Source organism: Salmo salar, chromosome ssa12, assembly GCF_905237065.1.
Source record: "Salmo salar chromosome ssa12, Ssal_v3.1, whole genome shotgun sequence".
In the NCBI taxonomy this organism is placed as follows: domain Eukaryota; kingdom Metazoa; phylum Chordata; class Actinopteri; order Salmoniformes; family Salmonidae; genus Salmo; species Salmo salar.
The window spans coordinates 57,600,303-57,672,391 of record NC_059453.1 but is presented as its reverse complement, the minus strand read 5'-3'; the positions used below and the strand labels follow the sequence as shown (position 1 = coordinate 57,672,391).

The window sequence follows — 72,089 nt, the reverse complement described above, 5'->3', positions numbered from 1 at the left end:
GCCTAGAACAAAAGATATGGATGGAGGTTGTAAAATAAACATTAAAGAACACAATGTATTTTCCGATAGCATTGTACTAATTATAACATATTATGGTAACAGTGAGGGTTGAGTGAGGACAGAGATGAACAAGATAAGGTTAAGAACAAGGTTATGGTTTCTCCAGTACGTTTTGGTCAGGCTTCTGGTGAAGCATTTATAATGGTCTAATAAAAAGCATGAGCTGGCGCACACCCAATATGTTACCCCTGTTGATGATGCTTATCATGCATTTTACTATTGTCTATTTACTATTGTTGGAATGACATATATGGAATCATGTAGCAACCAAAAAAGTGTTAAACAAATCAAAATATATTTTATATTTGAGATTCTTCAAATTATTCACCCTTTGCCTTGATGACAGCTTTGCAAGCTCTTGGCATTCTCTTAACCAGCTTAATGAGGTAGTCACCTGGAATGCATTTCAATTAACAGGTTTGCCTTGTTCAAAAGTTAAGATGTGGAATTAATGCATTTGTGCCAATCAGTTGTGTTGTGACAAGGTAGGGGTGGTATACAGAAGATAGCCCTATTTAGTAAAAGACCAAGTCCATAAGATTGCAAAAACAGCTCAAATAAGCAAAGAGAAATGACAGTCCATCATTAATTCAAGACATGAAGGTAAGACAATGCGAAACATTTCAAGAACTTTGAAAGTTTCTTTGAGTGCAGTTGCAAAAAACATAAAGCGCTATGATGAAACTGGATCTCATGAGGACCGCCACAGGAAAAGAAGACCCAGAGTTACCTCTGCTGCAGAGGACAAGTTCATTAGAGTTAACTGCATCTCAGATTGCAGCCCAAATAAATACTTCACAGAGTTCAATTAACAGACACATTTCAACATCAACTGTTTAGATGAGACTGCGTGAATCAGGCCTGCATGGTCCAATTGCTTAAAAAAAACGACTGAAGGACACCAATAAGAAGAAGATACTTGATTGGGCCAAGAAACATGAGCAATAGACATTATACCAGTGGAAATCTGTCCTTTGGTCTGATGAGTCCAAATTTGAGATTTTTGGTTCCAACCTCCGTGTCTTTGTGAGATGCAGAATAGGTGAATGGATAATCTCTGCATGTGTGGTTCTCACTGTGAAGCATGGAGGAGGTGTAATGGTGTGGGGGGGGGGGCTTGGAAAAGCTTTCCTCATGAAGCTGGTTGAGAAAATGCCTAGAGTGTGCAAAGCTGTCATCAAAGCAAAAGGTGGCTACATTGAAGAATGTAAGATCAAAAATATATTTTGATTTGTTTAACACTTTTTTGGTTACTACATGATTCCTTATGTGTTATTTCATAGTTGTGATGTCTTCACTATTATTCTGCAATGTAGAAAATAGTAAAAAGAAAGAAAAACCCTTGAATGAGTAGGTGTGTTCAAACTTTTGAGTGCTTCTGTATATGTGAAATTAAATTAAACAGTAATGTATGTTAATGTTAATCCTATGCTAGTGCTAATGATAACAATAGCCTAATATGTTCAATATGCTGTAAACTAATTATTATTATCTTCTAACTGTTTCACTCAATTAATTCTAATCAACCTAATAATTATGACACACCCCTCACTATTGTCATCAGTTGCACTAATTGCACTGTTTTGTCTATACTGGTTCAAGCATTCATGACATTACCCTGAAGAAGGCACAATTCTGCCGAAACGTTGGTGGTTTACCCAATAAATTACAGTGAGTTTATACATAGAGTGTGCGACTCTCTTTGTTTTTATCGAAGCATTTATAATGAACATAAAGTTAGGATTATCTACTTTACATAGGTTACACATAGGCTTCAATTTGATTCTATTTCTCTGTATTGTCAACTAAACTTCTGGTTTTCTGTAAATCACTTATATTACTGTGACATCAACATCATGTTTACTATAACTATAATTGGAAAAAGAACATTCATTTGCTGTTGACAGTGAGGTGTAAATAAATAAAACTTACAGTGCAGATGACTGGAGTGACATACTTCAAACAGTACTTAATGATGGGTAATGGTCGATAACCGATCATGTCCTCTATATTATCGTACAGACGGTCTGCACCTGTGGAGTAAACATATCAACAGGGACTCAAAATAACAGCAGTCAATAAAAGTGTTTGGTCAGTTGGTCTGTCAAATACCCAGATAACATTCTCAAACCACCAAGTGACAGACAGGTTCAAACAATTGCAGATTAGGAAACCTGGACAACAGCTCTAATGAGGGGTTTCCCAAACTCGGTCCTGGGCCCCCTACAGCTGATTCAAATAAGCAACCCATCATCAAGCTTGTATTATTTGATTCAATTGTGTAGTGTTATGGCAAAAAACAAAACATGCACCCAGGGGTGGGTCCCAGGACCGAGTTTAGGAAACCCTGGTCTAAGCTACCTGTATTTATTTGTTTAGAAAATAAGAGCCATTCTTCTGAAAAAGTGGTGAAAAACAATCTAACGTGGTGACCGGTGTCACGATGGTGACCGGTGTCACGTGTACTCCCTCTCCGGTGCTCTAGGTCACCGAGCTGCTCATCATTACGCACACCCGTCACCATCGTTACGCGCACCAGCGCCTCATCAGTCTCACCTGGACTTCATTACCGTCCTGATTATCTTCCCTATATCTGTCACTTCTTTTGGTTCCTTCGCCAGGCATTATTGTTTCTGTTCCAGTGTTCCCGCTCCTCTTCCAGGTCGTCAGGTTCCCGCACCTCTTCCGGCTCGTCAGGTTCCCGCACCTCTTCCGGCTCGTCAGGTTCCCGCGCCTCTTCCGGCTCGTCAGGTTCCCGCGCCTCTTCCGGCTCGTCAGGTTCCCGCGCCTCTTCCGGCTCGTCAGGTTCCCGCGCCTCTTCCGGCTCGTCAGGTTCCCGCACCTCTTCCGACTCGTCCGGTTCCCGGGCCTCTTCCTGCTCGTCCGGTTCCCGCGCCTCTTCCGGCTCGTCAGGTTCCCGCGCCTCTTCCGGCTCGTCAGGTTCCCGCGCCTCTTCCGGCTCGTCAGGTTCCCGCGCCTCTTCCGGCTCGTCAGGTTCCCGCGCCTCTTCCGGCTTGTCCTGTTCTTGCGCCTCTTCTGGCTCGTCCTGTTCCCGCTCCTCTTCCGGCTTGTCAGGATCCCGCGCCTCTTCCGGCTCATCAGATTTCCGCCCCTCTTCCAGCTCGTCAGGTTCACACGCCTCTTCTGGCTCGTCAGGTTCCCGCTCCTCTTCCGGCTCGACAGGTTCCCACGCCTCAGCAGAGACGACCGGTCCACTCATGGTCACAGGGATTGTCCTTTTGGTCAGTGTCCTGTGGCTGAAGCCGTGTGTCAGGGATGGGGTACTGTCACGTATACTCACCGGCGCTTTAGGTCACCAGGCTGCTCATTATTGCACACACTTGTCACCTGGACTTCATCACCTTCCTGACTCCTGAACAGCTAATCGACGGGCTACCCAGACCCCTCTTTTACGCTGCTGTGACTCTGTTGATAATCTATGCATAGCCACTTTAACTCTACCTACATGTACATATTACCTCAATTACCTCGACTAACCGGTGCCCCTGCACATTGACTCTGTACCGGTACCCCCTATATATAGCCTTGCTTGTTATTTTACTGCTGCTGTTTAATTATTGGTTACTTCTATTTTCTATTTTTACTTATCTATTTTTTAATTAACACTTATTTGAATTTGTTTTCTTAACTTCTTAAAGCATTGTTGGTTAAGGGCTTGTAAGTAAGCATTTCACTGTGTTACACCGTGATCTTTCACCTTTCCTTGTGATTGTCTCCACCCCCTCCAGGTGTCGCTTGTTTTCCCTAGTGTATTTATCTCTGTGTTTCCTGTCTCTCTGTGCCAGTTTGTCTTGTATGTCCAAGTCAACCAGCGTGTTTTTCCGATGCCTTTTCTATTTTCTTTTTGCTAGTCCTCCCGGTTTTGACCCTTGCCTGTTTCTGGACTCTGTACCTGCCTACCTGACCATTCTGCCTGCCTTGACCTCGAGCCTGCCTGACACTGTACCTCCTGGACGTTGAACTGGTTTTGACCTTTTGCCTGTCCATGACCATTCTCTTGCCTACCCCTTTTTGGATCAATAAACATCTAAGACTCCAACCATCTGCCTCCTGTGTCTGCATCTGGGTCTTGCCTTGTGCCCTGATGGTAAGGTCTACATGTATTGTATTCAGCGCATGTAACAAATTTGATTTGATTACTTTCCTTATATCTGTCGCTCCCTTTGGTTCCTTCCCCAGGCGTTATTGTTTCTGTTCCAGTGTTCAAGTCTGTACGCAATCCATCTTTCTTGTTTTGTTCTATGTTCATTTAGTTATTAAATACACTCCCTGAACTTCCAGACTCCCAGCGTACATGTTACAACCAGAACCTGTGATGTGAATAATCAAGAACTTGGGACTATAAGGTTCTACCTGCAAAATGTATAGTTTTAAGATAATGAGTATTTTTAAGTACCAGATCTCAGAACTGTTTTGTGATGTCCTCCTGTTTTCAAGTATATCCACTTACTTATATACAATTATTTGTTATTGACAACCCAGCATTGTGGGATTGGATTGCATGTAGAACCTTATAGCACCAAGTTAAAAGGTGTTTGCATAGATATAACTTTTAGATTTTTCAGACCACCTAAAGAGCAACTCTATGTGAATATCTCATTTTTGACCACCATGTCAGAACCTTATAATCCCAAGGTAACGAGATGTCGTTTCACATCAATGTCCAAAGTGGCAATGTGTGCCAGAGGAACAACTTGGATAATGCCATAAACACCTTGAACAGAAACATCCTGAGGGAAGCTGACCTGCAATTAGGGTTTCTGTGATTGATTATCTGGGATTGACGGAATGGGGCCATGCAGGGCCTTTTACAACTCCTTGCTATCAGGGATCCTTGGGACGTTCGTACTCCATTGAAGTTGACATTTAAAATGGTTAAGGTAAGGGTAAGGGTAGTTGTTAACCTCTCTAGGGTAGGGGGCAGTATTTGCACGGCCGGATAAAAACGTACCCGATTTAATCTGGTTATTACTACTGCCCAGAAACTAGAATATGCATATAATTGTTTGATTTGGATAGAAAACACCCTAAAGTTTCTAAAACTGTTTGAATGGTGTCTGTGAGTATAACAGAACTCATATGGCAGGCAAAAACCTGAGAAGATTCCAAACAGGAAGTGCCCTCTCTGACCATTTCTTGGCCTTCTACACTCTCTTTATTGAAAACTGAGGATCTCTGCTGTAACGTGACACTTCCTACGGCTCCCATAGGCTCTCAGAGGGCGCCAGAACGTTGAATGATGACTTTGCAGGCCATGGCGGAAAAACAGTAGCGCATTTGGTAAATGGTCGATCAGAGAACAATGAGACGGGGGAGCGCGTGCACGTGAAGAGTCCATTTTAGATTTTTAGTCTTTGAACGAAAACAGGGTTTTCCGGTCGGAATATTATCGTTTTTTTTTTACGAGAAAAATCGCATAAAAATTGATTTTAAACAGCGGTTGACATGCTTCGAAGTACGGTAATGGAATATTTAGAATTTTTTTGTCACGATACGCGCCGGGCGCGTCACCCTTCGTTACCCTTCGGATAGTGTCTTGAACGCACGAACAAAACAGAGGATATTTGAACATAACTATGGATTATTTTGAACCAAACCAACATTTGTTATTGAAGTAGAAGTCCTGGGAGTGCATTCTGACGAAGAACAGCAAAGGTAATCCAATTTTTCTTATAGTAAATCTGAGTTTGGTGAGTGCCAAACTTGGTGGGTGTCAAAATAGCTAGCCCGTGATGGCGAGCTATCTACTCAGAATATTGCAAAATGTGCTTTTGCCAAAAAGCTATTTTAAATACATAGCGATTGCATAAAGGAGTTCTGTATCTATAATTCTTAAAATAATTATGTTTTTTGTGAACGTTTATCGTGAGTAATTTAGTAAATTCACCGGAAGTTTGCAGTGGGTATGCTAGTTCTGAACGTCACATGCTAATGTAAAAAGCTGGTTTTTGATATAAATATGAACTTGACTGAACAAAACATGCATGTATTGTATAACATAATGTCCTAGGAGTGTCATCTGATGAAGATCATCAAAGGTTAGTGCTGCATTTAGCTGTGGTTTGGGTTTATGTGACATTATATGCTAGCTTGAAAAATGGGTGTCTGATTATTTCTGGCTGGGTACTCTGCTGACATAATCTAATGTTTTGCTTTCGTTGTAAAGCCTTTTTGAAATCGGACAGTGTGGTTAGATTAACGAGAGTCTTGTCTTTAAAATGGTGTAAAATAGTCATATGTTTGAGAAATTGAAGTAATAGCATTTCTAAGGTATTTGAATATCGCGCCACGGGATTCCACTGGCTGTTGAGTAGGTGGGACGACATTGAGTAGGTGAGACCCCGACTGACATTGAACAAAAGTGGTTGCAAGCCCTAAGCGGCTGCTTATACCTAGAAACGGCATTGGGAGTAGGCCAGGCTAACTCACCATAAACCCAGCTGATACACACTGACTGTAGTATAGCGAAGAGAAGCAGAGTCATCCCACTGCAGGCATAGTAATCAAACAGCTGGAAGATATACAGGCCTCCCTGCAAATAGAGGAGGGGTAGAAAGAGAAAGAAAGTATAAGGTACAGTCTTACTGAGCACAACAATATGACTATAATCTACCTCCAGGGTGTACAAAACACTCAGACAATGATCGTAGGTGTGTCCAGCAGCCCAAACGCTTACGGAATAAGTGGAATCTACCAACAATTAGGCGGAACGAGGAGGTATGTTGAAACATAGGGATATGTTGAAACAGACCACTTGGGAGGTACATTATCGATCATATATCTGGTTACTGTCATGATTGATCTAATAACGATGGCCTTGAAATTCTATATTTTATATCCTATATAATGATGACTTCAAATGACCTCTCACCTCTGTGACCATGACCAGGCCGATGAAGAAGCTACCCACACTGATGATGATGAGGAGGATTTTACGCCGATGGCCAACCAGGAAGAAGGAGGGATACATGTCTGAGATAGCTGTCATCAAAGCCTCCAGACCTACAAACTGAAGGAAAGAGAATAGGGAAGTTCAGTGGAAACTCTGTTCTTTGAAATACTAGCTACTCATTCACAGTTTCACATCCAATAGTTTAGTGATGATTGTAGCATCTATTGTAGGTTATGTAATTATCCTTAACTAAGGAAATATTTCCTAGGCCTTCAGGACCACACTAACACACCTCACTGTCTAAACCCAGGAGGATTATCATGATGAAGAAGAAGATGGCCCAAAGCTGGGGTACTGGCATCATGGCCACGGCACGAGGGTAGGCGATGAACGCCAGGCCAGGACCTGTATGCAGCAACACAGGTAAACTCATTACTGAACTCTCAGGGGCAGAGGGAATAGTTAGATCCTTGAAATGCTAAGGCACCTGTCTTGTAACAAAGCAGAACTTACAAGGGTATGTTAATTTGTTTGTTTGTGCATTTTCTATTTATTTGTATTAATTAATTAATTAATTCGTTCATATCTCACTGCTGCAACACTTACCTGATTCGGCCACGGTTGAGATGTCTGTCCCTTGTTCATAAGCCATGAAGCCCAGTACAGAGAAGATAGCAAAACCGGCCACAAAGCTGGTTCCACTGTTCAAAAGGCACAGGTACACACAGTCCCTAAAAAGAGATTCACTTCCCTGTTAGTCACAACGCAACGGCATCCAAATGACCTACAATATGGAGATCATCAAACTTTCCAGATACTCTACCATTTCTGAAACCCAACCTCCAAAGAATGATGTGCACAGGGGACGTTTTTGCAGGCAAGAGAAAACGTTCTGCCTGCACATTTTATCTAGCAAGGCACATTTACTGTTTATGTACTTAATTCTTCCACTCACTTGTAACAGTTGTTGTCATACTTGTTGTAGCTGCCAAGAGCAGTCAGACAGCCGATGCAGATAGCATAGGAATAGAAGATTTGTGTTCCAGCATCCATCCACACCTGTGAGACACACCAGAGAGAGACACAATAGTCTTCAAAGTTTCACAATTCCGATATACTAGTCTCATCCCAGGGTATTAGAGGTCGAATTCAAATGGTACCTATTTTGACCTTGTAGCTATACTAAGTCAACAGAAAATATATTTGCTTTGAAATTCAGTTATTTTTTTTATCAGGTATTGATATTGTAACATATCTGATGCTCTTAAAACTACAAACTGTTCCACCAAGGGAGTTACGTTTCTTGGACCAGTGGTAATGGTTGCTGCCCTCGGTCATGTTGACCAGCGTTCAAACACCAGCAGAAACATTACCATTTATCCCCACGAATCACTACAGTATGTACTGATAGTTTTTGTTACACCTGAACACAAATTATACAGTGAAGTGTGTTTCTACCTGTGGGTCAGTGAGGCGGGCTGGGTCTGGGTAGAGATAGAACTTGATACCATCTATTGCCCCCGGCAGTGTGAGTCCACGGACCAGCAACACCACCAGCATCAGATAGGGGAAGGTGGCAGTGAAGTAGACCACCTGAGGGGAGGGGGACCAGAGCAGCGTTACATTCCCTCAGTCTATGACTCATCTTAACAATTCTACAGTGTTCATGGTGTCATCAGGTTGAATGGCAGAGATCCCACCTTACCTTCCCAGTAGACTTCACTCCTTTCCAGACACAGAAGTAACAGAGAATCCATGACAGTAGAAGACACAGAGCCAGCTCCCAGCGAACACTGCCTAGCTTGTTTGGACTGTCTGTGAGATTCAAAACTCTTCTCCTGAAAATAATATTTTGAGTTACAATCCCACCACTTGCTTTTCACCATTATCTCAGCGCCTCCTAAGGCAAATAGCCATGATTTCCATCTGTAAGGACTTAATAAGGAGTTGATAAAATGGAATGATTTTGTGTACTCACTCCCAGAACTCTCTCACTGGCGATGTTGCATTTCCTGTTACTGTCCAATTTAGATGTTCCACTACTTTTCTGTCAAACTCCATGCAGGTTGCTGGTTAGGAGGAAATTATACAATAACAAGCATGTCTCAGAACTCTCAGAATCTTTCCTGGATAAGGAGACATTAACAAAATAATACCTCACTTGTCAAGAACAGAATATCTCAGTTTGAAGTGGTGTCCATAAATTTAAGATACTATCTATCATGTGGGCATGACAAAGGTATGTCAACGTCAACATGTATACACACTGAAGTTAACCAGGTCCCAGATCTGTTTGTGCTCTTTGCAAAGCCAATTCCATTGCTGTTTCTTGTCAATCCAAACAGGTTTGTTATGACAATGAATGACAAGCAGTTGGTATGACAGCACAGGCAGACTGGCACTCAGGCTACACTGAAGTACATACCTGTGTTCCAGCTGTTTCTACAACTGGCCCAGGGGAGCTCAGAGCTGAATGAGGAGAAGAGGTAGAAGAAGGCCCAGGCTAGAATGATGATGTAATAGATGCTGGAATATAGAACCACCACCTGACTACCATAACCCAGTCCTGAGGAGGAGGAGGATGAGGAGGAGGAGGAGGAGGAGGAGGAGGAAGAAGAAGAGATTTTACAGACAAACACGAAGATGTAATTGTAAAAAAAGGCTTCTGATAAATATATGTGACATATATTAATTCCAATCACATTCTCAACCTAAAACCATAAACAACATTTAACTGTGATTCTTTTTGATGTGGATTAGACTCCTTTCAAAGTCACCAGCCCCGATTAATAAGTTATGGTGGCATTCCAACAAGACAGACATTTGTGAATGTTTGAACGCAGGACAAGTGTCTTGAATGCACGTGTCATGTCACATTAAGGACTATTACTTTATCATGTAATAGCTAATGAATCACATTGTGAGCCTGTGTAATACTGTTGATTAATCCAAGCGTCATCCAATAACTTGAATTACGGTTTTATTACTTTAATCCCTTTTTCATTTTTTAAAATTAAATCAGGCCAGAAACAGACCAATCATCTCCCAAGCAATCTAAAATAATTCCTTATATTGTTTCAAACTGTTAAAGCAATGCGATTAAAATCATGGTGGATTGACTTGTACAAATACAATAGTGCAATATCATTTACAGAAGGAAAAGCCTGCATGTACTGTGCATTTACTGTATCTATTATTGCTAATTATCTGGCCCTATATGTCACCCTCAACCAGCACATTCTTGACAAAGGCTCCAGACAGAAACCTTGAGTTTATGTGCTGAATACCAATTGAAATCATATTGACATTGCTTTGGATTACAGTGCTACTTTCTCAGGTTTTGATATTGCAGCTAGGGGTTTTCCTGAGCACAAATACAACAATCAGACAAAGTTTGGTCTGCAGTCCCTCTGAATGTTATCTTTTCTTTTGGCACAGTTTATAGTACTATCAAATCTTTACTTTTCTGAAGGCTATAACCTTTCTTCCTTCCAGCTATCCTGCTTTCATTTCTATTTCACCAAGATGGCATCCATCTTAGGAAGTAAATGCTATCAATGGTCAGACAAACACTGACAATTGAATTCCTAATATGGATGCAATACGTACAACAAGACCCTGTGGCCGCATTCATAAAGCATTCATATAGCATACCAGTAGGATGGCTGATCTAGGATCAGATTAGCCTTTTAGATCAAAATGACTAAGCTTATATGGACAGAGGGGACCTGATTCTAGATCAGCAGTCTTACTCAATGACGCTTTATAAATATGAGCCCTGATATTTACCTTCAAACAGGGGGCAGATCTTCCTCCAGCAGGTTATGCAGCCCTGAGTGGTGTACTGGCCCAGGGAGGTCTCCAGGAGAAAGAGTGGAATGCCACAGGTGAACAGAAAGAGCACATAAGGGATGAAGAACACCCCTTACGAACAACACAAGTTAAACCACAATTAACCATATGGCCCAAGACCATAACTTAATGTTTCACTTCACATGATTATGGTTTCGCAAGACCAACATTTTTCACAGCAGCCATCTCAACCACCTCAAACCCTCCCCCCACTTCAGGCTTGAGTGCATTTATACCATCCAGAGAAGAGAACGCAAGTATTAATATATATATTTTAGGGGTGGAGCAGCTTTAATATTGAGGATAGATTGCCGCTTACATCAATGTAATTGTCTGCATCATTTCTAATCCCCCATATATTTTTTTGTGTAAATATATATATTTATATATACATACATACATACATACATACATACATACATACATACATACATACATACATATTCATAAACATGCATACATATACACATACAAATACATACATATAAACACCCATACATATATTCATATACATATATTTTTTGAATATATTTTCCTTTATTATTCCCAGCAAACCCTACCAACCCTCCCCTAATTGGAGAAAACCAATAAATAATAACACTTAGGCTTCTACTTCCAGCTTATACATGCTATATACATTTTACAGACAAAATCTAATTTACAATAGTTTACTTTGTTTGTTTTTAATCCTGGCCTTCCTCTATTTCTGATGTTTATACTTGCCATATATTTATGTGTTATTGACTGCTTGTTTATTCCATGTGTAACTCAGTGTTGTTGTTTGTGTCGCACTGCTTTGCTTTCTCTTGGCCAGGTCACAGTTATAAATTAGAACTTGTTCTCAACTAGCCTATCTGGTTAAATAAAGGTGAAAAAAAATGTTTATATATATATATATATATATATATAAATAAAACCCTACCACCCCTCGCCCAATTTGAGTAAACTAATAAATAACAACACTTAGGTTTCTACTTCCAGCTTATACATACTATATACATTTTACAGACACAATCTAATTTACAATAGTTATATATATTTTTTTTTGTCCTGGCCTTCCTCTATTTCTGATGTTTATATTTGCCATACATTTGTAACTGTGCTATTTCACAAAAGTTCTGAACCTATATACATTTTACAGACCCCATATGTTTTACATTTGTTATCCCGTTGTTATTATTCCCACCCTTCAGCTCCATTCAACCCCTCCCATCTATCTCTTAACACCATCCATATTGGATTTCTATTTGCCATATATTTTCCAACTGTGCTGTGATGCTTCACAAAAGTACTGAACCTTTCTATTCTCATAGTTTCTACAGATTGTAAATTAAAGATAAACATTTTTGCTAAAATAATTATTATATTATTGATCGATTGACTATGACTTTTCAAATCACCTAGTATTGTTATCTGCAGCGTTAGCTCTAGGTAAATGTTGCAATTATTCAGCTACATATGGACGGTACCAAAATAAATGATCTAATGACTCTGCCTCCACGCAGCAAATTCTGCAGAGCTGGGAAGATTGTATCCCCCATATATATAACATTCTATTGGCTGCAAGAATTTTGCAAAATTATTTTAATAAAAAAATTCTATGTTTTGAATGCGGTGTCGTATTGTGTGTCAATTCATTAACCATGTGCCATGGAATCGGTACATCGAAAATCTCTTCCCAACTATTTTGCAATTTATATGGCACAGCTGTCAATTTTTTGGTCCTTAAATGAAACTGGTATAGATTTTTATTTATCACAATTTTCTTGAACCAATTTTGGTCTTTAATGCAGGGCCGACAGACAAGTTCCTTACTTGTTCCCCCTTCCACTTGACACTTCCATTTTTGAGGTAATGCTGCAATCACATTGTTGTAATTTTGGGTAGAGCAGACATTTGCATATGTCTGTGTTAGCTGCATATTAGCTGCATGTTAGCTGTGACATAACTCCACCAGCCCAATTTATGGTATAATTTACAAAGATTATACTTTTTTTAATGTTATTGAAAAACAATTTTTTATCAACTAGTATATTTGAGTTTAACCACAAGAACTCAAGAATTTGTTTGTGTGGCTGACGGACTTAGCTACCACCTGAAGTGTTGTGTGTACATTCGGCATGTAAGTGTTAGGGATATTATCGTGGGGTTTCTGGGACACGTTCAGTAGCCTAACATCATTGAACATTGCAGATAGAAAGGCCATGAATAGAGTTGACTTGATTCCTAATTCTACATGTCAGAGAGGCATGTTTGTTCTCCATAGCATATTTCTATCAGAGCATAACAAAACGTTATACAGTAGTGATGTGCATATCAGTATAGAGATTCTGGAAGCACCTAGAAGGTTTTGGTTTCTTTTGTGCACCCAGGCACGCACTGTTGTTTTTATGATAGTGCCGCCAGATAACATCTAGCCCTAGTGTGTAAATATCCCTATAATATTATAGCAACCACTGATATGTTTATATCAGGCCATGATTACCCATCTCTTAATGATTAATCCATTATCATCTTGTAATTGTGTGATTTCAATATTAGACTAAGATATGAAAAGAACAACTCTGTACTGTCTCCACCACAATGAAGTTAAATTAAGTGACTAGCTCTTTTGCATTGATAATGTAAAAGACAAAGGCTCACCTTGCCATACATTTAATGTGTGTTTAATTGTATGACCATGTAAAGATGTGATGTGAGACTCACCTCCTCCATTTTTGTAGCACAGATATGGGAACCTCCATACATTCCCCAAGCCTATGATCTGTCCGGCCACAGCCAGGAGGAACTCCAGCTTGCTGGACCACTGTCCCCTGGTCTGGGTGCTTGGCACAGGGACAGGCTGGACCAGACCCATCTCCTGCTGGGAAAGCTTATTGAACCTCAAATTGGGATCATTATGCTTCTCCATAACACTGAGGAAGACAAAGACAAAGTTGGTTTGATGCGGTGAACACAGATTTATCTAACATAGTCTGTGTGCTATGAAGACAGTATAAGGGCACACAGCTAACAGCTACATATGACCTGCTACATGAGACCAACTATATATGACCAGCTACATATGAACAGCTACATATGAACAGCTACATATGACCAGCTACATATGAACGCTACATATGACCAGCTACATATGACCAGCTACATATGACTAGCTACATATGAACAGCTACATATGACCAGCTACATATGACTAGCTACATATGAACAGCTACATATGAACAGCTATGGTACATATGACCAGCTACATATGACAAGCTACATATGAACAGTTACATATGACTAGCTACATATGAACAGCTACATATGACTAGCTACATATGAACAGCTACATATGACTAGCTACATATGACCAGCTACATATGACTAGCTACATATCAACAGCTACATATGAACAGCTACGGTACATATGACCAGCTACATATGACCTGTCAAGAAAAATAAAATTGAGGGAAAAGGGGAAGTTCCAGTACAGCAAAACATGAGCCCCTTTCTTCCATGCTTTGGATAGATCTGCATTGCTTGCTGTTTGGGGTTTTAGGCAGGGTTTCTGTATAGCACTTTGTGACATCTGCTGATGTAAATACATTTGATTGATTGATTGATTGATTGATTGATTGATTGATTGATTGATTGATTGGATAGACTAGTGGTTAAGAGTGTTGGGCCAGTAAGTGAAATGTCTCTGGTTTGAATCCCCCAGCAGACCAGGTTAAAAATTTGCTGATGTGCCCTTGAGCAAGGCACTTAACCCAAATTGCTCCTGTAAGTTGCGATGGATAAATATGAATGTACATATGAACAGTTTCATATGACCTGTCAAGAAAAAAGGGGGAAAAAGGGAAGGTCCAGTGCAGCAAAACATGAGCCCCTATTATTCAATAAATTGGATCTTCCTTTTGTCCAGCTCCTGTTATTACATTGGATGTGCATAAAACCCCCTCCTATGAAAGGAAATTAGCAGGGCACTGTTGCCGCTGCTACGGTCATCCCCCAGACACTCTAGACCCAAATTGCTACAGACCTATATCTATCCTACCCTGCCTTTCTAAGGTCTTCAAAAGCCAAGTCAACAAACAGAATACCGACCATTTCGAATCCCACCGTACCTTCTCCACTATGCAATCTGGTTTCAGAGCTGGTCATGGGTGCACCTCAGCCACGCTCAAGGTCCTAAACGATATCATAACCACCATCGAGACATTACTGTGCAGCCGTCTTCATCGACCTGGCCAAGGCTTTCGACTCTGTCAATCACCACATTCTTATTGGCAGAATCAACAGCCTTGGTTTCTCAAATGATTGCCTCGCATGGTTCACCAACTACTTCTCTGATAAAGTTCAGTGTGTCAAATCGGAGGGCCTGTTGTCCGGAACTCTTGCAGTCTCTATGGGGGTGCCACAGGGTTCAATTCTCGGGCCGACTCTCTTCTCTGTATACATCAATGATGTCGCTCTTGCTGCTGGTGATTCTCTGATCCACCTCTACGCAGATGACACCATTCTGCATACTTCTAGCCCTTCTTTGGACACTGTGTTAACTAACCTGCAGACAAGCTTCAATGCCATACAACTCTCCTTCTGTGGCCTCCAACTGCTCTTAAATGCAAGTAAAACTAAGTGCATGATCTTCAACTGATCACTGCCCGCCCGTCCAGCATCACTACTCTGGACGGTTCTGACTTAGAATATGTGGACAACTACAAATACATAGGTGTCTGGCTAGATTGTAAACTCTCCTTCCAGACTCACATTAAGCATCTCCAATCCAAAATTAATCCAGAATCGGCTTCCTATTTCACAACAAAGCATCCTTCACTCATGCTGCCAAACATACCCTCGTAAAACTGACCATCCTATTGATCCTCGACTTCGGCGATGTCATCTATAAAATAGCCTCCAACACTCTACTCAACAAATTGGATGCAGTTTATCACAGTGCCATCCGTTCTGTCACCAAAGCCCCATATATTACCCACCACTGCGACCTGTTTGCTCTCGTTGGCTGGCCATCGCTTCATACCCGTCGCCAAACCCACTGGCTCCATGTCATCTACAAGTCTCTGCTAGGTAAAGCCCCGCCTTATCTCAGCTCACTGGTCACCATAGCAGCACCCATCTGTAGCACACGCTCCAGCAGGTATATCTCACTGGTCACCCCCAAAGCCAATTCCTCCTTTGGCCACCTTTCCTTCCAGTTCTCTGCTGCCAATGACTGGAACGAACTGCAAAAATCACTTAAGCTGGAGACCCATATCTCCCTCACTGGCTTTAAGCACCAGCTGTCAGAGCAGCTCACAGATCACTGCACCTGTACATAGCCCATCTGTAAACAGCCCATCCAACTACCCCATCCCCATACTGTATTTATTTATTTATCTTGCTCCTTTGCACCCCAGTATCTCATCTGCTAAATGACTTAAATGTAATGTATCTCTACTTGCACATTAATCTTCTGCACATCTACCATTCCAGTGTCTAATTGCTATATTGTAATTACTTCGTCACCATGGCCTATTTATTGCCTTACCTCTCTTATCTTACCTCATTTGCACTCTTCTTTCTACTGTATTATTGACTGTATGTTTGTTTATTCCATGTGTAACTCTGTGTTGTTGTATGTGTCGAACTGCTGTGCTTTATCTTGGCCAGGTCACAGTGAGAACTTGTTCAGGTCACAAATGAGACCTTGTTCTCAACTAGCCTACCTGGTTGAATAAAGGTGAAAAAAGTACTGTTCTGATGGTAAAATACAGCAATGTTGACTTATAACAGTGGAATCAACTACTGTATTGTGTTCCGTGTATTATTTTAACCGTTTCTGTAAGTTAGCAGACACTCTTGTCCAAAGCAACTTACAATAGTAAGTGAATACTTTTTTGTACTGGTTAATTGACCCCTTAACCCTGGCATCGCAAGCACCATGCTCTACCAACTGAGCTACACGTGACAGTATGAAGACACATACATTTTTATTCTTTAATGATCCTGAGAAAAGTCACGGTTCCCATACACTGATCCATACTATGGTCTATTCTAGAAGTAGCCTGAGTATCGGGAGAAGCCAAATTATCTGGGAATAGTCAATACCAGCAGACTTTTTGGCATTGGCCACACAAAGAGGTGAGATTCCAATTGAATCTTGTATTGTGAGGAGCCAGGGCAGCATCTCACTGCTTGGCAATGTGTATGAATGTTAAAATTCCACACTGTTGTACCAGTCTTGTTGCATTAGAGTAGGAGGGGATCAGCACAGCTTGGTGGGACTAGTGTAATCCTGTAATCAATGTTGCCTTTGTGCCCTTGCCTAGTATCCCTGTGGGAGTAGGACACATACAATGGAAAATATGTGCTGCTGCTGCTACTACTATTATGGTGATTTCTGAAAATGAACACCCTGTACTTATACAGTTATAGAAGCACAAGCGCAAGATCAGGGCAAGGCGGCCGGAAACATGACCGAATACAAACAGTGTACAGTCGTGGCCAAAAGTTTTGAGAATGACACAAATATTAATTTCCACAAAGTTTGCTGCTTCAGTGTCTTTAGATATTTTTGTCAGATGTTACTATGGAATACTGAAGTATAATTACAAGCATTTCAGAAGTGTCAAAGGCTTTTATTGACAATTACATGAAGTTGATGCAAAGAGTCAATATTTGCAGGGTTGACCCTTCTTTTTCAAGACCTCTGCAATCCGCCCTAGCATGCTGTCAATTACCTTCTGGGCCACATCCTGACTGATGGCAGCCCATTCTTGCATAATCCATGCTTGGAGTTTGTCAGAATTTGTGAGTTTTTGTTTGTCCACCTGCCTCTTGAGGATTGATCACAAGTTCTCAATGGGATTAAGGTCTGGGGAGTTTCCTGGCCATGGACCCAAAATATCGATGTTTTGTTCCCCGAGCCACTTAGTTATCACTTTTTCCTTATGGCAGGGTGCTCCATCATGCTGGAAAAGGCATTGTTTGTCGCCAAACTGTTCCTGAATGGTTGGGAGAAGTTGCTCTCGGAGGATGTGATGGTACCATTCTTTATTCATGGCTGTGTTCTTAGGCAAAATTGTGAGTGAGCCCACTCCCTTGGCTGAGAAGCAACCCCACACATGAATGGTCTCAGGATGCTTTACTGTTGGTAGCGCTGACTGATGGTAGCGCTCACCTTGTCTTCTCCGGACAAGCTTTTTTCCGGATGCCCCAAACAATCGGAAAGGGGATTCATCAGAGAAAATGACTTTACCCCAGTCCTCAGCAGTCCAATCCCTGTACCTTTTGGAGGATGTTTTTCCTGGAGAGAAGTGGCTTCTTTGCTGCCCTCCTTGACACCAGGCCATCCTCCAAAAGTCTTCGCCTCACTGTGCGTGCAGATGCACTCACACCTGTCTGCTGCCATTACTGAGCAAGCTCTGTACTGGTGGTGCCCCGATCCCGCAGCTCAATCAATTTTAGGAGACAGTCCTGGCGCTTGCTGGACTTTCTTGGGTGCCCTGAAGCCTTCTTCACAACAATTGAACCGCTCTCCTTGAAGTTCTTGATGATCCAATAAATGGCTGATTTAGGTGCAATCTTACTGGCAGCAATATCTTTGCTTGTGAAGTCCTTTTTGTGCAAAGCAATGATGACGTCACATGTTTCCTTGCAGGTAACCATGGTTGACAGAGGAAGAGCAATGATTCCAAGCACCACTCTCCTTTTGAAGCTTCCGGTCTGTTATTCAAACTCAATCAGCATGACAGAGTGATCTCCAGCCTTGTCCTCATCAACACTCACACACGTGTTAACGAGATAATCGCTGACATGATGTCAGCTGGTCCTTTTGTGGCAAGGCTGAAATGCAGTGGAAATGTTTTGTTGGGGATTCAGTTCATTTGCATGGCAAAGAGGGACTTTTCAATTGATTGCAATTCCTCTGATCACTCTTCATAACATTCTGGAGTATATGCAAACTGCCATCATACAAACTGAGGCAGCAGACTTCGTGAAAATTTATATTTGTGTCATTCTCAAAACTTTTGGCCACAACTGTAGCTATTCCCTCCGCAAGGCAATCAAACAAGCTAAGCATCAGTATAGAGACAAAGTAGAGTCACAATTCAACGTCTCAGACACGAGAGGTATGTGGCAGGGTCTACAGTCAATCACGGACTACAAAAAGAAAACCAGCCCCGTTGCGGACCCCGATGTCTTGCTCCCAGACAAACTAAACAACTTCTTTGCTTGCTTTGAGGACAATACAGTGCCACCGACACGGCCCGCTACCAAAACCTGCGGGCTCTCCTTCACCGCAGCCAACGTGAGTAAAACATTTAAACGTTGTATCCCTCGCAAGGCTGCCAGTTAAGACGGCATCCCAAGCCGCGTCCTCAGAGCATGCGCAGACCAGCTGGCTGGTGTGTTTACGGACATGTTCAATCAATCCCTATCCCAGTCTGCTGTTCACACATGCTTCAAGAGGGCCACCATTGTTCCTGTTCCCAAGAAAGTTAAGGTAACTGAGCTAAATGACTATCGCCCCGTAGCACTCACTTCCGTCATCATGAAGTGCTTTGAGAGACTAGTCAAGGATCATATAACCTCCACCCTACTTGACACCCTAGACCCACTCCAATTTGTTTACCGCCCCAATAGGTCCACAGACGACGCAATCGCAATCACACTGCACACTGCCCTAACCCATCTGGACAAGAGGAATACCTATGTAAGAATGCTGTTCATCGACTACAGCTCCGCATTTAACACCATAGTACCCTCCAAACTTGTCATTAAGCTCGAGACCCTGGGTCTTGACCCCGCCCTGTGCAACTGGGTCCTGGACTTTCTGACGGGCCGCCCCCAGGTGGTGAGGGTAGAAAACAACATCTCCACTCTGCTGATCCTCAACACTGGGGCCCCACAAGGGTGCATTCTCAGCCCTCTCCTGTACTCCCTGTTAACCCATGACTGTGTGGCCATGCACGCATCCAACTCAATCATCAAGTTTGCAGACGACACTACAGTGGTAAGCTTGATTACCAACAACGACAAGACGGCCTACAGGGAGGAGGTGAGGGCCCTCAGAGTGTGGTGTCAGGAAAATAACCTCACACTCAATGTCCACAAAACAAAAGAGATGATCATGGGCTTCAGGAAACAGCAGAGGGAGCACCCCCCTATCCACATGGATGGGATAGTAGTGGAGAAGGTGGAAAGTTAAGTTCCTACACGTCACAGCATCCACCCACACATCCACCCACACAGACAGTGTGCAGCATCTGTGCAGCAATGCTCCCCATCCAACCTGACAGAGCTTGTGAGGATCTGCAGAGAAGAATGTAGCCAACAGGTGTGCCAAGCCTGTAGCGTCATACCCAATAATACTCAAGGCTGTAATGGCTGCCAAAGTTGCTTCCACAAATTACTGAGTAAAGGGTCTGAATTCTTTTGTAAGTGTGATATTTCAGTTGTTTTTATTTTTAATAAATTAACAAACATGTCTAAAAACCTGTTTTTGCTTTCTCATTATGGGGTATTGTGTGTAGATTGATGAGGGGAAAAAACTATTTAATCGCTTTTAGAATGAGGCTGTAAACTAACAAAATGTGAAAAAAGTCATGGGGTCTGAATACTTTCCTAAGGCACTGTATATGAAAACCGCACCACAAATATAAGTACAAAAAAAGTTAGTTTAATCAGTTAAACAAAGCATATTAATTATAATTGTACATGATATACTCAGTGTATATGAAAAAAACATGTTTGATTATATGTGTGTGTGTGATTGTAAGAGTTAGGCTACATGGAGGGGATTATTGGGTAGCTAACCCCCAGTCTTCGCTTGACCTGATGACTCCTTGCTGTCCTCGTCCCCAGTCCACCTGGTTGTGCTGTTGATCCAGTTTCTGCTGTTTTGTCTGTGGCTATGGAACCCTGACCTGTTTACCGGATGTGATACCGTGTCCCGGACCTGCTGTTTTCGTCTCTCTCTCTCTCTCTCTCTCTCTCTCTCTCTCTCTCTCTGAATGCTTGGCTATGAAAAACCAACTGACATTTAGTTGCATCCTCTACAACCACTGTGATTATTATTTGACCCTGCTGGTCATCTATGAATGCTTGAACAACGCTCTGGCCTCAATGGCTATCTACTCTTTTAATCTCCACCCGGCACAGCCAGAAAAGGACTAGCCTCCCCTCAGAGCCTGGTTCCTCTCTAGCTTTCTTCCTAGGTTCGTGCCTTTCTAGGGAGTTTTTCCTAGCCACCGTGCTTCTACATCTGCATTGCTTGCTGTTTGGGTTTTTTGGCAGGGTTTCTGTACATCTGCTGATGTAAAAAGGGCTTTATAAATACATTGTATTTTCTATGTTCATTGTTCATGTCTGAGTCGTCTCTGTTTAATATTTTAGCATACTGTAGTGTTTCTTTTTTTCTCTTAAGGTTTGCAGCTTGAATTATGAAAATAATATCTAACTTAACAACCAGTAATTCTGCTTTCAAATCGAAAGAATGTGATAAGAGGACTTCTACGTTTATTAGACATGGCTGTATAGTTACACAGAACAGGAAGACACTGCTGCTCTCACTGGCACTGCTGAGCCTCCAGTCTGTAACCTTTGGCCTACATTCAGCGCCTGCAACAAGTGCTACTGACTGCAGACAGAGAGAGAGAGAGAGAGCGAGAGAGACAGTGAGAGAAAGAGAAAGAGAGAGCTACCGTACCACTGCCTGAAGCCTCATGTCTGTCTCTGTCTCTCTATACAACTAGGGAGATGTCTAGGTGTTATCACAGCCCCCGCCTGCCAAGTCTGCTAGATTTCAAATACAAACAGTGATAAACAGTCTAAATAAAAGGTTTCCTGATAGAAACGGAAGAGACTAGAATGCGCGAGAGAGAGAGTACCTTAAGGATGAAGTTGTAGTTCTGAAGTCTGTTGTAGTAGTCTACTTCTCCATTAAAGAAGACTTGTTCTGGTCCCTTTCATTGGAAGCAAACCTAGACCCTGTGTTTCTCCCTGTCAAATGCCCTTCCCAGAACTAACCATGAGTGAACCCATGTGGATAGTTTGGAGTGTTTGTGTGTTCATGAGCCTGTGTGTGTGAGGCGGAGCTATTGAGTCGAGGTAACACTGGCTCCTTCATTGCGGGGAAGAGGAGGGGATTTGCTCTGTGAAAGTGGCAGCAGCAGGCGGGCTTCTTTTGAATGCTGTAGGGGCATGGATGTGTGGAATGTGAACAAATGAACTCTCTGCATTAGAACTTTACAATGGATAGAGGAGAGGAGTGACAGAACTTGAACACTTAAATGAATAGGAAAAGGGGGCATAATACATCTAATGTACATTACTTGCAAAACTTTTGAAATGTAATGGAGAGTGATAATGTTGCATCTAGAATGACAGATATATTTTTTTTATTACGTCATACCAATGTCTACTGATTTCATCAGTCTAAAAAGTGCTGTACATAATGTAGTATTTCAACATATCAACATGATCAACAATTGCTAGTTGGATGGATGGTGTCTAATGACTGTGAATGGAATCTAAAACTTCAGCCAATGAAATATGACGTTAACAAAAGCATTCTGTCAAGGCCTCTTAACTTGTCTGGGCTAGGGGGCAGTATTTTCACGGCCGGATGAAAAACGTACCCAATTTAAACAGGTTACTACTCTGGCCCAGAAACTAGAATATGCATATTATTAGTAGATTTGGATAGAAAACACTCTGAAGTTTCTAAAACTGTTTGAATGGTGTCTGTGAGTATAACAGAACTCATATGGCAGGCAAAAACCTGAGAGAAATCCAAGCAGGAAGTGGAAAGTCTGAGAATTGTAGTTCTTCTTTTGATTCTCTATGGAAGCTACAGTGTTTGTGGGGTGACATTGCACTTCCTAAGGCTTCCATTGGCTGTCTAAAGCCTTCAGAAAGTGGTTTGAGCATTTTCCTGTCACTGGGCAGATAATAGGAGCTCAGTTTCTGAGTGGTCTGCCTGGCAACAAAGGGATTGGATATGCGCGGTCACGCGAGCACGCCGTTCCTTCTTTTTCTTCTTGAATGAATATGCTATTGTCCGGTTGGAATATTATCGCAATTTTACGTAAAAAATACCATAAAGATTGATTTTAAACAGCGTTTGACATGCTTCTAAGTACGGTAATGGAACATTTAGACTTTTCGTCTCTCATTCCGTGCTGTTCTTCCACCATCCCCACACTCGGTTTGTGTGTTTGACATTTCTATTGATCTTCATCAATAGAAATAAAAATTAATCCCCAGTCTATGATTCTGACAAACACAAAGTCAAAATCCCAGTCCTGGAATCATAGTTATCATTTCCATCTAAGATATATGATCGACAGTCTAGACTAAAAAGTAACAACGCGGTTCTCATCGTAGAGCTTGAACGTCGTCAGCGACACTAGCTAGTAGCGTATTAATAACTTTATTTTTGGATAAGTGATCTGTACGCGCGAACAAAACGGAGGTATTTGTATATAAATATGGATTATTTCGAACAAAAACAACATTTCTTGTGGAAGTAGCAGTCCTGGGAGTGCATTCTGACGAAGATCAGCAAAGGTAAGAGAATATTTATAATACTAATTCTGAGTTTAGGTGACCCCGAACTTGGCGGGTGTCTGTATAGCTTGCTGTGATGGCAAGCTATGTACTCAGAATATTGAAAACTGTGCTTTCTCCGTAAAGCTATTTTAAAATCTGACACAGCGGTTGCATCCAAGGGTAGTCCATCTATAATACTTTAAATAATTGTTATATATTTTGTCAATGTTTATGATGAGTATTTTTGTAAATTTATGTGCACATTCATCAGACGTTTTGGTGGGAATACATTTTGTGAACATCACGCGCCAATGTAAAATGCTGTTTTTGGATATAAATATGAACTTTATCGAACAAAACATACATGTATTTTGTAACATAATGTCCTAGGAGTGTCATCTGATGAAGATCGTCAAAGGTTAGTGCTTCATTTAGCTGTGTTTTAGGTTTTATTGACACGTCCTTGCTTGGAAAATGGCTGTGTGATTATTTTTGTCTATGTACTCTCCTAACATAATCTAATGTTTTGCTTTCGCTGTAAAGCCTTTTTGAAATCGGACAATGTGGTTACATCAAGGAGAAGTGTATCTTTAAAATGGTGTAAAATAGTTGTATGTTTGAGAAAGTTGAATTACGACATTTTGTTGTTTTTGAATTTGCCGCCCCGATATTTCACTGGCTGTGTTTTCACTGGCTGACGCTAGCGTCCCACGTAGCCCATAGAAGTTAAGGGCCACAGTGGGAACACTATATTTTACAGCACAGAAATGACCAGCCATTTACTAAGAAATAACATGTTAATGACACAGTAATTATGTTAAAGTAGTGTAAACACATCCAGTGACTTTCAGGTGAGGGTCACGTCAAGAAAATCTGTTGCATTTTACAATACAGTGTTTGTACAGTATAACAATGAGTAATTACAATACTGTCGCACTGTACTTATAGGAATAATTCCACTGTAATATAAAGTGTTACCAAAACATCTAGCTCAAAGCAGTTAATGAAATCTGTAGTGCTCACCATTCTCCATGCTTTGTAGCTGAGCAGCATTCTTCAAGAATTTCCCCTGAACACCTCTTAACTTCATTCATCACAACGTTTTCTTGTATTTTTATGATTTGAATGTTGTGCTATGTTTGCCTATGTGGACCTACTGTAAGGCAGAGCGCTCTGAAAAGACAAAACTGAGAAAGATGCTCCTTTATTCTAAATGTTAATAAATTATTTCCATTTCACGATTTTGGCCAAAGAATACAGATCACTAAACAGACCCCTTTAGGCTCCTTCACCGTTATCCCCCTAAAACCCCTACCCCCTAACAAAAAAACAATCACCTTACAGTTGTACTTGTTTTCTTGTACTGACAGGTGTCTTTTCTACTAGCACTGACTTTGTAATGACTGGTTTTTACAAATACTGTGATATCTAGCAACCTATAGTTTAATGAACTGACTGTAAGTGGCTCTGGTTCAGAGCGTCTGCTAAATTCAATAATTTGGTGCGTGACACCACTGGTACCCTAATAATCCTCTTATTGTTATTACAAAAGTAAAATCAATGCATGGGGCAGCAGGTAGCCAAGTGGTTAGAGCGTTGGGCCAGTAACCGAAAAGTTGCTAGATCGAATCCCCGAGCTGTTGTTCTGCCCCTGAAAAAAGCAGTTAACCCACTGTTCCTAGGCAGTCATTGTAATTAAGAATTTGTTCTTAACTGACTTGCCTAGTTAAATAAAGTTTAAAAAATAAATAACTGTAGTTCAATCAATAGGACTTCACCACGTCCATGTAACAGTTGTAGTGTGTTAATGCCACCCACTGTTCATGTAATGTTACTACAGGTGGTTCTGAGTTCCTTGGTGAGTGGTGATTGTTTTTGTCCCACTGAAAGAAATTAAGTTACCTACACTACCGTTCAAAGGTTTGGGGTCACTTTGAAATGTCCTTGTTTAGTACCCGCAAAACACCAGTCTCAAGGTCAACAGTGAAGAGACAACTCCGGGATGCTGGCCTTCTAGGCAGAGTTGCAAAGAAAAAGCCATATCTCAGACTGGCCAATAAAAAGAAAGATTAAGATGGGCAAAAGAACACAGACACTGGACAGAGGAACTCTGCCTAGAAGGCCAGCATCCCGGAGTCACTTCTTCGCTGTTGATGTTAAGACTGGTGTTTTGCGGGTACTATTTAATGATGCTGACAGTTGAGGACTTGTGAGGTGTCTGTTTCTCAAACTAGACACTCTAATGTACTTAGTCATTTACAACATTAACAAAGTCTACACTGTATTTCTGATCAATTTGATGTTATTTTAATGGACAAAATAAATGAACTTTTCTTTCAAAAACAAGGACATTTCTAAGTGACCCCAAACTTTTGAATGGTAGTGTAAATCTAGTACAGTAGGTGGCAATAGCGCACTAGTCTCAAGCACTTGTCATGCAGTCAGTCCCATTTCAATGATGGCAAAATGTAAGACTGTAGTGGGTTACCGGCAGGGGCGGACTGTGACCAGAAATCTGCGCTGGCATTTCAAACACCAACCCATTTTTTCCCTTGAGGCCCCCATTATTAGCCAGATAGTGATTATTTTGAGCAAAAACCCCAAGATGGCCAGTCCGTCCCTGGCTACTGGACACTATAGGCCACAGATATTTGCTGTATAGTAAATGGTAGGATCTTACTGTACACAACAGTCAACAAATTAATTATATATTAAACAATTACATTTGAAAAAGTTCTAAATGTTGTGCCCTCTTTTGTTTGATATGAGAGCAATGCTTCATGGAATGCATTTCATGTCAAATGGATTTGTCTTGTTTGCCAACAGTTTGTCATTTTAGGTGCCATTTTAGCATTGTCTAACCAAAAATCTAAATCAACTTGCATCCTGTCTAGGAAAAACTCATGATATTTGAATTGTTCTATTGAGGGACATTGACTAACATTTGTTTTCTGATAAGAAAATGCTTATATTAGAGGTTGGTGGATGTGGCTACTCACTGGGGACACCATGCCATTTCAACGTTGATAATTGGGTAATATTCGGTTGAGACGTTGATCAATGCGATTTAAACCTATATTCACTCACGTAAAAAGACAGCCAAAAGTTAGTTGAATTTCCAATGTGTTATCACTATACTTTCAGCCATCTAAAAGCACAACCAAATTCCAATGGAAAAACAATGTCTGATTCTTGATTCAGTTGTCACCCAAATGTCTATCTATCATGTGTGCTCCCTCTCGGACCTCTTGATCACCAGGCTGCTCGTTATGGCGCACACCTGTCACCATCGTTACGCGCACCTGCGCGTCATCAGACTCACCTGGACTCCATCACCTCCCAGATTACCTTCCCTATACATGTCACTCCCTTTGGTTCCTTCCCCAGGCATTGTTGTTTCTGTTCCAGTGTTAAATCTGTGCTTCTTGTTTGTTTTATGTTGCGTTTATTTATTCATCTTTTTTTATTACCCCATATCAAAGTCCACTGATTTCAACTTTCTAAAATATGCTGTACATGGTGCAGTATTTCAACATATTAGCATGATCAATAATTGCTGCTATTTTATTTTACTATAAACTATTCTGAATGTCTAGTGGTAATGCAGAGAACCTACAGTACCAGTCAAAAGTTTGGACACACCTACTCATTCAAGGGTTTTTCTTTATTTTTATTATTTTCTACATTGTAGAATAATACATTAAAAGTATGAAATAACACATATGGAATCGTGTAGTAAGCAAAAAAGTGTTAAATATATCAAAATATATTTTAGATTTGAGATTCTTCAAAGTAGACCTTTGCCTTGATGAAAGCTTTGCAATCTTTTAAATTTTTTTATTTCACCTTTATTTAACCAGGTAGGCTAGTTGAGAACAAGTTTTCATTTACAACTGCGACCTGGCCAAGATAAAGCAAAGCAGTTCGACACATACAACAACACAAAGTTAGACATGGAATAAACAAACATACAGTCAACAATACAGTAGAAAAAAGTCTATATACAGTATGTGTAAATGAGGTAAGATAAGGGAGGTAAGGCAATAAATAGGCCATGGTGGCAAAGTAATTACAATATACCAATTAAATACTGGAGTCATAGATGTGCAGAAGATGAATGTGCAAGTAGAGATACTGGGGTGCAAAGGAGCAAGATAAATAAATAAATACAGTATGGGGATGAGGTAGTTGGATGGGCTATTTACAGATGGGCTAAGGTGCAGTGATCTGTGAGCTGCTCTGACAGCTGGTGCTTAAAGCTAGTGAGGGAGATATTAGTCTCTTGTCATTCTCTCAAACAGCTTCATGAGGTAGTCACCTGGAATGTATTTCAATTAACAGGTGTGCCTTGTTAAAAGTACATTTGTGGAATCTTTTTAATTCTTAATGCGTTTTAGCCAATCAGTTGTGTTGTGACAAGGTAGGGTTGGTACACAGAAGATAGCCCTATTTGGTAAAAGACCAAGTTCATATTATGTCAAGAACAGCTCAAATAAGCAAAGAGAAATGACAGTCCGTCATTACTTTAAGACATGAAGGTCAATCAATCCTGAAAAGGTCAAGAACTTTTAAAGTTTCTTCAAGTACAGTCGCAAAAACCAGCGCTATGATGAAACTGGCTCTCTTGAGGACCGGGACAGGAAAGGAAGCCCCAGAGTTACCTCTGCTGCAGCGGATAAGTTCACTAGAGTTACCATCCTCCGAAATAGCAGCCCAAATAAACGCTTCAAAAAGTTCAAGTAATAGACACATCTCAACATCAACTGTTCTGAGGAAACTGCGTGAATCAGGCCTTCATGGTCAAATTGCTGCAAAGAAACCACTACTAATGGACACCAATAATAAGAAGAGACTTGCTTGGGCCAAGAAACACGAAAAATGGACATTATACCGAGTCCAATTTTGAGATTTTTGGTTTCAACTGCCGTGTCTTTGTGAGATGCAGAGAAGGTGAATGGATGATCTCCTCATGTGTGGTTCCCACCGTGAAGCATGGAGGTGGTGTGATGGTGTGGGGGTGCTTTGCTGGTGACAATGTCAGTGATTTATTTAGTATTCAAGGCACACTTAACCAGCATGGCTACCACAGCATTCTGCAGCGATACGCCATCCCATCTGGTTTGCGCGCGGTGGGACTATCATTTGTTTTTCAAAAGGACAATGACCCAACACACCTCCAGGCTGTGTAAGGGCTATTTGACCAAGAAGGAGGGTGATGAAGTGCTTCATCAGATGACCTGGCATCCACAATCATCCGACCTCAACCCAATTGAGATGGTTTGGGATGAGTTGGACCGCGGAGTGAAGGAAAAGCAGCCAACAAGTGCTCAGCATATGTGGGAACTCCTTCAAGACTGTTGGAAAAGCATTCCAGCTGAAACTGGTTGAGAGAATGCCAAGACTGTGCAAAGCTGTCATCAAGGCGAAGGGTGGCTACTTTGAAGAATCTCAAATATAAAATATATTTTGGATTTGTTTAACATTTTTTGGTTACTATACGATTCCATATGTGTTATTTCATAGTTTTGATGTTTTCACTATTATTCTACAATGTAGAAAATAATGAAAATAAAGAAAAACACTTCAATGATTAGGTGTGTCCAAACTTTTGACTGGTTCTGTAATCATACATTTCAGTAGGGGAAGGGCAGTAAATGTCAGTGTTTTCACAACAAAACAGTGCATTTGTTGTCTCCACAAATAGTGTCAGTCTCAAAAACAAGGCTTTGAGAACATGACATAGATGCTTTGACTTCTCGCGCTGACTGTACATGCACTCATTCAAATATTTGTGGCGATTATGAATATAAAACAATACATTTGCTTAATTTCCCTCTCACACTGTGTAAGCAGTCATCCAAATAACTTCTGTGTATTTAAATCAAGAATCACCTTCGTCCATTCTTCAAGAGTGCCTTGATGGGAAATGTAAGCCACACTGATCATTTTTCTACATTATTCGTTAACTGAGTGGTGGCCATTATCCCCTATGCTTTTCCCTCCAACAAACACAGTCTGTTTGGTTGGTTGGATGGATGGTTTCTAATGACTGTGGATGGAATCTAAAACTTCAGCCAATGAAATACGATGTAACAAAAGCATTCTGTCAAGGCCTCTTTAAGGGCCACAGTGGTAACACTATATTTTACAGCACATAAATCACCAGCCATTTATTAAGAAATAACATAATAATGTAATTATGTTAAAGTAGTGTAAACACATCCAGTGACTTTCAGGTGAGGGTCACGTCAAGAAAATCTGTTGCATTTTACAATACAGTGTAAGTACAGTATAACAATGAGTAATTACAATACTGTTGCACTGTACTTACAGGAATAATTCCACCGTAATAAGGGCACTGTAATTTAAAGTGTTACCAAAACATCTAGCTCAAAGCAATTAATGAACACTGTAGTGCTCACCATTCTCCATGCTTTGTAGCTGAGCAGCATTCTTCAAGCATTTCCTCTGAACGCCTCTCAACTTCGTTCATCACAATGTTTTTCTTGTATTTTTATTAATTGAATTTTTGTGTAATAATTGCCTATTTTTTAAAATATATTTTTGTTTATTTCACCTTTATTTAACCAGGTAGGCCAATTGAGAACAAGTTCTCATTTACAACTGTGACCTGGCCAAGATAAAGCAAAGCAGTGCGACAAAAACAACAACACAGAGTTACACATGGGATAAACAAACGTACAGTCAATAACACAATAGAAAAATCTGTATACAGTGAGTGCAAATGAAGTAAGGAGGTAAGGCAATAAATAGACAATAGTGACAAAGTAATTACAATTTAGCAATAACACTGGAGTGATAGATGTGCAGATGAGGATGTGCAAGTAGAAATGCTGGTGTGCAAAAGAGCAGAAAACAAAAACAAATATGGGGATGAGGTAGGTAGTTGGTTGGATGGGATATTTACAGATGGGCTATGTACAGCTGCAGCAATCGGTAAGCTCCTCTGACAGCTAATGCTTAATGAGGGAGATATACGTCTCCAACTTCAGTGATTTTTGCAATTCGTTCCAGTCCTTGGCAGCAGAGAACTGGAAGGAAAGGCGGCCAAAGGCGGCCATTTGAGTTGGCTTTGGGGATGACCAGTGAAATATACCTGCTGGAGAGTGTGTTACGGGTGGGTGTTGCTATGGTTACCAGTTAGCTGAGATAAGGTGGAGCTTTACCTAGCAAAGACTTATATAGATGACCTGGAGCCAGTGGGTTTGGCGACGAATATGCAGCGAGGACCAGCCAACGAGAGCATACAGGCGCAGTGGCGGGTGTATATGGGGCTTTGGTGACAAAACGGATGGCACTGTGATAGACTGCATCCTGTTTGCTGAGTAGAGTGTTGGAGGCTATTTTTTAAATTACATCGCCGAAGTCAAGGATCGGTAGGACAGTCAGTTTTACGAGGGTATGTTTGGCAGCATGAGTGAAGGAGGCTTTGTTTTGCGAAATATGATGCCGATTCTAGATTTAGTATTGGATTGGAGATGTTTAATATGAGTCTGGAAGGAGAGTTTACAGTCTAGCCAGACACCTAGATATTTATAGTTGTCCACATATTCTAAGTCAGAACTGTCCAGAGTAGTGATGCTAGTCAGGCGGGCGGGTGCGGCCAGCGATCGGTTGAAGAGCATGCATTTCGTTTTATTAGCATTTATGAGCAGTTGGAGGCTACGGAAGGAGAGTTGTATGGCATTGAGGCTCGTTTGGAGGTTTGTTAACACAGTGTCCAAAGAAGGGCCAGATGTATACAAAATGGTGTCGTCTGCGTAGAGGTGGATCAAAGAATTACCCGCAGCAAGAGCGACATCATTGATATATACAGAGAAAGGAGTCGGCCTGAAAATTGAACCCTGTGGCACCCCAATAGAGACTGCCAGAGGTCCGGACAACAGGCCCTTTGATTTGACACACTGAACTCTATCGGAGAAGTAGTTAGTGAACCAGGCGAGGCAATCATTAGAGAAATCAAGGCTGTTGAGTCTGCCGATAAGAATACGATGATTGACAGAGTCGAAAGCCTTGGCCAGGTCGATGAAGATGGCTGCACAGCACTGTCTTTTATCGATGGCGGTTATGATATCGTTTAGATATCATACCCTATGTGGACCTACTCTTTGGCACAGCGCTCTGAAAAGACAAAACTAAGAATTATGTTAATAAATGTTAATAAATCATCTCCATTTCACGATTTTGGCCAAAGGTTAGAGATCCCAAAACTGTGTCACCACACAAAAAGTAATCTATAATTGTGATATAAAGGTGATGTTAGTTACTTATAAACAGACCCATTTAGGCTCCTTCACTGTTAAACCCCCTAAAAAAACAATCACCTTACTGTTATACTTGTTTTATTGTACTAACAGGTGTCTTTTTCTACTAGCACTGACTTTGTAATGACTGGTTTTTACAAATACTGTGATATCTAGCAACCTATAGTTGAATGAACTGACTGTAAGTGGCTCTGGAGAAGAGCATCTGCTAAATTATCAAAAAATAAAATTTAAGATATTGTTAAATTAAAATATATTGAATTTGGCCATCAATGGCCCTCCAATAATTTGGTGCGTGACACCTCTGGTACCACCGCTGGCTACTGGACACTACAGGCCACAGATATTTGCTGTATGGTAAATGGTAGGATCTTACTGTACACAACAGTCAACAAATGAATGATGTATTATACAATTTCATTTGAAAAAGTTCCAAATGTCGTCCCCTCTTTTGTTTGATATGAGAGGAATGCTTCATGGAATGCATTTCATGTCAAATGGCTTCGTCTTGTTTGCCTTCAGTTTGTCGTTTTAGGTGCCAGTGCTATAATCGATGTTGGTGCAAATGTTTGCAACAATTTCAACCGCTAATATTAGCATTATCTAACAAAGAATTGTAGATAATAGGCAGAATCTACCGCACACCCAGAGCTGATTAGTGAATAGTTAGTGATCGTAAGATGGCGCCGTAGAAGGCTGACGTTTTACATGCTCCTAACCAATTGTGTTTTTTTGTTCATTTCGTTTTTTGTTTTTTTACTTATTTTGTACATAATGTTGCTGCTACCGTCTCTTATGACCTAAAATAACTTTGAGACATCAGAACAGCGATTACTCTCCACGAACTGGAGAATAATTATTTTCCTTTAATGAGTCAAACGAGCCCAACGTGAATGACATACTGCTTTCCCGGGAACAGTTCCAGATCCCCGTCATTTGTGTGAAGAGGAGGCGGAGGAAAAGGGGCCGGAGGTCGGACTGCATTCTGAGAATTCGTAGGCGATCGAATAAACCCCCACTGCCTTGCGTTCTGCTAGCAAATGTGCAATCTTTGGAAAATAAAATTGATGACCTACGCGGAAGATTAACCTACCAACGGGACATTCAAAACTGTTATATCTTATGCTTCACGGAGTCGTGGCTGAACGACGACATTATCAACATATAGCTGGCTGGTTATACGCTGTATCGGCAGGATAGAACAGCGGCGTCTGGTAAGACAAGGGGAGGCGGACTGTGTATTTTTGTAAATGACAGATGGTGCACAATATCTAAGGAAGTCTTGAGGTTTTGCTCGCCTGAGGTAGAGTATCTCAAGATAAGCTGTAGACCACACTATCTATCTAGAGAGTTTTCATCTTTATTTTCGTAGCTGTCTACATACCACCACAGACTGATGCTGGCACTAAGACCTCTCTGAATGAGCTGTTTTCCGACATAAGCAAACAGGAAAACACTCACTCAAAGGTGACGCTCCTAGTGGCCGGGGACTTTAATGCAGGGAAACTTAAATCCGTCTTACCAAATTTCTATCAGCATGTTAAATGTGCAACCAGAGGGGAAAAAACTCTGGACCACCTTTACTCCACACACAGAGATGCATACAAATCTCTCCCTCACCCTCCATTTGGCAAATCTGACCATAATTCTATCCTCCTGATTCCTGCTTACAAGCAAAAATTAAAGCAGGACGCAACAGTGACTCAATCAATACAAATGTGGTCTGATGAACCAGATGCTAAGCTACAGGACTGTTTTGCTAGTACAGACTGGAATATGTTCGATAGCATTGAGGAGTACACCACATAAGTCATTGGCTTCATCAATAAGTGCATCGATGACGTAGTCCCCACAGTGACCCCACAGTACAACCCCCAACCAGAAGCCATGCAACAGGCAACATCCGCACTGAGCTAAGGGGTTGAGCTGCTGCTTTCAAGGAGCAGGACTCTAACCCGGAAGCTTATAAGAAATCCCGCTATGCCCTCCGACAAACAATCAAACAGGCAAAGCGTCAATACACGACTAAGAACGAATTGTACTTCACCGGCTCTGACGCTCGTCGGATGTGGCAGGGCTTGCAAACTATTACAGACTACAAAGGGAAGCATAGCCGAAATCTGCCCATTGACACAAGCCTAAAAGACAAGCTAAACTATTTCTATGCTCGTTTCAAGGCAAATAACACTGAAACATGCATGAGAGCACCAGCTGTTCTGGAAGACTGTGTGATCATGCTCTCCGCAGCCGATGTGAGTAAGACCTTTAAACAGGTCAGGATCACTATACCAGGAGGTGTCAGAGGAAGGCCCTAAAAATTGTCAAAGACTCCAGCCACACTACTCATAGACTGTTCTCTCTGCTACTTCACGGTAAGCGGTACCGGAGCACCAAGTCTAGGTCCAAGAGGCTTCTAAACAGCTTCTACCCCCAAACTATAAGACTCCTGAACATCTAATCAAATGGCTACCCAGACTATTTGCACCCCCCCCCCCCCACGTTTTACACCGCTGCTACTCTCTGTTGATATCATCTATGCATAGTCACTTTAATAACTCTACCTACATGTACATATTACCTCGACTAACCCGCACATTGACTCCCTACCGGCACCCGATTTTATATAGTCTTGCTATTGTTATTTTGCTGCTGCTCTTCAATTACTTGTTACTTTTATTTCTTATACTTATTGTATTTATTATTTTTTTTACTGCATTGTTGGTTAGGGGCTTGTATGTAAGCATTTTACTGTAAGGTGTGCACCTGTTGTATGTGACTAATAAAATTTGATTTGATTTCTTGCAGCATTTTTTAGAGTGTTACTTTAGTGCCTTATTGCAAACAGGATGCATGTTTTGGAATATTTTTACAGACTTCATTCTTTTCACTGTGTAATTTGGTTAGTGTTGTGGAGTAACTACCATGTTGCTGTCACATCTTCTCCTGCTCCTGAAGACTGAATCCACGCCAAGCCAGGTGGGCACTATTCTTCATTAGGTTCGACTTCACGCTGACCTATCGCCCAGGTTCTAAGAACATCAAGGCCGATGCCCTGTCCCGTATCTACGATTCGGGAGAGGTTCCTGTCCAGAGGGCACCCATAATCCCATCCTCCCGAGTCGTAGGTCCAGTGGTTTGGGACGTAGATGTGGACATCCGCCATGCTCTAGAGAGGGAGCCCGCACCCGGAATTGTCCTCCCGAGCGCATCTACAGTGGTTCCTCCTTTAAAAGTTGTGAGCTTACACCGTGGGACTTATAGGGACCCAAAATATATATATAAGCATGGAGAAACAAAAATATTCCATGATATTCTTAAGATATGTGTTGACTGAATATAAGCAAGTGAAGTCTGCTAAATAATCAAGTTAGGTTTCTCCAGAAATAAATTATTCTAAATAACAAACTGGCTTTATTTACAAATTAGTGAGAATGTCTCACCCCATGTTCAAGAATTGCCTTTTTCTCGCTCACTCTAGGTTAAATGAAAAACGAAATCTCCAAAATATTGTTCCTTTTTAGACAAACCGATTATTATTATTAATTCATTTATAATTATATAAAAGCCCCTTAGATATTCTCAGATATTCTCACAGTTCCTAATGGAAAATGTCCCTTAGATTTTCATTTAGAGTCCTCCAATCCTCTAAATGTAATTATTGGCGGAGAGTCACGTCATTGAAAACAATATTTTTCGATATACTGAAGGCCTACCATAGACGAAATGAGTCTCACTAGTGTTGAGTAATGTGCTGTTGAAAATGGTGTAGGTCTTATTTATTTAAAGAGCATATTGAAGTTAGAAGCAAAAGCCTACAGCTATTTTAGCACCGTTTCGCGCCGCTCTGAGGCAGGCATGGGGACTGGTCTTGATAAATCAACGAGATTTTTATTTTCACTTCATCTCCGTTTGGGTATGGTTAGACAAGAATTAGAAAATGAGGGTGCAGAAATGTTACACTCTTAGTGTAACCTTTATTGAACTAGGCAATGTTGTTGATCCATGTCACGTCCTGACCAGTATAAGGGTTATTTGTTATTGTAGTTTGGTCAGGACGTGGCAGAGGGTATTTTGTTTATGTGGTTCGGGGTGGTGATTTATGTAGTAGGGTGTTTGATTTATTATTTCCGGGTTTTGGTCTATGTTCTATGTTTTGTATTTCTATGTTCTTTCTGGTTTGTTGTATGTCTATGTTTAGGTTGATGGGGGGGTTGGACTCTCAATTGGAGGCAGGTGCTTTCTCGTTGCCTCTGATTGAGAGTCCTATATATGGGTAATTGTTTGGTTTGGTGTTGTGGGAGATTGTTTCTTGTTTTGCCTGTGTGAGCATGACAAGACAAGACTGTTTTGTTGTTCTTTAGTTCTTCATTTTGTTATTTTGGTGTTCTCTTGATTTAAAATAAATTAACAAGATGAGCATCCACATTCCTGCTGCGTTTTGGTCCTCTATCCCCGACGACAACCGTTACAATCCATCCTCAGTTTTCTCCTATCTATGGAAATAAAAGTGAAGTCAGACACCATTTCAGTTATGAGATAGTGTGTCGCTGATGTAGGCTTAGATGTATTATATATTCACTACAAGTCATATTACCTGTTGTAACTCGTGTATTCTTTTTTACTGCAGAACCATAAGTACTCCGGTGGAGGTAAAATAAAATATCTTCAACCAGAAATAAGGGTTGTTATACTAAGCTCCCAGTTCTCTTCCCTTCTGGCCTGAAATGTCAAATACAGAAAGGGTCCAAGTGTCATGTTTTATCATTTGACATATGAATGAAGAAGGCAATAGGACAAAGTACAACTTTTCACTCATCACAGTCACACTAAGAGATCTCATAGTAACCCATACTGTAAGCATGTTGTACAACCTGATAACTGGCACACTTTTAATAGGCATTCTGTCTTACCTTACACACAACGACAAACTTGTCAAGCTTCCTCATATTTGAATTCCATGGAGCACACGATATCAGTGTTGTTCTGTTCTTCTTTATTTACTGTAATGCAATACCATAACAGGGCAACAAGGGTCCCTTTCAAAAGCTTGTTTATGTTGAGATGATGTCAGAATTATGTCTTGTAAGTCTCTTCCTGGATTGGCTACTCTTTCAAATTTCAAATCAGTATTAAAAAAGGTAGGAAATAATGGGCCAGTTTCCCAGACACAGATTAAGCCTAACCCAGGACTAAAAGGCATTCTCAATGGAGATTCTGAGAGATATGAATTCATAAATTACCATTAAACTTCTTCCCCTGAAACCCTGAACGACCTAGGGCTCTATTCAATCTGCATCGCAGAAATTCATCTTTACAGTGTGATTGAGATTTAAAGGCAATGTCCTCGCTTTAGTGGACGCTGTATATGTCGGTCCAATCGGAAATTACCTTAACATTTCTATCACAGAATCTGTTACGCTTCAGCTTTACAGATTGAATAGAGCGCCCTAGTCTTTAAACTCAGCAGAGTTTAGAACCAGAGTCTAACATCTCTGTTAGAGCTAGTATTACAAGTTTCTGAAGCACTCCAGATAATAGCCATGTGACATGTGGAGTGACACAACCAATCAATTGACCACAATGTCAAACACTAGTGGAGTACGTCACGTGCATCTGAGGTATTGTGTAAAAGGATCACGAGAACAACAATAACATATCAAAATCTTGAAACACTATTATCACCATAACCTGCTACACTGAGGGTCGTAATGGTATCTATGAATGAAAAAACACAAACTGTCATCAGGGATAGTAGAGCTGGAGCTGCCACCTTTGGTCAGCAATCATCAGAGCCATTTGTACACTGTAATACAGACCATAATACTTAATTAAAGGATGAATATAGATATTGTACAAACAACTGTCTGAAGCTACGAGTATTCATTTTTCATATCAGGCTAAATTCACCTCAGACACAATTGAAGGTGGGGTGAGCTCTGTGTTGGTTTAGCCTGAACTGGCAGTTAATGATAACTGCTGTTACCTACTGGTCTTATCAGTAACTCATAGAAGGGCATTGTTCCCGTATTAGTCTTCAGCTCGGCTATAGAACAGAGTCTGTACCCTCTGGGGAAAACGTATTTACAGTCAGTGGAATGATGATGTCTCTGTTTAATTGCCTCAGAGTAGGAGCGCTTATCTAGGTTCAGTTTAGCCTTTTCTATGATCCTAGATCAGCACTTCTACTCTAGGACGCTTTATGAATACAGGCCCAGGTCTCAGATTAAAGTTAGGTCTGAATATCGGAAGAGATTTCTGTTGCGAATTACACTTTTTATTTAAAGTACTCCAAAGAATAAGGGTGGGAAAATGACATATAAATCTCGGCACAAGGTTTAATGATTTTATTGATATTGGCATCAAATCCTATCTCGGTATTGTGCAGTGTTTCTACTATATATGCATCTACCCAATCCCTTATAATTAACCATCGATACGTTTTCACAATTGTTATACTTCACAAAGTCTTAAGAAATTACATAGTAGTAGAAAAAACTACTGTATGTCGGAATATTAAACCCACCCCAAAAAAAGATAAAATGTATCTTTAAAAAAAAAAATTTGTTCACTTGTTTATACAGACTCAGTTAACCAACTGGTACCAATGTTTTGTTTCCACCATTGTTGTGTGACAGGTGTTTGATCTATCCATCCATTACTCTGCCAAGACCCAAGTCTGCCATGACCTGGTTACTCTGCCATGACCTGGTTAATTTTGCCGGACCTTACTCAATATCTCACTTCAGATGCTTTCTCTGCGTTCTGACATGAGACTGCAAGATTGACCTGTAATTCTAATAATTCTAGGTTGGGTTCTCTGGACCAAACAGAATGACCGCATCTCTCTCTTTCACATCAAGACTTTCCAGAATGAGTGGTTCTACGTCTCATCAGCGCTACATACAGGAAATAGTGTGTGTTTTGGAGGAAATAGTGTGTGTTTTGGAAACACTTGCCCACATCGCCCTCCCAAGAAAAAGGCATGGGGTGGATTATGTTCTGTACTATACTTTTCTAAGCCACTCAGACCAAGCGAAGGGTCACATAAGCCTCTGTTACACAACGGGAAGTATTTGTATTGTTTATGTCAGGACCTTGAGTGACTGGCTGGACCTGCTTATCTCTAGTCCTATAGGGATGGTGGCTGAGAGAGGGGGCCAGTGTCTCTACAGGGGGCCAGTGTCTCTGTCTAGGAGGTTGTGGCCCCAGGCTGGTATCTCCATGTCCCCCAGGGGTCTGTCTTGCTCTGACTGCTTGGCCAGGAGGGAATTCTTTTGGGCCTTGGTCATGGGGAGATCTTCTGACGGCGTGGTGAGGATGGACAGTCTCTGAGGAGTAATAGAGAGGACAGAGGAGCATTTCAAAGACAGATCACCAAAGGAATGAGACATAAAATAACTGGTGATGTTTGCAGAACATTGATTGTTTGTCTTCTTTTCTTAGTTGGTAGAAGAAACAACATCATCAGTGTGTATTGGGGAGTAAATGGGGTTTGGGTTATGGTTCTGATCATTGCATAATTAGAGACATAACTAGCGATAACAACACAAGTTGTACCTGCCACTTTTTAAAAGATCTGAAGTTTGGAATTGATAGTGAGAAATTAACCATGGCCTCTAATGACCATTGCTCCATCTTTGGAGGATGTACTCAAAGACTTAGCCTCTATCTTTGACCTACGTAACTAGCTATAGCTAGGCTACCTATGATATAGTGCTTGTTTTTTTGTTGCTTATGGACCACTTTTTGAGATGCTTTTCTGTTTTGAAACTCCAGTGCTTGACTTGGGCTGAGACAGTTGCCGGTACTCATGTTTGGTGCCGGTACTGTTTACATTTAGGTGCATGAGCTCCACAACACTATTGAGATAATATTCTATAAGAGGAACAGGAGCTCAAGCAGTTAAAAGCTGTTAGGGACAGATGTTCCGCTAGCGGAAATACAAACACCTAAAAAATGCTAGAACTTCAATTTCTCAAACATATGACTATTTTACACCATTTTAAAGATAAGACTCTCGTTAATCTAACCACACTGTCCGATTTCAAAAAGGCTTCACAGCGAAAGCAAAACATTAGATTATGTCAGGAGAGTACCCTCCCAAAAATAATCACACAGCCATTTTCAAAGCAAGCATATATGTCACAAAAACCAAAACCACAGCTAAATGCAGCACTAACCTTTGATGATCTTCATCAGATGACACTCCTAGGACATTATGTTATACAATACATGCATGTTTTGTTCAATCAAGTTCATATTTATATCAAAAACCAGCTTTTTACATTAGCATGTGATGCTCAGAACTAGCATACCCACCGCAAACTTCCGGTGAATTTACTAAATTAATCACGATAAACGTTGACAAAAAACATAACAATTATTTTAAGAATTATAGATACAGAACTCCTTTATGCAATCGCGGTGTCCGATATTAGCTTTTCGGTGAAAGCACATTTTGCAATATTCTGAGTACATAGCCCGGCCATCACGGCTAGCTATTTTGACACCCACCAAGTTTGGCACTCACCAAACTTAGATTTACTATAAGAAAAATTGGATTACCTTTGCTGTTCTTCGTCAGAATGCACTCCCAGGACTTCTACTTCAACAACAAATGTTGTTTTGGTTCAAAATAATGCATAGTTATATTGAAATAGCTCCGTTTTGTTCGTGTGTTCAGGTAACTATCCGAAGGGTGACGCACCAGCGCGTTTCGTGACAAAAAAATTCTAAATATTCCATTACCGTACTTCGAAGCATGCCAAATGCTGTTTAAAATACATTTTTATGCGATTTTTCTCGTAAAATAGCGATAATATTCCAACCGGGAGACGTTGTATTCGTTCAAACAGTGAAAGAAAAAAATGGAGTCGTCTCGTGCACGCGTGCGCCAGTGTCATTGTCCTCAGAAGGACCACTCACAAAAACCCCTGCTGTTTTTCGCACAGAGACTGCAGAGCTATCATTCCACTTTCTGGCGCCTTCCTAGAGCCAATGGAAGCCTTAGAAAATGTCACGTTACAGCAGAGATGCTGTATTTTTGATAGAGAGGCTACAGAAGGACAAGAAATGGTCAGACAGGGCACTTCCTGTATAGAATCTTCTCAGGTTTTGGCCTGCCATATGACTTCTGTTATACTCACAGACACCATTCAAACAGTTTTAGAAACTTTTGAGTGTTTTCTATCCAAATCTACTAATTATATGCATATTCTAGTTTCTGGGCAGGAGTAGTAACCAGATTAAATCGGGTATGTTTTTTATCCGGCCGTGAAAATACTGCCCCCTATCCCTAACATGTTAAACATTTTAGGTGCCGGTACTCAGCTCCGGTGAGCTCCTGCCCAAGTCAAGCAATGGGAAACTCTATAGAAACATAATAAATGATGTCCCTATTTACCTGTCGCAGTGTACCAGGAGTGATGCTCACGATGTACACCATCCATAATGGAACCATGAGGGTGGAGGAGAGAGTGAACCACCAACCAACGGCGGAACCCCACCAAGGATACTGAAAGGTGTTGTTGAACTTCAGTGGGGAAAACTTTATCAAGGAGAAGACAAATGTAGCCTAGAACAAAAAATATGGATGGAGGTTGTAAAATAAACATTAAAGAACACAATGTATTTTCCGATAGCATTGTACTAATTATAACATATTATGGTAACAGTGAGGGTTGAGTGAGGACAGAGATGAACAAGATAAGGTTAAGAACAAGGTTATGGTTTCTCCAGTACATTTAGGTCAGGCTTCTGGTGAAGCATTTATAATGGTCTAATAAAAGGCATGAGCTGGCGCAAGCCCAATATGTTCCCCCTGTTGATGATGCTCATCATGCATTATAGTTGAAACTAAAGATTAGATTTAACAAACATGTTATGAAATTGGAAACAATGAAATATACATTACTAGTAATAAGTTTGGACACACCTAATCATTCAAGGTTTTTCTTTATTTTTACTATTTTCTACCTTAGTAGCAGTGGTGTAGAATAATAGTGAAAACATCAAAACTATGAAATAACACATATGGAATCATGTAGTAACCAAAAAAGTGTTACACATATCAAAATATATTTTATATTTGAGATTCTTCAAATTATACACCCTTTGCCTTGATGACAGCTTTGCACACTCTTGGCATTCTCTCAACTATCTTCATGAGGTAGTCACCTGGAATGCATTTCAATTAACAGGTGTGCCTTGTTAAAAGTTAATATGTGAAATTAATGCGTTTGAGTCAATCAGTTGTGTTGTGACAAGGTAAGGGTGGTATACAGAAGATAGCCCTATTTGGTAAAATACCAAGTCCATAAGATTGCAAGAACAGCTCAAATAAGCAAAGAGAAATGACAGTCCATCATTACTTCAAGACATGAAGGTAAGACAATGAGGAACATTTCAAGAACTTTGAAAGTTTCTTTTGAGTGCAGTTGCAAAAAACATCAAGGGCAATGATGAAACTGGCTCTCATGAGGACCGCCACAGGAAAGGACAACCCAGAGTTACCTCTGCTGCAGAGGACAAGTTCATTAGAGTTAACTGCACCTCAGATTGCAGCCCAAATAAATGCAAGTTCAATTCAATTAGAGTTCAAATAACAGATACATCTCAACATCAACTGTTCAGTGGAGACGGAATGAATCAGGCCTTCATGGCCAAATTGCTACAACGAAACCACTACTAAAGGACATCAATAATAAGAAGAGACTTGATTGGGCCAAGAATTATTTGCAATAGACATTAGACCAGTGGAAATCTGTCTTTTGGTCTGATGAGTTAAAATTTGAGATTTTTGGTTCCAACTGCCGTGTCTTTGTGAGATGCAGAGTAGGTGAATGGATGATCTCAGCATGTGTGGTTCCCACCGTGAAGCATGGAGGAGGAGGTGTGACGGTGGGGGTGGGGGGGTTGGAAAATAATTCCTCATGAAGCTGATTGAGAGAATACCTAGAGTGTGCAAAGCTGTCATCAACGCAAAGGGTGGCTACTTTGAAGAATATATTTTGATTAGTTAACACTTTTTTGGTTACTACATGATTCCATATGTGTTATTTCATAGTTGTGATGTCTTCACTATTATTCTACAATGTAGAAAATAGTAAAAATAATGAAAACCCTTGAATGAGTAGATGTGTTCAAACTTTTGAGTGCTACTGTATATTTGAAATTAAACTAAACAGTAATGTATGTTGATGTTAATCCCATGCTTGTGCTAATGATAACAATAGGCTAATATATTAAATATGCTGTAAACTATTATCTTCTAACTGTTTCACTAAATTCATTCTAATCAACCTAGTAACTATGACACACCCCTCACTATTGTCATCAGTTGCACTAATTGCACTGTTTGGTCTACATAACCTGGTTCAAGCATTCATGACATCACCCTGAAGAAGGAACAATGATGCCGAAAGGTTGGTGGTTTACCCAATAAATTACAGTGAGTTTATACATAGAGCGTGCGACTCTCTTTGTTTTTATAGAAGCATTTATAATGAACATAAAGTTAGGATTATCTACTTTACATAGGTTACACATCGGCATCCATTTGATTTCTATTTCTCTGTATTGTCATCTTAACTTTTGGTTTTCTGTAAATCACTTGTATTACTCTGACAACGTCATGTTTACTATAAATATAATTGGAAAAATAACAAAATAAATTTGCTGTTGAGAGTGGGGTGTAAATAAATAAAACTTACAGTGCAGATGACTGGAGTGACATACTTCAAACAGTACTTAATGATGGGTAATGGTCGATAACCGATCATGTCTTCTATATTATCGTACAGACGGTCTGCACCTGTGGAGTAAACATATCAACAGAGACTCAAAATCACAGCAGTCAATAAAAGTGTTTGGTCAGTTGGTCTGTCAAATACCCAGGTAAACATTCTCAAACCACCAAGTGACAGACTGGTTTAAACAATTGCAGATCAGGAAACCTGGACAACAGCTCTAACCAGGGTTTCCCAAACTCGGTCCTGGGCCCCCCACAGCTGATTCAAATAACCAACTCATCATCAAGCTTTTATTATTTGATTCAGTTGTGTAGTGTTATGGCAAAAAACAAAACATGCACCCAGGGGTGGGCCCCAGGACCGAGTTTAGGAAACACTGGTTCAAGGTACCTGTATTTATTTGTTTAGAAAATAAGAGCTCACGTTATGGCCAATCTTCTGAAAAAGTGGTGAAAAAAAATCTAAGTAATATTAAAAGAGGACCAGTGTCACATGTACTCTCTCTCCGGCTCTCTAGGTCACCAAGGCCACTCATTATTATGCAAACCTGTCACCATCGTTACGCGCACCAGCACCTTATCAAACTCACCTGCACTTCATCACCTTCCTGATTACCTTCCCTATATCTGTCACTCCCTTTGGTTCCTTCCCCAGCTGTTATTGTTTTTGTTCCGGTGTTCATGTCTGTACGCTTCTTGTTTTGTTCTATGTTCATTTAGTTATTCAATTCACTCCCTGTACTTGCTTCCCGACTCCCAGCGTACATGTTACAACCAGAACCTGTGATGTGAATCATCAAGGACTCGGGACTATAATGTTCTATCTGCAAAATTAATAGTTTTGAGATAATGAGAATGTTTCAAGTCCCAGATCTCAGAAGTGTTTTGTGATGTTCTTCTATTTTCAAGTATATCACCTTATGTACAATTATTTGTTATTGACAACCCAGCATTGTGTGATTGGATTGCATGTAGAACCTTATAGCACCAAGTTAAAAGGTGTTTGCATAGATATAACTTTTCGATTTTTCATTTTTTCATTGTAAATGGACTTTTTCAAAAACACTACATATCTCACACGTAAAAGACCACCTAAAGAGCAACTCTATGTGAATATCTCATTTTTCACCAACATGTCAGAACCTTATAATCCCAAGGTAACGAGGTGTTGTTTCACATCAATGTCCAAAGTGGCAATGTGTGCCAGAGGAACAACTTGGATAATGCCATAAACACCTTGAACAGAAACATCCTGAGGGAAGCTGACCTGCAATTAGGGTTTCTGTGATTGATGGAATGGGCCCATGCAGGGTATTTTACAGCTCCTTGTTATCAGGGATCCTTGGGACGTTCCTACACCATTGAAGTTGACATTTAAAATGGTTAAGGTAAGGGCTAGTGTAAGGAAGGTCCTGTTAGGGCTAGGGGGCAGTATTTGCACGGCTGGATAAAAAAAATGTACCCGATTTAATCTGGTTACTAATCCTACCCAGTAACTAGAATATGCATATACTTATTATATATGGATAGAAAACACTCTAAAGTTTCTCATTTGGCAGGCAAAACCCTGAGACATTTTCTGACAGGAAGTGGATACCTGATGTGTTATATTACCTTTAAACCTATGCCATTGAAAAACACAGGGGCTGAGGAATATTTTGGCACTTCCTATTGCTTCCACTAGATGTCACCAGCCTTTACAAAGTGTTTTGAGTCTTCTGGAGGGAGATCTGACCGAACAAGAGCCATGGAACGATGATGGCCCATTAGACACCTGGCGCGCGAGTTCATGTTGGGTACCCTCGTTCCAATACGTTATAAAAGAGTATGCATTCGTCCACCTTGAATATTATTCATGTTCTGGTTAAAAAGGCCCTAATGATTTATGCTATACAACGTTTGACATGTTTGAACGAACGTAAATATATTTTTCCCCCTCGTTCATGAAGTGAAGTCCGGCGGGCTTAGATCATGTGCTAACAAGACGGAGATTTTTGGACATAAATGATGAGCTTTTTTGAACAAAACTACATTCGTTATGGACCTGTGATACCTGGAAGTGACATCTGATGAAGAGAATCAAAGGTAATGGATTATTTACATAGTATTTTCGATTTTAGATCTCCCCAACATGACGACTAGTCTGTATCGCAACGCGTATTTTTCTGGGCGCAGTGCTCAGATTATTGCAAAGTGTGATTTCCCAGTAAGGTTATTTTTAAATCTGGCAAGTTGATTGCGTTCAAGAGATGTAAATCTATAATTCTTTAAATGACAATATAATATTTTACCAATGTTTTCTAATTTTAATTATTTAATTTGTGATGCTGACTTGACTGCCGGTTATTGGAGGGAAACGATTTCCTCAACATCAATGCCATAGTAAAACGCTGTTTTTGGATATAAATATGAACTTGATAGAACTAAAAATGCATGCATTGTCTAACATAATGTCCTAGGAGTGTCATCTGATGGAGATTGTAAAAGGTTAGTGCATCATTTTAGCTGGTTTTATGGTTTTGGTGACCCTGTCTTTGAATTGACAAAACATTACACACAACTCTTGCAAATGTACTGTCCTAACATACTCTAAATTTATGCTTTCGCCGTAAAACCTTTTTGAAATCGTAAAACGTGGTTAGATTAAGGAGATGTTTATCTTTCAAAGTGTGTAAAATAGTTGTATGTTTGAAAAATTTGAATTTTGACATTTATTTGGATTCAAATTTGCCGCTCTTGAAATGCACCTGCTGTTGATGGAGTGCACCACGGGGCACCTGCGTCCCACCTAGCCCATAGAGGTTAAGGTAGGGACGTCCCAAGGATCCCTGATAGCACTGACCATGTTTTACTGTTATCTTTTCGTAAGACCTACAATGATAGTGGTAACACTTAATAATAACTTACATGAAAATACCTTCATAAATGTTTGTAATATAAAACAAGGTTTAGATAGCTGGCTAGACAAACTTACCTAGTAAACTATAACATGTTAGCTGACATGGGTTAATTGGGTGAATGTCGGTGACTGACATAACAAGAGGAAAACTGCGGCTGCACTACCACATTTCAAAATGTCACATTGTGTATTCTACTATCTTAACTAACAGTAAGTTGAGACCCCGACTGACATTGAACAAAAGTGGTTGCAGGCCCTAAGCGGCTGCTTATACCTAAAAATGGCACTGGGAGTAGGTCAGGCTAACTCACCATAAACCCAGCTGATACACACTGACTGTAATATAGCGAAGAGAAGCAGAGTCATCCCACTGCAGGCATAGTAATCAAACAGCTGGAAGATATACAGGCCTCCCTGCAAATAGAGGAGGGGTAGAAAGAGAAAGAAAGTATAAGGTACAGTCTTACTGAGCACAACAATATGACTATAATCTACATCCAGGGTGTACAAAACACTCAGACAATGATCGTAGGTGTGTCCAGCAGCCCAATCGCTTACAGAATAAGTGGAATCTACCAACAATTATGCAGAACGAGTAGGCATGTTGAAACACAGGGATATGTTGAAACAGATCACTTGGGAGGTACATTATCGATCATATATCTAGTTACTGTCATGATTGATCTAATAATGATGGCCTTGAAATTCTATATTTTATATCCTTATAGAATGATGACTTCAAATGACCTCTCACCTCTGTGACCATGACCAGGCCGATGAAGAAGCTACCCACACTGATGATGAGGAGGAGGATTTTACGCCGATGGCCAACCAGGAAGAAAGAGGGATTCATGTCTGAGATACCTGTCACCAAAGCCTCCAGACCTACAAACTGAAGGAAAGAGAATTGGGAAGTTTAGTGGAAACTCTCTTCTTTGAAATACTAGCTACTCATTCACAGGTTCACATCCATTAGTTTAGTGATGATTGTAGCATCTATTGTAGGTTATGTAATTATACTTCGCAAAGAAAATATTCCGTAGACCTTCAGGGCCACTCTAACACACCTCACTGTCTAACCCCAGTAGGATTATCATGATGAAGAAGAAGATGGCCCAAAGCTGGGGTAATGGCATCATGGCCACGGCACGAGGGTAGGCGATGAATGCCAGGCCAGGACCTGTATGCAGCAACACAGGTAAACTCATTACCGAACTCTCAGGGGCAGAGGGAAGATTTAGCTCCTTCAAATGCTAAGACACCTGTCTTGTAACAAAGCAGAATTTAGAAGGGTATGTTAATTTGTTTATTCATTAATTCATTCGTATCTCACTGCTGCAACACTTACCTGATTCCGCCACGGTTGAGATGTCTGTCCCTTGTTCATAAGCCATGAAGCCCAGAACAGAGAATATCGCAAAACCGGCCACAAAGCTGGTTCCACTGTTCAAAAGGCACAGGTACACACAGTCCCTAAAAAGAGATTCACTTCCCTGTTAGTCACAACGCAAAGGCATCCAAATGACCTACAATATGGGGATCGTCAAACTTTCCAGATACCATACCATTTCTGCAACCCAACCTCCAAAGAATTATGTGCACAGGGGATGTTTTTGCTGGCAAGAGAAAACTTTCTGCCTGCACATTTTATGTAGTGTCGTGATGTTGTATTGATTAATGTGACGACTGTTGTTCATCGAATAAATAACTGTTTATAATTACGTGATTAAATGAATCAGGTAATTATTAACTCAGCAACCTGGGGCATCATGGGAAAGTTTGGTTTTATTGAGGTTACATTTCCCAAATTAACTCAAAGAATGTCACTATATTGATTTTACAACAGTCGCTAATTCATTAATTTCCTCTACAGTCTCGTCCTGAACATCGCATAATCTGTGAATCTGCACAAACCCGAGTCCCACTAAATAAGTCTGTACCTCACCAATTGAGTTGATTATTTATTTACTAACAAGCTAAAATGATAGTACTTTGTATAAGATTCACAAACACACAGTCTAGGCTATTGATTAGAACTTAGTACAATGAAACAGGACCCTAGCAGGTCAACACAGTATGACACAAAATGGGGATTTAAAAAGAAAGAAAGGCACATTTGGGAACATTTGTAAACTATGCTAAGTTTAGCCCTAACCTTGCCCTGAACTGCCGCTCTTATGGGTCAGAATATAATGATGTAATTACGTGTCGAAGGTCTCCGGTGGGGTAGCTCCTCGTGTACCGAGTTCCTCCTTCTCCTCTGATTGCGGCACCTCCGATGTTACCGGGTATAAGTCTCTGATTGTCCACACGATGTAAGTGTCCTTTGTCTTAGTGGTCTGTTATCCACGCCCTTGTTCTGAAAAAGGGTCTTCTGAGGACGGCTAATTAGCCGTATAGTTGGTTCCAGCGTGGGAATGAAAGCAGTGTAGACACACGGTTCCCTGGAGAGAATAACCGGGTGGTCCTGCTCGAATTCACCCTCTTCGACACAGCTACTCATCTGTAGCATAGATTAAGAGGTTCCATTGTCTTCTTCGACCTTGTGTTGCATTTTGGGTTTGCAACTACTGTACCTCTGACCGTGACCCTGGTCACCTAGTCTGCTATGTAAATTCTAAACTCACATGTTTAATATCCTCGGGTCAGAAATGGGCGTTTCCGTCTTTATGGTAAGTTCTCTTGGCGTCGCTAGTTACGAGGCAAGGTCTGGATTTTACTCAGATCCAATTTAGACAACTAACTTCACATTTCATCTTTACAAAAACATTCTATTTCATCTGGACATTTTCCACATAACATACAGTATGTAAACATCAGGTACATATTATGAAGACTCTTCAAGTTACAATGTTTCCTTTATAACGTCGTAATTTAACTTTTAATAACATAACAAAAATGACACTCATTTTCATATTCCATCTATCGTCATTACCCCCATTTTGGCTGACAAAAGTCCATTTATTGCATGTTACTGTTCTGAGGTAGGTTCTCCATAGGCCCATCATACATTCCATTCCTCCACTTTTTGTGTACTTAATTCTTCCACTCACTTGTAACAGTTGTTGTCATACTTGTTGTAGCTGCCAAGTGCAGTCAGACAGCCGATGCAGATAGCATAGGAAAAGAAGATTTGTGTTCCAGCATCCATCCATACCTGTGAGACACACCAGAGAGAGACACAATAGTCTTCATAGTTTCACAATTCCGATACACTAGTCTCATCCCAGGGTATTAGAGGTGAATTCAAATGGTACCTATTTTGACCTTCAAGCTATAAGTCAACAGGATATGCATTTGCTTTGAAATTCAGAGTAATTTTTTTATTAGATATTGATATTGTAACATATCTGATGCTCTTAAACCAGAAACTGTTCCACCAAGGGAGTTACGTTTCTTGTGCCAGTGGTAATGATTGCTGCCCTCGGTCATGTTGAAAAGGGTTCAAACACCGGCAGAGACGTTACCATGTATCCCCCACGAATCACTACAGTATGTACTGATAGTTTCTGTTACACCTGGACACAAATTATACAGTGAAGTGTGTTCCTACCTGTGGGTCAGTGAGGCGGGCTGGGTCTGGGTAGAGGTAGAACTTGATACCATCTATTGCCCCCGGCAGTGTGAGTCCACGGACCAGCAACACCACCAGCATCAGATAGGGGAAGGTGGCAGTGAAGTAGACCACCTGAGGGGAGGGGGACCAGACCAGCATTACATTCCCTCAGTCTATGACTCATCTTAACAACTCTACAGTGTTCATGGTGTCATCAGGTTGAATGGCAGAGATCCCATCTTACCTTCCCAGTAGACTTCACTCCTTTCCAGACACAGAAGTAACAGAGAATCCATGACAGTAGAAGACACAGAGCCAGCTCCCAGCGAACACTGCCTAGCTTGTTTGGACTGTCTGTGAGACTCAAAACTCTTCTCCTGAAAATCATATTTTCAGTTTAAATCCCACCACTTGCTTTTCACCCTTCTCTCTTCGCCTCCTAAGGCAAATAGCCATGATTTTCATCTGTAAGGACTTAATAAGGAGTTGATAAATTGGAATGATTTTGTGTACTCACTCCCAGAACTCTCTCACTGGCGATGTTGCGTTTCCTGCTACTGTCCAATTTAGATGTCCCACTACTCTTTTGTTAAACTCCGTGCAGGTTGCTGGTTAGGAGGAAATTATACAATAACAAGCATGTCTCAGAACTCTCAGAATCGTTCCTGGATAAGGAGACATTAACAAAATAATACCTCACTTGTCAAAAACAGAATATCTCAGTTTGAAGTGGTGTCCATAAATTTAAGATACTATCTGTCATTTGGGCATGACAAAGGTATGTCTACACACTGAAGTTAACCAGGTCCCAGATCTGTTTGTGTTCTTTGCAATGCAAACTCCATTGCTGTCTCTTGTCAATCCAAACTGGTTTGTTATGACAATGAGTGACATGCAGTTGGTATGACAGCACAAGCAGACTGGCACTCAGGCTACTCTGAAGTACATACCTGTGTTCCAGCTGTTTCTACAACTGGCCCAGGGGAGCTCAGAGCTGAATGAGGAGAAGAGGTAGAAGAAGGCCCAGGCTAGAATGATGATGTAATAGATGCTGGAATATAGAACCACCACCTGACTACCATAACCCAGTCCTGAGGAGGAGGAGGAGGAAGAGATTTTACAGACAAACATGAAGATGTAAATGTAAAAAAAGGCTTCTTCTAAGAAATATATGTGACATATATTAATTCCAATCACATTCTCAACCTAAAACCATAAAAAAACATTTAACTGTGATTCTTTTTGATGTGGATTAGACTCCTTTCAAAGTCACCAGCCCCGATTAATAAGTTATGGTGGTATTCCAACAAGACAGACATTTGTGAATGTTTGAACGCAGGACAAGTGTCCTGAATGCACGTGTTGTGTCACTTTAAGGACTGTCACTTACTCTATCATGTAATAGCTCATGAATTAGTGTGAGCCTGAGTAATACTGTTAATGTTTAATCCAACCTTCATCCAATAACTTGAGTGAAATGTTTTGTTACTTTAACCCCTTTTTCATTTTTGAAGTTAAATCAGGTCAGAAACAGACCAGTCATCCCCCAAGGAATCTAAAATGTATCCTTACATTGTTTCAAACTGTTAAAGCAATGTGATCAAAATCATGGTGGATTGACTTGTACAAGTACAATAGCGCATTATCATTTACAGAAGGAAAAGCCTGCATGTACTGTGCATATATTGTACCTATTATGGCTAATTGTCTGGCCGTATATGTCACCCTCAAACAGCACATTCTTGACAAAGGCTCCAGACAGAAACCTTGAGTTTATGTGCTGAATACCAATTTAAATCATATTGACATTGCTTTGGATTACAATGCTACTTTCTCAAGTTTTGATATTGCAGCTAGGAGTTTTCCTGAGTACAAATACAACAAACAGACAAAGTTTGGTCTGCAGTCCCTCTAAATGTTATCTTTTCTTTACTGAAGGCTTTAGCCTTTCTTCCTTCTAGCTATCAGGCTTTCATGTCTATTTCCCCAAGATGGCATCCATCTTAGGAAGTAAATGCTATCAATGGTCAGACAAACACTGACAATTGAATCCCTAATATGGATGCAATACGTACAACAAGACCCTGTGGCCGCATTCATAAAGCATTCATATAGCATACCAGTAGGATGGCTGATCTAGGATCAGATTAGCCTTTTAGATCATAATGACTAAGCTTATATGGACAGAGGGGACCTGATTCGAGATCGGCAGTCTTACTCAATGAAAATTTATAAATATGAGCCCTGATATTTACCTTCAAACAGGGGGCAGATCTTCCTCCAGCAGGTGATGCTGCCCTGCGTGCTGTACTGGCCCAGGGAGGTCTCCAGGAGAAAGAGTGGAATGCCACAGGTGAACAGAAAGAGCACATAAGGGATGAAGAACACCCCTTATGAACAACACAAGTTAAACCACAATTAAACATATGGCCCAAGACCATAACTTAATGTTTCACTTCACGTGATTATTGTTTCACAAGACAAATATTTTTCACAGAAGCCATCTCAACCACCTCAAACCATCCCCCCCACTTCAGGTTTGAATGCATTTATACCACCCAGAGAAGAGAACGCAAGTATTTCTTATTTATATATTTTTAGGGGGTGGACCAGCTTTAATATTGTGGATAGACTGTCACTTCCATCAATGTAATTGTCTGCATCATTTCCAATCCCCATATATTTTTTTTGTGTAAATATATATACATAAACATGCATACATATCCACATACATATACATACATACAAATACACATACATATACATACATACAAATACACATACATATATGCATATCTTTTTAGTATATATTTTTATATATCTCACTGGTCATCCCCAAAGCCTTCCAGTTCTCTGCTGCCAATGACTGGATCGAATTGCAAAAATCTTATATAAGACTTATATTTCCTTCACTAACTTTAAACATCAGCTATCTGAGCAGCTAACCGATCGCTGCAGCTGTACATAGCCCGTCTGTAAATAGCCCTCCAATATGCCTACCTCATCCCCATATAGTTTTTTAAATGTACTTTTCTGCTCTTTTGCACACCAGTATTTCTACTTGCACATCATCATCTGCTCATCTATCACTCCAGTGTTAATTTGCTCAATTGTAATTACTTTGCTACTATGGCCAATTTATTGCCTTACCTCCTCACGCCAATTGCACACACTGTATATAGACTTATTTTTTTTCTATTGTGTTATTGACTGTACGCTTGTTTATTCCATGTGTAACTCAGTGTTGTTGTTTGTGTCGCACTGCTTTGCTTTCTCTTGGCCAGGTCACAGTTATAAATTAGAACTTGTTCTCAACTAGCCTATCTGGTTAAATAAAGGTGAAAAAAAATGTTTATATATATATATATATAAATAAAACCCTACCACCCCTCGCCCAATTTGAGTAAACTAATAAATAACAACACTTAGGTTTCTACTTCCAGCTTATACATACTATATACATTTTACAGACACAATCTAATTTACAATAGTTATATATTTTTTTTTTTTGTCCTGGCCTTCCTCTATTTCTGATGTTTATATTTGCCATACATTTGTAACTGTGCTATTTCACAAAAGTTCTGAACCTATATACATTTTACAGACCCAGTATGTTTTACATTTGTTATCCTGTTGTTATTATTCCCACCCTTCAGCTCCATTCAACCCCTCCCATCTATCTCTTAACACCATCCATATTGGATTTCTATTTGCCATATATTTTTCAACTGTACTGTGATGCTTCACAAAAGTACTGAATCTTTCTATTCTCATAGTTTCTACAGTTTATAAATAAAAGATAAACATTTTTGCTAAAATAATTATTATTTTATTGATCAATTGACTATGACTTTTCCAATCACCTAGTATTGTTATCTCCAGCGTTAGCTCTAGGTAAATGTTGCAATTATTCAGCTACATATGGACGGTACCAAAATAAATGATCTAATGACTCTGCCTCCACACAGCAAATTCTGTAGAGCTGGGAAAATTGTATCCCCTACATATATATAACATTCTATTGGTTGCAAGAATTTAGCAAATTCATTTAAATTGAACAATCCAAAGTTTTGAATCTGGTGTCGTTTTACATGTCAATTCATAAACCATGTGCCATGGAATCGGAACATCGAAAATCTCTTCCCAACTATTTTGCAATTTATATGGCACAGCTGTCACTGTTTTGGTCCTTAAATGAAAATGGTATATATTTTTATTTAGCATAATTTTCTTTAACCAATTTTGGTCTTGCAGGGCCGACAGACAAGTTCCTTACTTGTTCCCCCTTCCACTTGCCTTTTCCATATTTGAGGTAATGCTGCAATCACTTGGTTGTAATTTTGGGTAGAGCAGACATTTCCACATGTCGGTGTTAGCTGCATGTGTGACATAACTCCACCAGTCCTATTTATGATATAATTCATAAAGATTACTTAAAAAAAAAAATTATATAAAAAAAGGTTTTTTTTTTTTAAATCAACTAGTATATTTGAGTTTAACCACAAAAACTCAAATATATGTTTGTGTGGCTGACGGACTTAGCTACCACCTGAAGTATTGTGTGTACATTTGGCATGTAAGTGTTAGGGATATTATCGTGGGGTTTCTGGGACACGTTCAGTAGCCTAACATCATTGAACATTGCAGATAGAAAGGCCATGAATAGAGTCGACTTGATTCCTAATTCTACATGTCAGAGAGGCATGTTTGTTCTCCATAGCATATTTCTATCAGAGCGTAACAAAACGTTGTACAGTAGTGATGTGCATATCAGTATAGAGATTCTGGAAGCACCTAGAAGGTTTTGGTTCCTTTTGTGCACCCAGGCACGCACTGTTGTTTTTATGATAGTGCCCGCCTGATAAAATCTAGCCCTAGTGTGTAAATATCCCTATAATATTATAGCAACCACTGATATGTTTATATCAGGCCATGATTATCCATCTCTTAATGATTATTCCATTACCATCTTGTAATTGTGTGATTTCAATATTAGACTAAGATATGAAAAGAACAACTCTGTACTGTCTCCACCACAATGAAGTTAAATGAAGTGACTAGCTCTTTTGCATTGATAATGTAAAAGACAAAGGCTCACCTTGCCATACATTTAATGTGTGTTTAATTGTATGACCATGCGAAGATGTGATGTGAGGCTCACCTCCTCCATTTTTGTAGCACAGATATGGGAACCTCCATACATTCCCCAAGCCTATGATCTGTCCGGCCACAGCCAGGAGGAACTCCAGCTTGCTGGACCACTGTCCCCTAGTCTGGGTGCTTGGCACAGGGACAGGATGGACCAGACCCATCTCCTGCTGGGAAAGCATATTGAACCTCAAATTGGGATCATTATGCTTTTCCATAACACTGAGGAAGACAAAGACAATGTTGGTTTTATGCGGTGAACACACATTTATCTACCATAGTCTGTGTGCTATGAAGACAGTATATGGGCACACAGCTAACAGCTACATATGACCAGCTACATGAGAACAGCTACATATGACCAGATACATGAGAACAGCTACATATGACCAGCTACATATGACCTGCTACATAGGCACACCTACATATGACCAGCTCCATATGACCAGCTACATATGAACAGTTACATATGACCAGCTATATATGACCAGCTACAGCTAGATATGACCAGCTACATATGACCTGCTACAGTACATATGACCAGCTACATATAAACAGTTACATATGCCGAGCTACATATGACCTGCTAGATATGACCTGGTACACATGACCAGCTACATATGAACACTTACATTTGACCAGCTACATATGACCAGCTACATATGAACAGCTAGAGTACATATGACCAGCTACATATAAACAGTTACATATGACCAGCTAGATATGACCTACTTCATATGACCAGATACATATGAACAGTTACATATGACCAGCTACATATGACCAGCTACATATGAACAGTTACATATGACCAGCTACATATGAACAGCTAGAGTACATATGACCAGCTACATATAAACACTTACATATGACCAGCTAGATATGACCTACTTCATATGACCAGATACATATGAACAGTTACATATGAACAGCTACATATGACCAGCTACATATGACCAGCTACATATGACCAGCTACATATGACCAGCTACATATGAACAGTTACATATGACCAGCTACATATGAACAGCTACATATGAACAGCTACATATGACCAGCTACAGTACATATGACCAGCTACATATGACCAGCTACATTACATATGACCAGCTACATATGATCTATGTGGGAGCAAAATTGCAGGATCATGTTATAATACTATAATTGCATGAAATGGTTGTTTTATGCAACAGAATAGAGGGTTGTTTTAACTCTATTGTGTCTGTGTGAACTGAAAGTGGGCCTCTTGGAGATTTAACACTGACATGAGATTCACAATGTCTTTGGGTGATACTGCATTCCAGAGCATTAGTTAATGTTTCTGTTCTATAAGGCACAAGGGAGAGATGGCTCGGAGCCAGACCCTGGTTTATACACAATGAGAACAGTTTTTACAGAAGATTTTTTCACCTTTATTTATTTCACCTTTATTTAACCAGGTAGGTCAGTTGAGAACAAGTTCTCATTTACAATTGCAACCTGGCCAAGATAAAGCAAGCAGTTTGACACATACAACAACACAGAGTTACACAGTAAAACAAACCTACAGTCAATAATATAGTAGAAAAATAAGTCTATATACAAAGTGAGCAAATGAGGTGAGATAAGGAAGGTAAAGGCAAAAAAGGCCATGGTGGCGAAGTAAATACAATATAGCAAGTAAAACACTGGAATGGTAGATTTGCAGTGGAAGAAAGTGCAAAGTAAAAATATAAATAATGGGGTGCAAAGATGCTGTCTGTTGTGAATTATAAGTATCTTTCATACAAATGTTTACCTTGTGACCCATTCCATACATCTGTTGTTTGTCATATAGACTGAAGGGGGTGTATCTTGGCTATAAAACCTTTGTCACTTTGTCTCAGGGCTCTCAACGAATCATCTGGTGATTCGTCGACCAGCTATCCATTATCGTAGATCACCCAATTGATTCACTTTGTATGTTGTATTGACTTGCTCCCTTATTAATAAGTGAATAAAGATTTAGTTTAAGTATAACTCTGACTTGTGTGATAAGTTTGTTTCTTCTCATTTGATAGTAAATAAATTAACCACCACATTTGGTGACGAGGATGGGATGTGAATCTTCACTTGGTGACCGCTCCTGACGACCTGTGTAAATGGTGCACGAGGGATCCCTCAAACTTGGGATCTCAGGGAGACCACACTTCGGGAACGAAGCAGATTGACCCACCTTTGATCTGAGAGGCAGCGAGCCGAGTGGATACCACGTCCCGAGCTTAGTTTAAAAAAAGAAAGAGGTGAGCAAAACATGCAAAGTCGAGTTTTTAAGAAAAGCCTCTGTTACGTAGGCTCTGCGTCTGTATTCCTGTGTGAGGGGGGCACCTTGGAGGCGTAAACAGGGCCGAGTCAGTGGAGGATGATCTGAGAGATAGTCGACTCAAAGACACCTATCATTGGTCAGTTGCGGGCGACCTAGATCCGTCCTGACACTGAATTGAACACAGAGGGGATTGGCGCGGTCTGTAGGAGTGAGGGGCCAGGGTGACTGTGGGTTCTGTGTGAACACGGTACCTGGTGAAACCATATTGGAAGAAGTATCTCATTCTGAAAAGTGTCTGTGTGACCGTCTAAGTGACCCTCAGAAGTGGTGAATTCAAATTATTTTAAATGTGCTAACCAGGTATGCCCTGGGATTGGTCATTTAGTGTTAAACATCTAGTATCTGTGTGAACTAGTTTTGGCCATTTAATGTTAAAATGTCCGGAATCTATGTGACCTGGATGAAAACTAGAATCTGTGTGAACTAGGTAAGACCATTTATGATATATAGTATAAGATAGTAAGGTGCACCTGTAATTGTTTTAAACCTGTACCCCATTTCAGAAGTATTGAAAGATTTAAATGCATGAGTTGCATTATCATAGTAACTAACCATGAGATAGAAATGAGAAAATATCCCTGTAGGTTAAACTCTAATTGATTAGGCATGTTTGGGATTAGCATTGTGTGAATGTGATATGAGAGTTGTGTGAGTGTGTAAATAAGATATAGACATTTGCATAATAAGATGATTGAAATTTGGTAATAAGAGTTGATATAATGTTATTTTGGGGTTCTGTCCATCACTGCCCATCATAGAATATCTCAGGGTAGCATTGAGAGGGGGATGTTAGCAGCAAGTCTATTGTTTCTGGGAGGCTAGACTTTGCCTTGATTTTTGGGGGGGTTAGAGAACCGTTGAGGCCGGTCATTGTCCGGGAAACAAAAGTTGGGAGTATGTTTGGAGAGCTGCTTCGTAGCTGTGGAGACTTCGTAGCTGTGAGTACCTAAGAAATTCTTACACTTTATATGGGTTCTGTGACGATATGAAAATATGATGAATTGTATGTGTGTATAATCAATTACCGGAGATTTGATAAAGTAATACTGTGAATATAATGAAATGCAACTTAAACAACCCATACGTAGACGTACGTAGGTTTTGAGTTGGTCCCTTTAATGGATCATTTGATAAAGATGAGGTTTTGAGTTGGTCCCTTTAATGGATTATTTGATAAAGATGAGGTTTAAGCATTATAAAACTGTCAACAAAGTCTGGACAATAATCTCAGAAACTGATTGGAGTGTGTCCACTTTTGGTTAACTTACCCTAACGATGTAACTATAAAACGCTTATTGGATTTTCTACTTTCGGTTACTACATTTGAAATAAAACTGCACTTGAGGCCTGAAAATTGTCTTTTTATTTTCTTCCCAGTGTGAGAGGAGTTGCTATATTTATTGAATAAACCTTTTTTAGTTAGAGCGAATTAAGATGGATTCTCTACGTAATTTGTAACGTCGTACAAAGCCTAGGCTAGCCATCAAACTAATTATCATTGCGGGATTAATGTGATGTAGCAAAGTAATTGAAATATGTTGCATGAGAAAACATAATCTGATTTTATTGAAAAGCGCAAGATCTGTTTCTTAGTCAATTAATGTCGATTTAACTCATTGACTGCAAATCTATTCCCTTTGCGCATGTGAGAATCTCTACGGAGAAACGCTTTGACAATTAATTAAGGTTATTTTCTGGGAATTGTGTCGTTATTATGTGCCAGATGTTAAGACTTACAAACCATTGTAATTGGGTTATTTGCAGGATTTATTTGTCATTTCAATAGCATTGGGTCAATGATATTGACAAAAAATGGGTTTCTGATTGTAATTCAAGTATTGGTACGTTTTGTCTGGACAGATACTTCCGCCAGTGTTTGTTTAAGATATAAACTGAACATTTTAACAACTTGCTTAGTTCAAATTGAAAGGCTAATTTATTCAACATATAGCGAGGCGATTTCGATGTAATACGTTGTCTGTTGCCTAAATGGTCTGCTGGAATAACATATTGAGAAAGGAATCATATTTAAATAACTTAATACATTTTTGTTTTATTATGGACTGACTGATGTATTTTATAAATTTGGCGCATTACTTGATACTTTTAAAGTCTTGTACTTTTCATAAGTAGGAAGCCGGAAGAGAAGAGATAATTGTCAAGTTTGTTTTTAACCTTACGATAGACGTAAAGGCAGAACGTTTTGAGAATGGGTTATATTTTTTTCCTACTGGTAAGAATAGAAGAGTTAGTCGTGCTCGCTGGGCTATATCGGGCTGTAAGGGATGTAGTGGGTCGTTTTCAGTAGAGGTCTGAATAGTTGAATCGGAAACAATCTGTGATTTCTGATTACTGTTGCTGGGTTTTATAGTTTAGGTAACACCAGTGAATTTGAGCAGGAAATGAATGTATTCTAACATTATAATCTGTTTCTATTACGTGGAATAATGTCTGGTCATTAAAATGGATTGCAGTTTTGAGTTTGAGATTATTTGTATTTTTACAGGAACAGTGCACATGAATCAACATTTCAGTAAAAGTGTCAGTTTTAGCCAGGGATAATTTTCAACCGCAGTCCCTGGGCAGGTTATTAAAAACAATTACAATAACAATACAGACAATCAATGAGCGGTGAGCACATAAACATAGACCAAGCAACACGTAGCACGCAAAAAGCAACAAAACAAAATCCATAAAAGCAACAAAGTGTTTCCACACCTCACCAGCTACAGACAACATGGAAAGCGACAGTGTATTCCAGACATGGGAAGCTCTCACAGAGAAAGCGGATTTACTAAAGGTGCTTTTCCTTAAGGGAACTATACAGTCACCTCTCATGGCAGACCTTGTGGATCTGCTGCCATAGGTTTGGGTTTTCTGTTTAACAAAAGTACTGAGTGGAGGGGGAGCCAGGCCATTTAGGATCTTGAATACAAGACATTTGTCGGTGTATTGCACAATATTTTTCCTACTCAGGAGCTCATGCTTCCTATGGATGTAACAAGTGTGCTTCCTATCAAGCACTTTGAGAGCCTGTTTGTTGACCGACTAAATGGGTTTTAATGTTGTACAGCAAGCTTGGGCCCAACTAGACAAGCAGTATGTTAAGTGGGGGAGTATCATAGATTTGAAGTACAGTTTTGCTACCTCTGTACTCAAACAATTTTGTATATATCGGGAATTAGCTAGGTTGAATTTGGTTATTTGAGTTACCTTTTTCACCTGCTTTTAAAAGAGAGGCTGGAATCAAGTATGATGCCTTAAAATGTACTTAAAATCAGATACCACCTGAAGTTTCTCCCTTGACACATAGACATCTGGCTCAGTAGCATCAGTTGCCCTCTTTGTGAAGAACATGCAGACTGATTTTTGAGATGCGAACATGAGTCACTGAGCCACTTTGTAACCTGGACCATTACAGTAGTGAGTTCTTGTGCAGCTTGTTGTTTGCTCTTTGCATGCACATATATCGCTGTATCATCTGCTGTTACGTTCCCCAGTTTCTGTGTTGTAGTTTGTATATTTGTGAGTGAGTTTCAGGTAATGGCTTCCTGAAGTTCTCCAAGCAGCTGATTGGTCGGCCCCATCGATGATTGGAGAGCTTACCCCGCCCCCTCGTCAGGACGCAGCTGTCTCCAATTAACAACCCCACCTAAAGCTATATAAGCCAGTGTGCTGTTGCTCAGAGGACACACAGAGATGATTGCAGAGAGATATTTGCTGAGAGAGAGGTTGATGGCAGAGGGTTATATATGTTGGTTGTTTCTCAGAAAGAGAATTGGGTATGTACTTAGTTAGTTGTTGCTGAGTAAGCTTATTGTTATGTTCTGTGTTTAGTGCTCAGAGTTTTTCTTTAATGTCCTGGGTTAGTGTTTTCTCAGGTTTTGTTGTGAAGTAGTTTGTACATTTGTGTTATTCTGTTTCCTTTGTTCCCAGGTGGGAAGGGGAAGGCACCTAGGGAGTGCTTAGGCAAGAGGCCCGCGGGCATACATATACCCGTAGTAGTTTACTGTCTATGCACACTAGGAAAGACCTGGGCGGACCATCCCCTGTATTTTGGTTAGTGCACCAGGTGGTGCTAGTTAGGTAAGTAGTGGGTAGACAGGTAAGGTAGGAGAGGGGGCTTTGATATTTACTTTCTTTGCTTTGGTTCCGTCCAGCCCCTTTTCCCCAAACTTACCGTGTGAAGGAATAAATTCCCTGTTAATGGTATTCTCTGCCTATTTGTCATCCTTACTCACACCTACAGTCCATATCACTTTCACACCACGGAGAGTTAAGTTGTAGTAGGGTGTTGCGTTCCCTCTTTCTAGAGGCGTGCGTAACATCTGCATACGTTTGAACTTCAGACCCAGTACAGACAGAAGGCAAATCATGAATGTACAGTATTGACCCTTGGGCGGCATGGTGGCAGGTAGCCTAGTGGTTAGAGCGTTAGGCCAGTAACCGGAAGGTTGTTGGATTGAATTCCCGAGCTGACAAGGTAAAAATTTGTAGTTCTGCCCTGAGCAAGGCAGTTAACCGCCTGTTCCCCAGGCGCTGAAGACGTGGATGTTGATTAAGGCAGCCCCCCGCACCTCTCTGATTCAGAGGTTTAAATGCAGAAGACACATTTCAGTTGAATACATTCAGTTGGACAACTGACTAGGTATCCCCCATTCCCTTGGGGCAAGCCCACATCATAGCTAAGAGTTGGCGACAGTTAGTTTTGACAATTATGCTGCTAGGCAAGTCAGTTAAGAACAAATTCTTATTTACAACGACGGGGAACAGTGGGTTAACTGCCTTGTTCAGAATTACAGATTTTTACCTTGTTAGCTCGGGGATTTGATCCAGAAACCTTTCAGTTACTGGCCTAATGCTCTAACCACTAGGCTACCCATCGCACCATATGTGAATGCTGAAGGGGCATGGATTTGTGTAATGTGAACAAATAAACTCTCTTCGTTATGACTTTACAATGGACAGAGGAGAGGAGTGACAGAACATGAGCACTTAAATGAATAGGAAAAGGGGGCATAATACATCTAATGTACATTACTTGCAAAACTTTTAAAATGTAATGGAGAGTGATAATGTTACATCGAGTTTGACAGATGTATTTTTTTTATTACCTCATACCAAAGTCCACTGATTTCAACAGTTTAAAATATGCTGTACATTATGTAGTATTTCAACATATCAGCATGATCAACAATTGCTAACTGGATGGATGGTGTCTAATGACTGTGGATGGAATCTAAAACTTCAGCCAATGAAATATGATATAAATAAAAGCATTCTGTTAAGGCCTCTTTAAGGCCCATAGTGTGATTCCATATGTGCTATTTCATAGTTTTGATGTCTTCACTATTATTCTACAATCTAGAAAATAGTAAAAATAAAGAAAAACCCTTGAATGAGTAGGTGTGTCCAAACAATATTTTACAGAACATAAATGACCAGCCATTTACTAAGAAATAACATGTTAATGACACAGTAATTATGTTAAAGTAGTGTAAACATCCAGTGACTTTCAGGTGAGGGTCACGTCAAGAAAATCTGTTGCATTTTACAATACAGTGTAAGTACAGTATAACAATGAGTAATTACAATACTGCCGCACTGTACTTATAGGAATAATTCCACTGTAATAAGGGCACTGTAATATAAAGTGTTACCAAAACATCTAGCTCAAAGCAGTTAATGAAATCTGTAGTGCTCACCATTCTCCATGCTTTGTAGTTAAGCAGCATTCTTCAAGAATTTCCCCTGAACGCCTCTTAACTTCATTCATCACAACGTTTTTCTTGTATTTTTATGATTTGAATATTGTGCTATATTTGCCTATGTGGACCTACTGTAAGGCAGAGCGCTCTGAAAAGACAAAAATGAGAAAGATGCTCCTTTATTCTAAATGTTAGTAAATTATCTCCATTTCACGGTTTTGGCCAAAGAATACAGATCACTAAACTGTGTCACCACACAAAAAGTTATGTAAGACTGTGATGTAAAGGTGATGTTAGTTACTTATAAACAGACCCATTTAGGCTCTTTCACTGTTATCCCCCTAAAACCCCTACCCCCTAACAAAAAAACAATCACCTTACAGTTGTACTTGTTTTCTTTTACTAACATGTGTCTTTTCTACTAGCACTGACTTTGTAATGACTGGTTTTTACAAATACTGTGATATCTAGCAACCTTTAGTTGAATCAGCTTACTGTAAGTGGCTCTGGAGAAGAGCATCTGATAAATTATCAAAATGTAAATATTTAAGATATTGTTTAATTAAAATATATAAAATTTGGCCATCCGTGGCCCTTCAATAATTTGGTGCGTGACACCTCTGGTACCATAATAATCGTCTTATTATTATTACAAAAGTATAATCAATGCATGTAGTTCCATGAAAATGACTTTACCACAACCATATCCATGTCACAGCTGTAGTGCGTTAGTACCACCAACTGTTCAAGTAATGTTACTACAGCTGGTTCTTAGTTCCTTGGTGAGTGAGTGGTGATTGTTTTTGTCCCACTGAAAGTAAGTAGTTGTACTGTATGTGGCAATAGCGTACTAGTCTCAAGCGCTTGTCATGCAGTCAGTCCATTTGAATGATGGCAAAATGTAAGACTGTAGTGGTCTACAGGCATGGCGGACTGTGACCAGAAATTAGCCCTGGCATTTCAAACACACCAACACATTTTATTTCCTTGTGGCCCCCACACCGGTCCATTTTTGTTCTCAAGCCCCCCATTATTAGCCAGATACTGATTATTTTGAGCAAAAACCCAAGTTAGACAGGCCCACTGGGATACAAATGGCCAGTCCGCCCCTGGCTACTGGACACTATACGCCACAGATATTTGCTGTATGGTAAATGGTGGGATCTTACTGTACACAACAGTCAACAAATGAATTATGTATTATACAATTACATTTGAAAAAGTTACAAATATTGTCCCTTCTTTTGTTTGATATTAGAGGAGTGCTTCATGGATTGCATTTCATGTCAAATGGCTTTGTCTTGTTTGCATTCAGTTTGTCATTTTAGGTGCCAGTGCTACAATCCCCAATGTTGGTGCAAATGTTTGCAACAGTTTCGACCGCTAATATTAGCATTGCCTAACCAAAAATTGTAGATAATAGGCGGAATCTACCGCACACCCAGAGCTGATTAGTGAATAGTTAGTGATCGTAAGATGGCGCCGTAGAAGGCTGACGTTTTACATGCTCCTAACCAATTGTGTTTTTTTGTTCGTTTCGTTTTTCGTTTTTTTTAACTTATTTTGTACATAATGTTGCTGCTACCGTCTCTTATGACCGAAAATAACTTCTAGACATCAGAACATCGATTACTCATCACGAACTGGCAAAATACTTTTTTCCGTTAATGAGTCTGACGAGCCCAACATGAATGACATACTGCTTTCCCGGGAACAGTTCCAGATCCCCGTCATTTGTGTGAAGAGGAGGCAGAGAAAAAGGGGCCGGAGGTCGGACTGCCTTCTGAGAATTCGTGGGTGATCGAATAAACCCCCACTGCCTTGCGTTCTGCTAGCAAACGTGCAATCTTTGGAAAATAAAATCGATGACGTATGCAGAAGATTAAACTACCAACGGGACAGTCAAAGCTGTTATATCTTATGCATCACGGAGTCGTGGCTGAACGACGACATTATCAACATACAGCTGCCTGGTTATGCACTGTATCAGCAGGACAGGACAGCGGCATCTGGTAAGACAAGAGGTGGCGGACTGTGTATTTTTGTAAATAACAGCTGGTGCACGATATCTAAGGAAGTCTTGAAGTTTTGCTCGCCTGAGGTAGAGTATCTCATGATAAGCTGTAGACCACACTACCTACCTAGAGAGTTTTCATCTGTATATTTCATAGTTGTCTACATACCACCACAGACCGATGCTGGCACTAAGACCGCACTGAATGAGCTGTATTCTGCCACAAGCAAACAGGAAAACGCTCACCCAGAGGTTGCTCTCCTAGTGGCCGGGCACTTTAATGCAGGGAAACTTAAATCTGTCTTACCGAATTTCTATCAGCATGTTAAATGGGATGTTAAAGGGAAAAAACTCTGGACCACCTTTACTCCACAGAGATGCATACAAAGCTCTCCCTCACCCTCCATTTGGCAAATCTGACCATAATTCTATCCTACTGATTCCTGCTTACAAGCAAAAATGAATAAAGCAGGAAGCACCAGTGACTCGATCAATAACAAAGTGGTCAGATGAAGCAGATGCTAAGCTACTGGACTGTTTTGCTAGCACAGACTGTAATATGATCCGGGATTCTTCCGATGGCATTGAGGAGTACACCACATAAGTCATTGGCTTCATCAATAACTGCATCGATGACGTCGTCCCCGCGGTGACTGTACGTACATACTAGAGGTCGACCGATTAATCGGAATGGCCGATAAATTAGGGCCGATTTCAAGTTTTCATAACAATCGGTAATCGGTATTTTTGGCCACCGATTCGCCGATTTTTTAATTAATTTATTTATTGTTTTACACCTTTATTTAACTAGGCAAATCAGATTAAGAACACATTCTTATTTTCAATGACGGCCTAGGAATGGGGGTTAACTGCCTTGTTCAGGGGCGATTCGGGGATTTGTTTTTGCAACCTTCTGGTTACTAGTCCAACGCGAAATTGTGTCACTGCCTGGCACGTTGCGAACTAATTTGCCAGAATTCAACGTAATTATGACATACCATTGAAGGTTGTGCAATGTAACAGGAGTATTTATACTTAGGGATGCCACCCGTTAGAATAAATACGGAACGCTTCCGTATTTCACTGAAAGAAAAAAACGTTTTGTTTTCGAGATGATAGTTTCCGGATTCGACCATATTAATGACCTAAGGCTCGTATTTCTGTGTGTTTATTATATTATAATTAAGTCTATGATTTGATAGAGCAGTCTGACTGAGCGGTGGTAGGCACCAGCAGGCTCGTAAGCATTCACTCAAACAGCACTTTCCGTGCGTTTTGCCAGCAGCTCTTTGCAATGCATTGCGCTGTTTATGACTTCAAGCATGTCAACTCCCAAGATTAGGCTGGTGTAACTAATGTGAAATGGCTAGCTAGTTAGCGGGTGAGCGCTAATAGCGTTTCAAACGTCACTCGCTCTGAGACTTGGAGTAGTTGTTCCACTTGCTCTACATGGGTAACGCTGTTTCGAGGGTGGCTGTTGTCGATGTGTTCCTGGTTCGAGCCCAGGTAGGGGCGAGGAGAGGGACAGAAGCTATACTGTTACACTGGCAATACTAAAGTGCCTATAAGAACATCCAATAGTCAAAGGTATATGAAATACAAATCGTATAGAGAGAAATAGTCCTATAATTCCTATAATAACTACAACCTAAAACTTCTTACCTGGGAATATTGAAAACTCATGTTACAAGGAACCACCAGCTTTTATATGTTCCCATGTTCTGAGCAAGGCACTTAAACGTTAGCTTTCTTACATGGCACATATTGCACTTTTACTTTCTTCTCCAACACTTTGTTTTTGCATTATTTAAACCAAATTGAACATGTTTCATTATTTATTTGAAACATTATATTAAGTTAAAATAAGTGTTCATTCAGTATTGTTGTAATTGTCATTATTACAAATAAAGGAAAAAATCAGCCGATTAATCGGTATTGGCTTTTTTTGGTCCTCCAATAATCGGTATCAGCGTTTGTCATGTCCTGACCAGTAAAAGGGGTTATTTGTTATTGTAGTTTGGTCAGGACATGGCAGGGGTGTGTTTGTTTTGTGTTGTCGGGTTTGTTTGGGTATTGTTCTATGTTTTGTATTTCTATGTTCGTATTTCTAGTTGTTCTATTTCTATGTTAGTTTTGGGAACTACCTCCTATTAGAAGCAGCTGGTTGTCGTTGCTTCTAATTGGAGGCCATATTTATATGGGTTTATTTTCTCTTGTTTGTGGGTGGTTGTTCCGTGTATAGCTGTGAGCCTTACAGGACTGTTTTTCGTCGTTGTTTTTGTTCAAGTGTTTGTTTCTTTTCTTCAATAAAAGAAGATGTTTCACATTCCCGCTGCAGTTTGGTCTGATCACTACGACGCACCTGACAGAACCACCCACCAAAAGAGGACCAAGCAGCGGAGGAAGGAGCAGCAGAGGAGCTATGTAGAGTCGTGGACATGGGAGGAAATATTAGCTGGAGAGGGACCATGGAAGAAGGCTGAAGAAAACCGCGAATGTTATGTGGGAACACGGCTGGCAAGGAAGCCTGAGAGGCAGCCCCAAAACATTTTTTGGAGGGGGCACACGGGTAGTATGGCTAAGTCAGGTCGTAGACCTGAGCCAACTCCCCGTGCTTATTATGGGGAGCAACGGATCATGAAAGCACCGCACTATGCAGAAATGCGCACTATATTGCCCAGACGCGTTCAAAGGCCATTGCTATTGATGAAAGCTCCTCAGTATGGCCAAGCTATGGTGAGCACTCAGCCAGGAAGGGTTGTGCAGGCCGTATGCTCCAGACCTCCAGTGCATCTCCAGGGTCCAGTTTACCCTGTTCCTGCTCCTCGCACTAGCGCTGTGGTGCGTGTCACTAGTCCGGCGCCTCCTAAGCCAGTTCCACAGACCAGGTCTCCAGTGCGTCAGCCCAGTCCAGTACGTCCTGTTCCTGCTCCTCGCACTAGCCTTGAGGTGCGTGTCCCTAGTCTGGCGCCTCCAAAGCCAGTCCCACGCACCAGGCCTGTAGTGCGTCAGCCCAGTCCAGTACGTCCTGTTCCTGCTCCTCGCACTAGCCTTGAGGTGCGTGTCCCTAGTCTGGCGCCTCCAAAGCCAGTCCCACGCACCAGGCCTGTAGTGCGTCAGCCCAGTCCAGTACGTCCTGTTCCTGCTCCTCGCACTAGCCTTGAGGTGCGTGTTCCTGGTCTGGCACCTCCAAAGCCAGCCCCATGCACCAGGCCTTTAGTGCGCCTGCCCAGTCCAGTACGTCCTGTTTCTGCTCCTCGCACTAGCCTTGAGGTGTGTGTCCCTAGTCTGGCGCCTCCAAAGCCAGTCCCACGCACCAGGCCTGTAGTGCGTCAGCCCAGTCCAGTACATCCTGTTCCTGCTACTCACACTAGCCTTGAGGTGCGTGTCCCTAGTCTGGCGCCTCCAAAGCCAGTCCCACGCACCAGGCCTGTAGTGCGCCTGCCCAGTCCAGTACGTCCTGTTTCTGCTCCTCGCACTAGCCTTGAGGTGTGTGTCCCAAGTCTGGCGCCTCCAAAGCCAGCCCCACGCACCTGGCCTTTAGTGCGCCTGTACAGTCCGGAGCCGACAAAGACGGCCTACAGTCCGGAGCCGCCAGAGACGGCCTACAGTCCGGAGCCGCCAGAGTCGCCCTCCAGTCCGGAGCCGCCAAAGACGGCCTACAGTCCGGAGCCGCCAGAGTCGCCCTCCAGTCCGGAGCCGCCAGAGTCGCCCTCCAGTCCGGAGCCGCCAGAGTCGCCCTCCAGTCCGGAGCCGCCAGAGTTGCCCTCCAGTCCGGAGCCGCCAGAGTCGCCCTCCAGTCCGGAGCCGCCAGAGTCGCCCTCCAATCCGGAGCCTCCAGAGTCGCCCTCCAGTCCTGTCAAAGGAATTTTCTATCCTAATGAATAATTAACAATCAATAAGCCTTGACTAATCCCCAGGGTTTGTAAGACACTGGGTTAATAATTAGGCAAGGACTCAGCTTTCTGCAAAAGGTCTGTACAGTTTATTCAGAGAATGTTCTGAAGTCCAAATAACAAAGATGTTCATTTTATCCTCTCTCTCCGCTTACGCACACACCAACAGTAGATAACCTATGCACACACATACGCACACATACGCACAGACAGTAGGTGAACAGTGTCTCTTCCTTGACCTCCCACCACTGTTCCAGCACTGCCTGTTCCATTCCCCATAGATTAGGAGAACCTTGAAGGCTACTCCCGGTATCTCACACACCCATGTCTAGACTTGATGGGACTAACGTTTAGTACATTGACTTACAGTTCATTATCCATGCTACATAACTACTAATTCATAATGGATTATTGATTCATTTACCTTCATTAGATAATTCTCTTATCAAGTCCGGCGCAGCCAGAGTCGCCCTCCAGTCCGGAGCCGGCGCAGCCAGAGTCGCCCTCCAGTCCGGAGCCGGCGCAGCCAGAGTCGCCCTCCAGTCCGGAGCCGGCGCAGCCAGAGTCGCCCTCCAGTCCGGAGCCGGCGCAGCCAGAGTCGCCCTCCAGTCCAGGGCTCCCAGAGTCGCTCCTCAGCCCGAGGTCTCCAGAGACACGCCTCAGCCCAAGGTCTCCAGCGACGCGCTACAGCCCTGAGCCTTCAGCGGGGGTGGACAGGTTAGGTTGGGGACTAGGGCCGGAACCTGAGCCACCTCCGTAGGGGGGAGGATTGGGGAAGGGGGGAGTTTGCACAGGAACCGTCGATGACGGTGTCCACCCTCCCTTCCCTCCCTTTATTTTGTGGTTATTGTGTTATTTTTTTTTGTTTGTTTCAGGTGCATCCGGGGTCTGCACCTTTGGGGGGGGGGGGGGTACTGTAACGTCCTGGCAGGGGTGTGTTTTTTGTGTTGTCGGATTTTTTTGGGGTATTGTTCTATGTTTCGTATTTCTAGTTGTTCTATTTCTATGTTAGTTTTGGGAACGACCTCCAATTAGAAGCAGCTGGTTGTCGTTGCTTCTAATTGGAGGCCATATTTATATGGGTTTATTTTCTCTTGTGTTTGAGGGTGGTTGTTTTCTTTGTATTGTCGTAGTACCGTACAGGACTGTCGTTCGTTTTCTTGTTTTGTTTAGTGTTCATGGTTAAATAAAAATATAAGTATGGACACTTACCACGCTGCGTATTGGTCCGATATTGATTTCTCCTCTTCTGAAGACGAAGCTTATGACAGCGTTGAAAAATCATAAATCGGTCGACCTCTAGTACATACCCCAACCAGAAGCCATTGATTACAGGCAACATCCACACTGAGCTAAAGACTAGACTGCTGCTTTCAAGGAGCGGGACTCTAACCCAGAAGCTTATAAGAAATTCCGCTATGCCCTCTGACAAACAATCAAACAGGCAATGCGTCAATACAGGACTAAGATCGAATCGTACTACACCGATCTGACGCTCGTTGGATGTGGCAGGGCTTGCAAACCATTACAGACTACAAAGGAAAGCAAAGCCGAGAGCTGCCCAGTGACACTTCCATGCTCGCTTCGAAACAAATAACACTGAAACATGCATGAGAGCACTAGCTCTGTGTGATCATGCTCTCCGCAGCCGATGTGAGTAGACCTTCAAAAGGGGCAACATTCTCAAGGCCGCAGGGCTAGACGGATTACCAGGACGTGTACTGTGAGCATGCGCTGACCAACTGGCAAGTGTCTTCACTGACATTTTCAACCTCTCCCTGTCTGAGTCTGTAATACCAACATGTTTTAAGCAGACCACCATAGTCCCTGTGCCCAAGAACATTAACCTGTTAGGGCTAGGGGGCAGCATTTGCACGTCTGGATAAATTTTTTTTACCCGATTTAATCTGGTTACTAATCCTACCCAGTAACTAGAATATGCATATACTTATTATATATGGATAGAAAACACTCTAAAGTTTCTAAAACTGTTTGAATGGTGTCTGTGAGTATAACAGAACTCATTTGGCAGGCAAAACCCTGAGACATTTTCTGACAGGAAGTGGATACCTGATGTGTTGTATTACCTTTAAACCTATCCCATTGAAAAACACAGGGGCTGAGGAATATTTTGGCACTTCCTATTGCTTCCACTAGATGTCACCAGCCTTTACAAAGTGTTTTGAGTCTTCTGGAGGGAGATCTGACCGAACAAGAGCCATGGAACGATGATGTCCCATTAGACACCTGGCGCGCGAGTTCATGTTGGGTACCCTCGTTCCAATACGTTATAAAAGAGTATGCATTCGTCCACCTTGAATATTATTCATGTTCTGGTTAAAAAAGGCCCTAATGATTTATGCTATACAACGTTTGACATGTTTGAACGAACGTAAATATATTTTTTCCCCTCGTTCATGACGAGAAGTCCGGCTGGCTTAGATCATGTGCTAACAAGACGGAGATTTTTGGACATAAATGATGAGCTTTTTTAACAAAACTACATTCGTTATGGACCTGTGATACCTGGAAGTGACATCTGATGAAGAGAATCAAAGGTAATGGATTATTTACATAGTATTTTCGATTCTCCCCAACATGACGTCTAGTCTGTATCGCAACGCGTATTTTTCTGGGCGCAGTGCTCAGATTATTGCAAAGTGTGATTTCCCAGTAAGGTTATTTTTAAATCTGGCAAGTTGATTGCGTTCAAGAGATGTAAATCTATAATTCTTTAAATGACAATATAATATTTTACCAATGTTTTCTAATTTTAATTATTTAATTTGTGGTACGCTGACTTGACTGCCGGTTATTGGAGGGAAACGATTTCCTCAACATCAATGCCATAGTAAAACGCTGTTTTTGGATATAAATATGAACTTGATAGAACTAAAAATGCATGCATTGTCTAACATAATGTCCTAGGAGTGTCATCTGATGGAGATTGTAAAAGGTTAGTGCATCATTTTAGCTGGTTTTATGGTTTTGGTGACCCTGTCTTTGACTTGACAAAACATTACACACAACTCTTGTAAATGTACTGTCCTAACATACTCTAAATTTATGCTTTCGCCGTAAAACCTTTTTGAAATCGTAAAACGTGGTTAGATTAAGGAGATGTTTAT

General features: G+C 40.8%; 2 protein-coding genes across 2 annotated transcripts in view; both read right to left on the bottom strand.

Annotated features, from left to right (window-relative positions):
• Positions 1 to 21,906, bottom strand: part of LOC106565345 (sodium- and chloride-dependent GABA transporter 2) — a 23,711-nt gene extending 1,805 nt beyond the window's left edge. Inside the window, exons 1-14 of the mRNA XM_014132343.2 lie at positions 21,700 to 21,906; positions 13,532 to 13,740; positions 10,763 to 10,897; positions 9,399 to 9,539; positions 8,952 to 9,042; positions 8,679 to 8,811; positions 8,432 to 8,566; positions 7,929 to 8,032; positions 7,580 to 7,704; positions 7,266 to 7,378; positions 6,953 to 7,090; positions 6,511 to 6,613; positions 1,993 to 2,093; positions 1 to 2 (exon numbers count right to left, since the gene is read on the bottom strand). The exon at positions 1 to 2 is cut by the window's left edge and continues 169 nt beyond it. Coding sequence (XP_013987818.1) covers positions 1 to 2; positions 1,993 to 2,093; positions 6,511 to 6,613; positions 6,953 to 7,090; positions 7,266 to 7,378; positions 7,580 to 7,704; positions 7,929 to 8,032; positions 8,432 to 8,566; positions 8,679 to 8,811; positions 8,952 to 9,042; positions 9,399 to 9,539; positions 10,763 to 10,897; positions 13,532 to 13,736 — 1,526 coding nt within the window. The 5' untranslated portion in view covers positions 13,737 to 13,740; positions 21,700 to 21,906. The remainder of the gene's footprint in view (positions 3 to 1,992; positions 2,094 to 6,510; positions 6,614 to 6,952; positions 7,091 to 7,265; positions 7,379 to 7,579; positions 7,705 to 7,928; positions 8,033 to 8,431; positions 8,567 to 8,678; positions 8,812 to 8,951; positions 9,043 to 9,398; positions 9,540 to 10,762; positions 10,898 to 13,531; positions 13,741 to 21,699) is intronic.
• Positions 21,907 to 37,976: 16,070 nt separating this feature from the next.
• Positions 37,977 to 63,326, bottom strand: LOC106565344 (sodium- and chloride-dependent GABA transporter 2). The gene is made up of 15 exons (XM_014132341.2): positions 63,049 to 63,326; positions 55,013 to 55,221; positions 52,107 to 52,241; positions 50,802 to 50,942; positions 50,369 to 50,459; positions 50,096 to 50,228; positions 49,849 to 49,983; positions 49,349 to 49,452; positions 47,644 to 47,768; positions 47,363 to 47,475; positions 47,050 to 47,187; positions 46,607 to 46,709; positions 43,359 to 43,459; positions 41,051 to 41,221; positions 37,977 to 38,975 (listed from the first exon to the last, which is right to left on the bottom strand). Exons 1-15 carry the CDS (start codon positions 63,117 to 63,119, stop codon positions 38,814 to 38,816), a joined length of 1,932 nt encoding a protein of 643 aa, XP_013987816.1. The 5' UTR covers positions 63,120 to 63,326; the 3' UTR covers positions 37,977 to 38,813.
• Positions 63,327 to 72,089: the final 8,763 nt, after the last annotated feature.

Coding starts and splice junctions, on each gene's coding strand:
- LOC106565344 (XM_014132341.2), bottom strand. CDS start 63,119: ATGAATGAAGTTAAGAGGCGTTCAGGGGAAATTCTTGAAGAATGCTGC. Junction 50,943..52,106: donor GATCTGCCCCCTGTTTGAAG/GTAAATATCAGG, acceptor CCTCCTCCTCAG/GACTGGGTTATGGTAGTCAG. Junction 47,476..47,643: donor CTCAACCGTGGCGGAATCAG/GTAAGTGTTGCA, acceptor TGCTGCATACAG/GTCCTGGCCTGGCATTCATC.